Here is a 72,089-nt window from a genome sequence, read left to right as displayed (position 1 = left end):
TACAGGCCTTTTGAGGAGTAAAAGGGGTTGAAAAGTTTTTCTTAAAATGTCAGCTTCAAATTGGTAGCAATATAATAATCACACTCTATCACTAATCACAGATTGTTGAATTGAGAAATCAATGTTCAATCATATAATGTTTATTTCTTACTAAGTATTATATTGATTGGATAAAATATGCTTGCTTTACATTCCATTTAAAATAATCCCTTCCTGGTTACATTTCATCTTTTTATTTTTACTTTCTCTCTCCAATGAATTTCTTCGAAGGATCCCAGCATCTGACTCCTACCCAATCAGAACCAAGGTTTATCTTTTTGTACCAGTGCAAATACTGTAACACAAAGCAGAAGTCCACCTGCCTTTGCTCTATGTTTAAATTTACTGTCCTTATTAGAAAAATCCCAAGAATCTGATGTTTCAGCCCATTGGCCATATCAGCCCATATTATTAGAACTTAACTGATTGAACCTGTTTATAGATGTATCAACTGGACTGAGATTTTCGTTAAACTAGACTTGTAGGATTTTCCCCCTACTAAATTCTCACAGTAGACCATATTACATTGCCGTAATCATAGGGCTTGTAAACTTCCTATTTACTTATTACCATACAAAATAATGATTAAGTATTCAGGCCCTCAAGTTAAACTGCGTATATTTAAATTCAAGCTCAAGGAAACAGATATCAGTGAGATGGCAGAATAGGACTCTTCAGCATTCCCCCCACAGAAATATTAATTCAAGTAACTATCCAATCATGAGAATACCTCCACAAGAGGTAAGGAAACCAGGTAGCACTTGGGTATAGCACAGAAATAAGAAAAGACACATTGTAAAATGTAGGAAAGACAAGTCTACATTGCCCATGTAACATATCCCCCAATCCCAGGCAGCACAACAGGGAGAGAAGATACCTTCTGCTTGAGGGAAGGAGAAGGAAGTGAGCAAATGACTCTGCCTTGGACCCCAAAGCTGGGTTAGCTCCAGTAAAATCCAGTACAAGGATGGACCCCAGACTCCAGGCTGGTACCTGTGTACTAAGCCTCCAGGTCTGTCTTGGCTTCAGGCCAGATCCTGAAGCTCCAGCCTCCAGGCCTGCTCAGTGGACTTGGTTTCTGGGCCACCCAACTGCTAGGCTGACCTCAGTGGCCCCAGGCTCTAGTCCACCATCAGCAATGAGCTGGCCTGCATTACCCCAGGCTTCAGGCCTGCCCCAGTGCCAGGTCATCACCCTAGCCTCAGACACCTGGCATATACCTGTGAAGAGAGGGTCCAGGCCTTCCCAGTGCCAGGTGAGTCCCCACTGACCCACACTTCATGCTGGTCTCTGTGGCCCCATGCTCCAGCAACTCAGCGTACAGGCCTGCTCCAGAAGAACCAGGGTCCAGGCTGTCTCAGTAGGCTCCAATGCTGGATTGGCCCCTGTAGATCTAGGATCCAGGACTGCTCCTGTGTACCCAAGTCCCAAACTGGCTCCTGAGGCCTCAGGACCCAGGCCAGACCTGGCAGATCTAATATCTAGGCTTGCACCTGAGCACTCAGCCTCCAGGCTTGCACCAGTGGACACAGGCTCCAGGACAGCTCCAGTGGCTCCAGGTACCAGGTCAGCACCTACCTCCCTAGGCTCCACAACAGACCCCATGAAACAAAGCACCATGCCAGCTTGAGCACCAGGTTGAACTCAGTCTTCAGACCAGTACCTGTGGCCTCAGACCCCAGAAGACCCAGGGTTTAGAACCCAGTGTTCAGGCCTACACAGAAGATCCTGGTGTCAGGCCAGAACCTATGGACTGAGGCCTCATGACTACCCCATAGACCTGGTATATAGACCTGCCCCTATGGACTCAGGGTTTGGGCCTCCTAAGTGCCAGGCTAACACCAGAAGACTCAGGTTCAAGGCTTACACCAACAGTGGGTCAGCCCTTGTGGATGCAGTCTTCAGGCTGGTCCCCATAGATATAGGCTCTAGGCCCATCCTCATGGACCTGGACTTCAGGGCCATCTCCACAGACTCAATCAACAGGTTCATCCCAGTAAATCCATTCTTCTGGCCCATCAATGCAGGCACAGACACCAGGCCCAACCACCTGCTGACCTGGGTACCAGACCAGCGTGCCCAAAAATTTCAGCAGCAAGCCTTATGTTTTAGTCCGTTTTGTGTTGCTATAACAGAAATACCCGAGACTGGGTAATTTATAAGGAAAAGAGATTTATTTTGCTTATAGTTCTGGGGCAGCTGCATCGGGAATGGGCTTCAGGCTGCTTCTAATCATGGCAGACAGTGGCAGGCAGTCAGCAAGTACGAGCAGATCATATGGCGAGAGAGGAAGTGAGAGAGAGAGAGAGAGAGAGAGAAAGAGAGCGAGATAGAGAGAAGAGGTGCCAGGATCCTATAAAAAACAAGCTCTCCCAGCAGCTAATAGAGCAATAACTCATTCATTACTCCCCCCTCCCCCAGGGAGAGCATTAATCCATTCATGAGGGATCCACCCCCATGACTCAATCAGTTTCCAACACTGCCACATTGGGGATCAAATTTCCGCATGGGTTTTGGAGGGGACAACACATCCAAACTCCATCACCTTCCTTCAGATTGTTCCTGACAGACTGCTGAGAATCTCTCTGAGAGCTGACTGGTGAAGGGATCGCCCAGACAAACCTAGTCTGCAAAGACTAGAATAAGTTCCTACTTCTTCAAAAGAGAAGACATCAAAGTAAGTCACAAAGATACATTTTAAAAAAAGGACATACAATACTACCAAAATAACACAATAGCCTTCTAATAGCTTGCCACAAAGAAATGGAAATATATGAACTGTGTGACAAGGAATTCAAGATATTCGGAGCAAGAGTTTCAAGATGGCGGCGGCTGCGGCGGCTGGCGCGGAGTAGCTGAGGTGGAAAAGGTGGCCACTGGGCCTCAGGCAGCCGGAAAACTTGAGGACCTTCCTCTGGCCATCTCTTAAGGGAGGACTGCTGCTGCTGGCCGGTCGTGGGGGCTCAACGCCACTTTGCCCCCGGCAGGAGAGGCTGCCTCATTTACAGGCAACAGCTTTGAAGTGTGGAGCAGGAAAAGAACTGATTCTTAGCTGCAAAAGTGAGTCTTGAAACAGGGAACACGGCGCCAGGGCTGCTGTGGATGCAGCCAGGATCCCGGAGGCTGGGGCCGCACTGAAGGCGGCCAGCTGCCCTATTCAGGATTCGAGGTTTCAGGCCGGCATTAAAGAAGATTCCTGGGAGCGCCCGAGCGGCGCCGCGACTGATCAGCCCGAGGCGGCAGCGCCGAGAACACGGAAGGCAACAAACCAGAGACAGAGCGAGCGCCCGACCTGGCACAGCACTGTGAGTGATCCCTGGCACAGCTCTGTTCGGGGGGTGAATGCCCACGCGGCTTCCGCCTGCACCACCAGGCCACTCACTGCCCCGGTGCTGCCTCCATTTTCCCAGGTGCGGGCAGCTCCGCCCTGCTCGGCCATCACTGAGCCCATTTGCTTGGCCTGGCGCGGGGCTTTCCGGACCCTGCGGGCCGACCTCCTCTCCCACTCCCTCCGCGGTTCTCTGGCAGGACTGGGGGTGTGGGGCGTCCCGACTAGTTTTGGGAGGGCTAGGAAGTACGGGCGGGCCGACTGTCACTCCACCACACCCTGGACTCCGGCCCGGTAAACTTCCTGTTACTGGGAGGCAGATACCATCTCTGCGACCACCAGTTTGGAAAAAAGCCTAACGAATTTCTGGTTGGGAATAGTGCGGTAGGAGAGTTCCCAGGTCCGCTTGAACCTGCCGGAGAGCAGGCTGCAGGCGGGCACTAGACTCGGTTTATACCGGGGGGATACAAAGGTGAACAAGACCCGAGAAAGATCTACACAGTGCTACAAAGGCACCCAGAGAGACCGGTCGTCTGTGCCTAGCAGAAACCTGGTAGACTTCCTGGGCGAGGCGGTGCTGAGCAGGGTCTTGAAGGCCCAGCTCATAGACGAGGGGTGCAGAAGACACGCCCCAGCCCAGCACAGTGTGCACAGAGGGGGGAGACGTGTGGCCAGGGAGGCGGAGTCTCGACAGAAACCACACACCCGGTGGGGTCACCACTGCACGATCTAACAGCCTGGGCCAGAGCACACGGAACGGGGAGAAGTCCTGTACAGAAAGTGAAAGCTCAACAGAGATCACACACCCTGTGGTACGTGATCCACCAGCCCAGCAGAGTACAAGCTGACCAGAAAGGTGGATCCCCGGAGAAGCCCAAGACCCGAGGCAACCACACACACAAGACACTAGAGGCCAACTGAGCAGTCACGGCGGGAGCCATACCAAATTGGCAACCACAGCAACATCCTAGTTAGTCATTAGTCTTAAACCGGTGGACTGTGAAACCCCCTGCAACAATGAATAAACACCAAAAAAAAGACACCAGAAATACAAAAAATCAAGAAAGTACACCACCAAAAGTTAATAAATCTCATACTCTAGATCCTATAGAACAAGAAGCCCTTGAAATAACGGACAAGGAATTTCGAGTGATAATTCTAAGGAAACTGAATGAGATACAAGAAAACTCAGCTAGACATCATGATGAAATGAGGAAAAGTATACAGGATCTGAAAGAGGAAATATACAAGGAAATCAATGTCCTGAAAAAAAATGTAGCAGAACTTGCTGAACTGAAGAAGTTATTCAGCGAAATAAAAAACACAACGGAGAGTTTAACCAGCAGGCTTGTCGAAGTTGAAGAGAGAACCTCTGAACTTGAAGATGGGCTGTTTGAAATAACACAAGCAGACAAAAAGAAAGAAAAAAGAATCAAGGACATGGAAGAAAATCTGAGAGAGATATCAGACAACCTCAAGCGCTCAAATATCCGAGTCATGGGTATTCCAGAAGGGGAGGAAAATGGAGATTCCATTGAAAACATATTCAACAAAATAGTGGCAGAAAACTTCCCAGGTATAGGAAAAATCACAGATCTTCAGATCCAGGAAGCTCAACGATCTCCAAACGTATTCAACCCAAAAAGGCCTTCTCCAAGACATGTCATAGTCAAATTGGCAAAACTCAGAGACAAAGAGAGAATCTTAAAAGCTGCAAGAGAGAAGCGTCAAATCACCTATAAGGGAGCCCCAATCAGGTTAACATCAGACTTTTCATCACAAACCCTAAAAGCTAGAAAGGAATGGGATGATATTTTCAAAATACTAAAAGACAAAGATTGCCAGCCAAGAATACTCTACCCTGCAAGGCTATCCTTCCGAAATGAGGGGAAAATAGTATATTTCTCAGACAAACAAAAACTGCGGGAGTTCACTACCACAAGACCACCCTTACAAGAAATCCTCAAGGGAGTACTGGGTTTGGTTCCTGAAAAATAACTACCACTGCCATAAAAACCTAAGAAAAATCTAAACCCGCTAGTACAATAAAAATGGCATTCATGAAGAGAAAACAAGCTAACAAAAACACTATCTACAACCTAAGGAACCAACAAACAAAGAAACCAAATAGTAAATCAGAAAGCAAGGAACAAAAGACACCTAAGACAACCAAACAACCAATAAAATGCTAGGAATAAATCAACACCTTTCAATAACAACTCTTAATGTTAAAGGCTTAAATTCCCCAATTAAAAGACACAGACTGGCTGACTGGATCAAAAAACAGGACCCAACTATATGCTGCCTACAAGAGACCCACCTCACCCATAAAGATTCACACAGACTAAGAGTGAAAGGATGGAAAAAGATTTACCATGCAAACAGAAAAGAAAAACGAGCTGGAGTGGCTATTCTTGTATCTGACAAAATAGACTTTAAACTAAAAACCATAAAAAGAGACAATGAGGGACACTACTTAATGATAAAAGGACTGATCCATCAAGAAGACATAACAATCATAAATATGTACGCACCCAATGTTGGAGCAGCCAGATTTATAAAACAAACTCTATTAGACCTAAAGAAGGAAATAGACACTAATACCATAATAGCAGGGGACCTGAACACTCCACTGTCAATATTAGATCATCTAGGCAAAGAATCAGTAGAGAAACACAAGATCTAAACAAGACTCTAGACCAATTGGAATTGGCAGATATCTACAGAACATTCCACCCAACAACCTCAGAATATTCATTCTTCTCATCAGCACATGGATCATTCTCCAGGATAGATCACATATTAGGTCACAAATCAAGTCTCAGTAAATTCAAAAAAATTGGAATTATCCCATGTATCTTCTCAGACCACAATGGATTAAAACTAGAAATTAATAACAAACAAAACTCTGGAAACTATACAAACACATGGAAATTAAACAGCATTCTACTTAATGACATATGGGTCCAAGAAGAAATCAAGCAGGAAATCAAAAAGTTTATTGAAACTAATGAAAACAATGATACATCATACCAAAACCTGTGGGATACTGCAAAAGCAGTATTGAGGGGAAAATTTATTGCATTAAATGCTCACTTCAGAAGAATGGAAAGATGGCAAGTGAACAACCTAACACTTCACCTTAAAGAACTAGAAAAACAAGAACAATCCAATCCTAAAGTTAGCAGACGGAAAGAAATCATTAAGATCAGAGCAGAACTGAATGAAATTGAAAACCAAAAAACAATTCAAAAGATCAACGAATCAAAAAGTTGGTTTTTTGAAAAGATAAATAAAATTGACAAACCATTAGCATGGCTAACAAAAAAAAGAAGAGAGAAGACTCAAATAACAAAAATTAGAAATGAAAAAGGCGATATTACAACTGATTCATCTGAAATACAAGGAATCATTCGAGACTACTATAAACAACTATACGCCAACAAATTTGAAAATCTGGAGGAAATGGATAAATTTCTGGACACACACAAGCTCCCAAAACTGAACCGTGAAGACGTAGAAAATCTGAACAGACCAATAACAATAAAGGAGATTGAAGCTGTTATCAGAAGGCTCCCAACAAAGAAAAGCCCAGGACCAGATGGATTCACAGCAGAATTTTACCAAACATTCAAAGAGGAATTGACACCGATTCTTTACAAACTATTCCAAAAGATTGAAACGGACGCAAATCTCCCAAACTCATTCTATGAAGCAAACATCATCCTGATACCAAAACCAGGTAAAGATATAACCAAAAAAGAAAACTACAGGCCGATATCCTTGATGAATATAGATGCAAAAATCCTCACTAAAATACTAGCAAACAGAATACAGCAACACATACGAAAAATTATTCATCACGATCAAGTGGGATTCATCCCAGGGATGCAAGGTTGGTTCAACATACGCAAATCAATAAATGTGATACACCATATTAATAAACTCAAACACAAGGACCATATGATCATCTCTATAGATGCTGAAAAAGCATTTGATAAAGTTCAGCACTCATTCATGACAAAGACCCTCTATAAGTTAGGTATAGAGGGAAAGTATCTCAACATAATTAAAGCCATATATGCCAAACCCACTGCCAATATCATCCTGAATGGGGAAAAGCTGAAAGCTTTTCCTTTACGAACAGGCACTAGACAAGGATGCCCACTCTCACCACTCCTATTCAACATAGTGTTGGAAGTACTAGCCAGAGCAATCAGAGAAGAGAAGGAAATAAAGGGCATCCAGATTGGAAAAGATGAAGTCAAACTGTCCCTGTTTGCAGATGACATGATCCTATATATCGAACAGCCTAAAACCTCTACAAAAAAACTCTTGGAATTGATAAATGATTTCAGCACAGTAGCAGGATACAAAATCAACACACAAAAATCAGTAGCATTTATTTTCTCCAATAGTGAACATGCAGAAGGAGAAATCAAGAAAGCCTGCCCATTTACAATAGCCACCAAAAAAATAAAATACTTAGGAATTGAGTTAACCCAGGAGGTGAAAAATCTCTATAATGAGAACTACAAACCACTGCTGAGAGAAATTAGAGAGGATACAAGAATATGGAAAGATATTCCATGCTCTTGGATTGGAAGAATCAACATAGTGAAAATGTCCATACTACCCAAAGTGATATACAAATTCAATGCAATCCCCATCAAAATTCCAAAGACATTTTTCTCAGAAATGGAAAAAACTATTCAGACATTTATATGGAACAATAAAAGACCACGAATAGCCAAAGCAATGCTCAGCAAAAAAAATAAAGCTGGAGGCATAACACTACCTGACTTTAAGCTATACTACAAACCTATAATAACCAAAACAGTATGGTACTGGCATAGAAACAGACACACTGACCAATGGAATAGAATAGAGAATCCAGAAATCAACCCACACACTTACTGCCATCTGATCTTTGACAAAGGCACCAAACCTATTCACTGGGGAAGGGACTGCCTCTTCAGCAAGTGGTGCTGGGATAACTGGATATCGATATGCAGGAGAATGAAACTAGATCCATACCTCTCACCGTATACTAAAATCAACTCAAAATGGATTAAGGATTTAAATATACACCCTGAGACAATAAAACTTCTTAAAGAAAACATAGGGGAAACACTTCAGGAAATAGGACTGGGCACAGACTTCATGAATACGACCCCAAAAGCACGGGCAACCAAAGGAAAAATAAACAAATGGGATTATATCAAACTAAAAAGCTTCTGCACAGCAAAAGAAACAATTAAAAGAGTTAAAAGACAACCAACAGAGTGGGAGAAAATATTTGCAAAATATACATCTGACAAAGGATTAATATCCAGAATATATAAGGAACTCAAACAACTTTACAAGAAGAAAACAAGCAACCCAATTAAAAAATGGGCAAAAGAGCTAAGTAGGCATTTCTCTAAGGAAGATATACAAATGGCCAATAGACATATGAAAAAATGCTCAACATCACTCAGCATCCGGGAAATGCAAATCAAAACCACATTGAGATACCATCTAACCCCAGTTAGGATAGCTAAAATCCAAAAGACTATGAACGATAAATGCTGGCGAGGCTGCGGAGAAAAAGGAACTCTCATACATTGTTGGTGGGACTGCAAAATGGTGCAGCCTCTATGGAAAATGGTATGGAGGTTCCTTAAACAATTGCAAATAGATCTACCATACGACCCAGCCATCCCACTGTTGGGAATATACCCAGAGGAATGGAAATCATCAAGTCGAAGGTATACCTGTTCCCCAATGTTCATCGCAGCACTCTTTACAATAGCCAAGAGTTGGAACCAGCCCAAATGCCCATCATCAGATGAGTGGATACGGAAAATGTGGTACATCTACACAATGGAATACTACTCAGCTATAAAAACGAATGAAATACTGCCATTTGCAACAACATGGATGGACCTTGAGAGAATTATATTAAGTGAAACAAGTCAGGCACAGAAAGAGAAATACCACATGTTCTCACTTATTGGAGGGAGCTAAAAATTAATATATAAATTCACACACACACATACACACATACACACACAAACCGGGGGGCGGGGAGGAAGAAGATATAACAACCACAATTATTTGAAGTTGATACAACAAACAAACAGAAAGGACATTGTTGGGGGGAGGGGGGGAGGGAGAAGGGAGGGAGGTTTTGGTGATGGGGAGCATTAATCAGCTACAATGTATATCTACAAAATAAAATTTAAAAAAAAAAAAAAAAAAGATATTCGGAGCAAACTTCATGAAGATAGAGAATTGGTTCAATAAAATCAAGAAAACAATATATGATCAAAATGAGAAATTTAACAGAGATATTAAACTGATATAAAAAACAAAAACAAAAATTTAGGAGCTAAAAAATACAATGAATGAAATGAAACATAGAATGAAAGTATCAATAGCAGAATTGATAAGAAAATAACAATCTTTGACCTCAAAGACAGGTTATTTGAAAACATCCAGAGGAGAAAAAATAAGTAAAAAGAAAAAAAAAAAGGAAGAATAAAAGTTTACAGGATCTAGGTAACAGCACAAATGAGCAAATATTCAAGTTATAGGAATTTGCGAAGGAGAAGAGAAAGGTAAAGGGGTAAAAAGATTGTTAAAAGAAATAATAACAGAAATCTGTCCAAATTTGGAGAAAGACACAAATATTTAGGAATGGGAAGGTCAAAACCTTCTAAAAAGATTCAGTCCAAAGAAGAGTACACTAAGACATATTATAATTAATCTGTTAATGTTCAAGAACAAAGAAAGAATCTTGAAAACAGCAAGAAAAAAGAAGCTAATAACAGATAAGGGAGTTTCAATATGGCTAGCAGTAGATTTTTCAGCAAAGCCCTTACAGGCCAGGAGAGAGTGGCATGATATATTAAAAGTGCTAAGGAAAAATACTGCCAACCAAGAGTACTGTCCCTGGCAAAGCTGTTCTTCAGAAATGAAGGAAAGATAGACTTTCCAAGACAAAAAATAAATATATAAATAAAAGCTGAGGGAGTTCATTATCACCAGACCTGTCTTACAGGAAATGCTAATAGGAGTTCTTTGCGCTAAAAGAAAGGACTCTAATTAGTAACACAGAAACATATGAAAGTGTAAATCTCACTAGTAAAAGTAAGTACACAGTCAAATTCAGAATACTTTAATACTGTAATGGTGGTGTGTAAATCACTTGTATCTTTAGTATGTAAGTTAGAAGACAAACTTATGAGACAATCATAGCTACAATAATTTTTTAAGGAATACAAAACATAAAAAGATGCAAATTGTGCTATCAAAAATTTAAATTGCAGGGGCAGGGATTTTTTATGCTATCAAAGCTAAGTTATCAGCTTAAGATAAACTGTTATAACTGTAAGATTTCTTTTGTAAGCCTCATGGTAACCACAAAGCAAAAACCTGTAGTAGATACACAAAAGATAAAAAGCAGGGAATCAAGGAATACTAGAGAAAATCACTTAATCACAAACGAAGACAGAAATAAAGGAAGAAAGAAACAAAGGATCTACAAAACCGTCAGAAAACAATAAACAAAACGGCAGTAGTACATTCTGATATATCAATAATTACCTTGAATGCAAATGGAGAGTGGTTGAATGGATAAAAAACAAGACCCAACTACAGTTGTATGCCACTTAATAAAATAGATATATTCAGAGAAATGCATTGTTAAGCAATTTCATCATTGTGCAAACATCATAGAGTACTTACACAAATCTAGATGGTGTAGCTTACTATATCCCTAGGCTATATGGTATAGTGTAATTGTTCCTAGGCTACAAACCTGTGCAGCATGTTACTGTACTAAACACAGTAGGGAGTTGTAACATGTTGGTAAGTATTTGCATATCTAAATATAGGAAAAGTACAGGAAAAGTATGGTATAAAGTATTTTGAAAAAGGTACACCTATATAGGACACTTACCACAAACAGACCTTGCAGGACTGGAAGTTTCCATAAGTGAGTCAATGAGTGAGTGATGAGTGAATATGAAGGCCTAGGACATTATTCTAAACTACCATAGACTTTATGAACACTGTACACTTAAGCTACACAAAATATACAAAACATAAGGTAACTATGCTATGACGTTATGATGACTATGACATCACTAGCCCATAGGAATTTTCCAGCTCCATTATAATCTTATGAGACCTGTTGTATATATGGTCTCTGGTTGACTGAATTGTCATTATGTGACACAAAACTATATGCTGCCCACAAGAGACTCACTTCTCCTGTAATGACACATATATACTAAAAGTGATGAGATGGAAAAAGGTATCTCAAGCAAATGGAAACCAAAAAAGAGCAGAAATAACTACACTTATACCATATAAAATAGGTATAAATTCAAAAACTGTCTCTAAAGACAAGGAGTGTGATAATATAGTGATAAAAGGGGTCAATTCATCAAGAGGATATAACAATTATAAATATATATGCATTCAACATCAGAACACCTAAATATATAAAACAAATATTAGTAGATCGAAGGGAAAGATGGACTATATAATACAACTAGGGGACTTCCATACCCCGCTTTCAGCAATGGACAGATCATCTAGACAGAAATTCAATAAGGAAACTTTAGACTTGAAATACATTTCAGATCAAATGGATCTAACGGACATACACTGTACATTCCATCCAACAGCAGCAAAATACACATTCTTTTCCATTGTACATGGAATATTTTCCAGGGTAGTTCAAATGATAGGCCAAAACACATAGCTTAAAAAATTTAAGAACATTAAAATCATATCAAATATGTTTCCTGACCTCTATGGTAAAAAACAAGAAATCAATAACAGAAGGAATTTTGGAAAGTTCACAAGTACATGAAAATTAAATAACATGCTCCTGGACAACCAATGGGTCAATGAAAAATTGAAATGGAAATTTAAAAATGTCTTGAGATAAATTCAAGCTCAGCCTCTTATTAGCTCTGGGAAGTTAGGAAATGAACGTATCTCTCTGATTTTACTGAGACCATCTAGAAAATGGATTTAACAGTAGCACCACCTCTTCTGTTGGGAGGCAGAAATGAGGCTACCTACGTAAATGTTTTAACCTGGTTCCTGATACATAGTGAGCTCTCAAGAAGTGCAAACTATTTCAGTTAGTGAATGCAAGTAGTGATTCTGTAAAATCCTCAACTAGTACATGTCTTTTTTCTGATATAAAGAGCTGCCATTTAGGCTGCTCTAATTATTATTATTACTTTTTTGTTACATTACATTTACCTATAGATTTCTTACAGATTTAAGTCCACAGTGGAAATAACTTTTTCCCTAGATTTAAAACGATGTTTTAAAACCAGTCCCTTAGATGTCTACTGTGTAAACCACACTACTAAAACATACCTTCAAGTGCATCTTCTGTCTCCAGGCGAAAACACTACAAAAAATGTAAACAAATGACTAACCTCTTTATTTGCTAAAATCTACTCTCTTAAACATGTTGAGTGATTGTTCAAACTTTCCCTCTCCCTCAGGTAACATGTCTCATTGTTAGGAAGAGGGATTTCCTTAACACATTATTTTCATAGCATAATTTCCCCAGATGATTGTCATTATGATGATGCTTTAGATTTGTTTAGAATGAAGACTAGCTGGACTACATCTGTCCTCATAGTTTATAAAAACTACTGCATTTACATTTGTGAGAATTTGTTGAGTGACTGTGTAGCATTACCTCTTCAATAAAGATAAAGCAGAGAGTGATAAAGGAAAACATTCTCCAGCTACACTCTTGATTTAATTGGTTATTAAAATGATTTCACCTTGAATTTGTATTTTAGTGTTAGAAAATTGGCAAAATGATAATTAACATTTGGCTAAATTGGGCCAAGTCCTTGTCTTATTTAACTTTGATTCCCTAGCATCAACTCATTTATTAAGAACAGATGATTGTTGAATTGAATTAAGCAGCCAAACAGCAGAAAAATGGAAGTTGTAGTTAATAAGATGGTCCAGACTGAAACACCGTTCTCATTGAAAAGTTTTCTTGTCATTTACTAGCATAATATAATCATTTATTAAAATGATTGAATGTTTTCCATACTGAGAAAATAACAGTTTTATATTATGTTGATGTCTGCCTGTGAATAAAATAGGCATGCTATCAAATTCATTGGAGGTGTCATGAGAATTGATACCTGAGACTAGCTGTGGGAACACATTTAAATTAAAAAATCTGCAAGAGTTCACAGCTAGATATTGCCTTCTGGCCACTATTGTTTGGGAATAATGCAATTTCAATATACAGAACCACATCATATATTTTAGGACTGCAGAGAAGCTTGACAGGTCCTCCATTGAAACTAAAGAGGAATGCACTGCAAGTTGGTGCTCAGACAAATTTGAATAATGATATAGAAAATGTTGATGATCTCAATTGGAGGAAAGAGTTGGAAGTGTAAGATAGTGCCCATTCAGCACATTACTCATCACGTATATATTTAACGATCCTGGGCTTTATTAATAAAATGCTGTGTAACATATATGTCTTATTTTTTTCCCAAAGTCGAATCCCTGAATTTTGAGAAATTTTAGCATGTTTTAGTGAGAGAAAGAGAAGCCGTCTCATTTGCAAAAATATGCAGTCACTGACTGCTTTTTATCAAAGGGTTTATTACTGACCAAAATTCAGCAATCTAGTCTGGAAAATCAAAAGGAAGAACTCTGCTTCTGATGAGATGATATATAACATTGCCATGGATCCACTTTTTTCACTGAACACCTATTACTGTTTTGTGGCACTGGCTGATACTGAACATAGTCTAATAAAGGCTTGTCTAAAGAATTAAAAACCTATAAATTATGAAGGAAACACGCTTCCAGATGAGAAGGTGTGGCTGTGGTAACAACTTTCATTTCTTTGTATTTTCATCCAGGCAATTGTTTTTATTTTCTCCTTTTCACCCTTTCATTCTTTTTCCTTTCAGCAGACTCTATACCAGGAAAAAAAAAAAAAATGTAATTTATTACCCTAGAGGAGATATTTATTCCCCTAGTTATAATTGCAATAGAGTCTGATAAAGGTGTAGTGATAATAAGACATATTAGCTGTGGTTCTCTTTGTAGCAAATAACAAAAATCAAACCAAAGTTGGATACCTGAATCCCAAGGGGAGAAATAAACCCAGGCTCAGAAAAGATCTAGAATGCAACTATATCATTTACAATAATGCAATAACTAAACTGCTTTGAACAAAGGATGTATTGATAAGGAAAAATTCAGAATCTAGTCTGGAGATTCAAAATGAACTCTGCTGCTGGTAGAATGAATGCATATGTAAATAAACATGAACTGTATATACAAAAAAAATTAAATACATATATATTTTAAACTACTTTGTTCTAAGGAATATACAAAAGCCTAGCACTGGTGACCCCAGGAATTCATGCTGGTGTCTATGTTATTACTGTGGCACAGGCTGAGCATGCCAGCTTCCAGGGCCCCCTTCTTGCTACCTAGAATCAACAGACATTAATATTTACATATTTGAAAAAAGTTTTCAGGTAAAGCTGAGGACCCCTTTATTTTAATACCTGACCAATCCCATACCCTTCATTTATCCCCCAGAGGTACCATGTTTTATACTTTTACCACCCACCACACATCTGTCACAATGTATATAAGAGAAGGACTAATGTTGTGTTCACCAGAGGTCCACGGAACACCTTTCCCCTCCATCCGTGGAGATCTTAGCTGCATGTGGACGGGGCGGGGGTGGGTGGAGAGACACCCCTGGATACCCGTTTTAAACCTGCATGGGGATTTGCCCTTATCCTTAAAAGGTGAGAGTTTTGCACACGCGAATCAGCTGGACACCCATATTTCTTTGAGAACCAAATAACTTTACTGGGCACAAGGGCAAAACAGGAAGGAAAAGCTTAAGTGAACGTCTGGAAAGGGCAACATGCACGCCCGGCCTGGTTACCTGGGGAAGGCACCCCGTGGCCGTGGGGACAGTCTCATCTCAGTCCTCCTTGTCACCGTCGCCACCCAGGGTGAGCTTGTCAAAGAGGTACTCTGCCATGCCGGCCTCCGGGGCCCCCATCTTGCACAGGATGGTGAGGTGGCCCCCCAGCTCCTTGACGACCTTGACCTGCTCGTGCAGGTAGTGGCTCTCCAGGAAGTCGCAGAGGTGAGCGTCGGCCTTGTCGGTGGCCAGGCGGTGCAGGTCCAGGAGGCTCTGGTTGACGCACTTCTCCAGGTGGAAGGCGGACTCCATGGCCCTGAGGCCGCTCTCCCAGTCGTCGCGGTCAGGCTTCTTGATGTCGCGCAGGCAGATGCGCTGGTTCTGCAGCCTCATGAGCTGCTCTGCTTGCTCGCGCTTCTCGTGCGACTGGCGTAGGAAGTAGCTGGCAAAGTGCATGAGGGCCACGTCGTCGCGGTCGAAGTAGAAGGCCATGGACAGGTAGACGTAGGAGGCGTAGAGCTCCAGGTTGATCTGGCTGTCGACGGCGGCCTCGCAGTCCGGGTGGTAGTTCTGGCGCACCTGTGAGAGCACGGCGGCCATGGCCGGCAGAGGCAGCGCTGGCAGAACGGCGAAGGGGCTGCTGGCGCGTGGAAGGCTGAGCGGGCGGTGGTGGCGGCGGCCTCGGGGTGCTCCTAACATGGACGTTAGGCAGCGGGTCTGTGACGGGACCGGAAGTGGATGGTGGCTACTGTCACGTGACATGGGGTGGGAGGAGCCATAACTGTTGGGAGTCAGGGGTCAGAGGGAATGAGTCCAGGAGGTCAGAGGGACCGGGGTCAGCAGGTCAGGAGGGTGAGGAGTGGAGATCAGACAGTCGTGGGGATGGGGGTCAGTGGGTCGGAGGGTGGAGGGCAGTGGGGAGGATGGGGTCAGCTGGTCAGGGGGTCAGGGATCCGCACTCCCAGTGTCGGCGTTGGGCAGCAGGTCTGCCACAGGACCGGAAATGGATGGTGGGGTCTGTTACAGAGAAAGGGCTGATCTGGTGCGGGGGTCAGGGGTCGGGGGTCATCCGGTCAGAAGGGCCAGCGGGTCATGGGGCCAGGCGAGCAAAGTGCAGTCGGCCACCGGGGCTGGGGACGGTAGTCAGCGGGTCAGGGGTACGGGCATAAGGTGAAAAGTCGAGGAAGTCAGAGGGGAGGGGTGTCATGAGTGCTGAGGTACATCCGCAACGTAGGCGACTCTGCACCGACCATCTGACCTACATAATATTTTTTAAAGTTTTTTATGAATGTAGGTGCAACTTTTTAAAATCACCTGGATTTCTTAAAGCAACTTTTTTGAATATTGTTTAAATGTGATTGTTTCATTAAATGTGCTGTTTGTGATGTAATTAGTTATATTTTTAATATCACAAAACTTTATTTGAATGGCAGCAATCCCCAGTGGCTTCAGTATCCATACTAATGACAGTTGTGATGACCTCTTCACTTAGTGTCTATACCTTATTAACTCCAGCGACCTATGCTTTTCTCCTCTACTCATGATCAAGTTCACACTTCTCCGACAGTAGAGCACCACCTCCAAAATTTCAAAGGTGAATCTTTCCACTTTTCCATCTTTCACTCTTTTGAACTTGTTCTTCACTGCTTTTCTCTCTCTCTAGTCTCTCAGTCTTTCGGCACAATTCTGTAAACACGTTCCTCCTGTCCTGCTTGGATCCCCAAATGGACAGTTTCAATGATCTCTTCACTAACATCCTAGATGTGCTCATCCTCTTCACCTAGATTGTGAATTTCCTCTTTTTGGGCAAGAAAAATTTCCTCTTTTTCTTTCTCTGGAAGAAAACAAAAGCTTTAGGTGACTTCTTAGAGAAAGCACTGTTAACCATGCAGATGTTTTCATCCTGTCCAACCTCGTTCTGACTTTTACTGCCACTCATCAAGCCTTTTATTTTTTAATCCGTTAATGATGTTCCTTGGCATGAGCCATATAAGCTATACAAAATTCATCTCTTCCTCAATTCTCAGCAAACCATTCTTTCACAATCATTCATTCGCTCAACTTTCCTACCACAGATTTAAAATTTCATTTCATTCATTTATTAATTTAACAAATATTCATTGATTACCTAATATGGCCCAGGAACTGGTATAAGATTTAGGGATATACCAGTAAAAAAGAGAGACAAAAATCTTTGTTCTCATAGGGTTTGTATTCTAGTGGAGAGGTAGACCAAAACCAAAACAAACTGCCATCTTTTCCCCTGTACTGTCTCAAGTAAATACATACAAGGTGTTACACATGTATATGGGAAAAAAAAGACAAAATATATTCTTGGAGTTCAAGGATCTCATAGTGAAAGACATAGACCAACCAACCTAGGTATTATAATTGAGGTATTTATAATTAATTTATTTGTGCATTAATCTAATGACCACTTATGTGCTCCAGTTTTGTGTCACTCACTGTATTTGATTCTGGAAATACTTAGAAGAATCAAACATAGTCTCTGTTCTTAAAATACAAGATAGAATGACAGAATATAATAAGTGCCCTAAGATGGTTTTAAAGTTATGGATAAAATGCCTACTTTTATTTAAATGTTTATTTTTTAAGGGGAGGGACACCTTGTTTCTCTTTTGTTTTGTTTTTTTTTATCTTTCACATGTTATTTTATAGTCAGTTTTTATGAAGAAAATAAAGGATCAAATATCAAACTGTCGCTGTGTAAACTTATCTAGGAAGTTTTAGAGGCATTTAATTGTTGATTCTGTTAAGAAACTGAATAGTAACAATGTTTCTTTGATTATTTTTTATGTAAGAATCATACAGTAGAGATGGAGAAGTGGCACTTGATCAATTTCTCAGTGAGATAAAATTTTATTCTGTATAACACAAGTGCTTAGTCTTAATGTAGACTTTAAAAAATTTCTTTGGGAGATTCCATTGTTGCCTTCACTGTAAGAATCTACTTAACTAGAAGATGTCTTGTTTTGTAGAACGTTTTTATTATATTCCCAAGATTATTTAATAATTAATTGGTCCCTTTGATTTTACTCTTCAGCTATTTAAAATAATCATACAATTGTATAGTTTTATGTGTACTGAGGGATGGTTATGTTGTCTCTCAGGTTTCTCATTACTCATCACTAACTTCTAAGGAAGTAGTTAAGTATAAAATATATGGTATAACTAAGGGAAACCTAAGACTTAAAAAAATGAACTCTTCTAAGGGAAATCAATAAAGAAGCGTGGGCTGAAATGTCAGATTTCCATAAAGGAAATATACATGTGTATAAACAAAAGCATGCCATCCTGTTTTGCTTTAACAAAGAAGATGAAACTAAATATAGACAGAGTAAGAAATCTTCAGAGCAGATCATATTAAAAAAAAAAAACAAACATGAATATAGGTGAATAAGATAAAGGCTTTGAAATATTTATGGTCGGTGTTTGTATTAGTAAGGGTTCTCCAGAGAAATGGAACTATATAGTATGTGTGTGTGTGTATACACATATACACACAGACGAAAGAGATAAGCCACCAACTCCCATTACTTATGGTCTAACTTCCTCATGAATGTATCATTGAGCCTACTGCATGTATTACTTTTTAAAGAAGGGATTATATGGAACATTGAATAACACTTAGCTGCAAAAAACCCTGCAAATATGAGGAGTTTATAGAACATGTTTTTATGTTAGTACCTGTAAAAATACCAGGTTTATGATAGGTGTTCATTAGAAATGTATTGCATCAATGAATAACAACTAATCACTGAGTCACAACTTATTGTTCGTATACATATAGAGAAAGAGACAGAGAAAGAGAGAAAGGACAGAGAGAGAGAAATGAGAGAGAAAGAAATGTATTAAGGAATTGGCTCACATTATGTAGGCTGACAAGTCTGAAGATCTGCAGTTAGCAAGCTGGAAACCCAGGAGAGCTGATGGTGTAGTTCTAGTCCAAAGGCTAACAAGCTTGAGACTCAAAAAGAGCTGATATTTCAGTTTGAGTCTGAAGGCACGAAAAAATTGACGTCGCAGCTTGAAGGCAGTTAGGAAGGAGAAGTTCTCTCTTATCAGGGGAGGGTCAGCCTTTTTGCTCTATTTAAGACTTTAGGTAATTGGATGAAGACTGCCCACATTAGGGAGGACAATGTTCTTCGCTCGGTCTACCAATTCAAACATTCATTTCATCCAAAATCACCCTCACACACACACACCCACTATAATGTTTGACCAAATATCTAAGCGCCCTGTGGCCCAATAAAATTAACCACTGCGATATTATTCATAATAAGTGCAGAGTGAACAAATAAAAATTCTAGTGATATAATTTGTAAAACTCCTTGTTTTGACATTCAATTCCCTTCATCGTTTAAAAAAGTTAGAGAACTAATAGTTACACAACTGATAATAGACATTAAGTTCTGACTCAGAGTCAGCGATTAGCTCTCATTCATTCATTCAATACATTTCTATCGAGCACTTGTCATATGCCTGGTATCTTTATAGGCACTAACATGAAAACTTGTTCTATGAACTCCTCGCATAAGTAGTGGGAGTTGGTGGCTTATCTCTTTGTCCATGTGGGTGTGTATGTGTGTGTGTATTTGTGTGTTCATAATTATACAAATGTATGCATATGTGCATATTAATAAACAAAATCATCTTTTAATGATAGTATTGAGAAGTGATGTATCAATCCAGAATCATTATTATCTGTCTCTGGGCTGTTCACTCTGCATTATCTCATTAACACAGAAACTCTCTGAGTTAATTTTTATTATCACTCATATTTTACAAGTAAAGAAATTTTGAATTAGAAAGTATGTAACACCTTTTCTTTATTATTGTAAGAACACAACATGAGATCTAAGCTTTCAACAAATTCTTAAGTGTACAATACTTTATTGTTGACTATGGGTACAGTGCTCTTCAGCAGATCACTACAGCTTACTTACCTTGCTTAATGGAAACTTTATTTCTGTGGATTAGTAACTCTCCATTGCCCCCTCCCCCTAGCCCCTGGCAACCAAAATTTCACTTTTTGATTCTATACACTTGACTGTTTTAGATATCTCATAAGTGGAACCATGAAGTATTTGTCTTTCTGTGACTGGCTTATTTCATTTAGCATAATGTGCTCAAGGTTCATCTATGTTGTCACATATTGCCGGATTCCCTTCTTTTTTAAGGCTGAATACTATTCCATGGCATGTGTATATCACATTTTTTATTTCTATTAATCTGTTGATGGAAATTTACATTGAGTTCACATCTTTCAAGCACATAACTTGTAAATAGCAGAGAGTAACACTCTTAGCTGGACTCTTCCCTAGGTAGTTTTCAAAGTTTGGCAGGACCATGAGCTCCTTTAGGACAAAGATTGTGTCTAATTTGTTCAATGATAAATTCTACATAGTAGGTGCTCAAAAATATGAATTAAATAGTTTAGTGACCTATTACAAGTTTTAGTCTCATAATTTCTCTAAATTAAAACCATGAGTGGGGTTGGATGTTGAGTATGCATGAGTATTTGAACAGTGTTTCTTTTGGAAGAAAAAAAAATCAATGACACACAATGGTGACAAACTGTTATTATAATTATACTTAATTATGCACAAATATAAAACTAGTTATAAAAATCTGTATGCTTAATGGTATGTTTTTATACCTATAAAACTAACAATTTTACAGATATTACAAATAAAACAGTAACACTAATAAAATTAAGAAATTCCAATTATGCTTCAGATTATGCTTTTTGTCTTAAACACAATCACTTCTCACTGAAATTAGATCTAGTTGTAGTGTGCAAGTTTTATTTTGAGCATGCCATGCCTATGTATCCCTATACACATGGCACATCTCAATTCTTGACCACCCTTGTTCGCTGAAATGATTGCCACACTTTAGTTTATACAATGATTCATAATGTAACTTTCCATTCAGGTAGTAAAAGCCATCCTTTAAATATTGGCCATTCACATTCTTTTTTTATTAACTTGAAAAGTAAAAAGTGAAAAGTGGTACTTTATTCTGATGCAGTTTGTTGTTTTCATGAATTATCATTTAAAGAGTCTCAATAACTGAAAGTGCTGAAATTTTCTTTTATTAAGTTATTTTTCATTTCCAAATCACAACTGTAGAAGGAAATTTTAGTTTTCCTTTTAGTTTTTGCATCTGGTAAAATAAGTCAACATGACTATAAGAGTGGACAGGGAACAGTTGTCATTTTTACACTAGGACATGCCATCTAGCAGCAGTCACACTCAACAAGATTCACAAACACGCTTGCAAATGTGGACACTGAATTTGTGTGGCTTTATTAAGCTATAAAGAGATCAAGATAATCCTGAAAATGCTTGTAGTAATTTTTTATTTAGATGCAAACACAAGAACAGGTCTATGGATATACTCAAATACAGAGAGCTCTAAATTAGAATTGCATGAATACACCAGGTATTCAATAACTATTTCTTGAAAATCTAGTGCATGTCAGGCTTTGTGCTAAATGCTGAATGATTGCAGTAGACATTGACTTTAATATCATGGTCTCATGGGCCCAAGAGTTTGTTTCAGTTTACTTTGTTCACCAATAAAATGTGATATATGCATATCATGTGTGTGTGTGTATATATATATATTACCAATATAAAATTAATTGCTATTAAGTTGATAATATAATATATACTAATATACTTTGAAATATTTGTGTGTATTCAATACTATTTTTTGATGCCTGTACTTCTATTGTTACAGATACAGAAATTGCTACAGAAGTTCTTATACCTTTTCCTACATAGCAGTATGATTTAGGGTAAGTTGATTTGATGGAATTATGTTAATTATCCTAAAGACAGAATTTCTTGGTTGAAGCTATATAATTTTGTTTCACGAAAATCAAGTGTAACTTTTTTGAAACATGCTAGGGAAAAAGCATGAGTCGTATAAAATATTCATTATGTATCCACACTTTACCACAATATAATCCAGCATGTTAACAGTGTAAGCTTATATTCACTGTTATCCTTATTCTTCAAAACTTGACACGAGTAATGCTCTTTCATTTTTTAATTTTCTAAACTTTTCTTCCACACTCTCAATGCTTTATTTGCTGATTTCTTCTTTCATAAAAATATAGTAATGACCTCAACCAGCCAATGTTAAAACTCAGTGAAAAACACAATTTACAAAAGTAAAAGTTCTGTAAAATATTTCCTATGTGTTATTCACATTTACTACCTTCCTTCTGAGCTTTTCATTCTTCAAATCCTGCTCACATATGAAAAATTTTAAAAAAGCAATGTCCTTTTGATTTATTTACTTAAAGTCTTTTGCCATTTTCCAGATATATCTCTGAATGTTGGAGGTTGGTTAAACCTACTCAGGGGGTTTCAAATTTCTAGGAAATATCTGACTTTTAGTAGCTTTCTGCCAAAATGATTTTAAACCTCATTTATTTTAATTTTAATTAATGGGCTGGGAGATACACGCGTGTGCGCGTGCACACACACACACACACACACACATTTATGTATTTTTTGTGTGTGTTTGTATGGCTGACCGGAACAGGGATAGAACTCTGGACCATTCTGTCACCAACCGAGCTAGCCAGCCAGTGGGTATATACTTTAGGTGTAAAGATTATTAACATTTCACTTTTGCTTATGCACACTGTGCTCCTAAGTTATGATTTCTTACGTGACAAACAACCCATAATGTCAGGGTCATTAATAATCTGCCAACGCTTCGGCCCTATGACTCCATTCTCTATTAGTAATGTTATCCTTTGATTTTCTCTTGCCAGAAGAGTGCTGATTCTTTGAAATGATTAGCAGTAATATGAATTTAAACAGCATGTAATTGTATGTGCCAGAAGAGGGATTGAGTGCAAAGACAAAACCTAGCATTTCTTCATAGAACATGGATTGAAGACTTGTTGTAGAGCAACTGGTGGTTTGGGGAAGGAAGGTGAGGCCAAAGTCAGCTGATTTGAAAAGGAAGAGGCTGTTGAAACTGGAAATTGAAGAGAAGGGAACTACTGAAAGGAATTATTGAAGGTCAAAACTCTTCACTTTGACTGCCCGTGTGTATGACAAAGTCCCTGGCCTGGAACAGAAGGGGAGATCTGTGCTGAGAGCAGCTTCTGGAGACAAAGGATGTTATTTTTTGTACATGCAGCTATTGAAACATTGCCTAGCATTCCTCAGATCTTAAATAACCATCAAGGACTAAAAATTGCAATCATAACTGGAAATGTCTGTTCCATATTCAAGATAATCTATCTAAAATTGCTTCCCTATTTCTCCAGGTCTCTATCAAATATCAGTGCTTTTAGTTACCCCTGAATCATCATTTTGGCTCTGAATCAAATGTATTTCTCAATTATGCTGTAGAGAAAAATTCAATTTTCCCTATGCAGGCTACCCCCATTAATTTTATCTCCCCCGCATTAATAATCTCTAATATTAAAAAAAAAAATAGCTTATAAGTGAATCAAGGTGTACAATTCTCCAAATCATGAAAATTAATTCCTAAATTATTACTGATTGACACATATATTAATTAAATCAATGTAAATATTTCAGTTAATCAGTTTGTCTACAAAGATTGCAACTACAAGAGGAAAAACATATGAGGGTACTTCAAAAAGTTCATTAAAAGATTTGTATTATCTTTTTTCTGATTTATTTATTTTGTTTACACATATTTATGGAGTAAAGAATTGAATATGAGTATTTATGTACAGTATGTGTTGATCAATTCAATATTATTAGCATGTTAATCTTAAAAATAGTAATATTCTCTGTGTCCCTTGCCCAATTACTCCCTAGACAGCAGTTTTAGTTCTCTCTTATATTGACAGTCCGGAGAAAGCAGGCAGAGACAATGTCGCTCAGGCACACAGTTTCTTTCTTTCCAATTTATTGTTTCACCATTTCTGAGATCAATCCTAAACCAACTTACTAGCAACACATCAGAATTGAAGCCCATAGGAAGGGGGGAAGAGGAAGCGGATGGCAAGCAATTTCCTTTAAAACGGTGACCAAGAAAGTCACACATACTCGGATCATGTCCTCTTGGCTCCTGAGGGGTAAAGTTATTTTCTAGTCCCCCTTTTTACTCAGCGTACCTGCTAAGTTTCTATCGAAGTTCCGTGACCTGCCACTGTGTAGAATTGGTCTTTGTTGTCAGATAGGACACATTTTCTTTTGACTTTTTAATATTTGCTTTTTTTCTGAAACAAATTGGAGAAAGTACAATCATTCTTCAGGAACGGACAATTAAGGTTCATATTTAATATATGTATCACTTCAAAAGTGGACATAAGGCAAATAATAGTTATGTCTGTCAGTATAGTAGTTTTTATAGATGAGAGTTCACATCTTAGCTAGAATTTTCTCTGTAACTAGAGTCTATTACTTTACGGCAACAAATAGGATGGGTAGAGTTTTCAGGCAGCCAGCAATCAATGCAGTGGACATGATATACATGGGAACAAGGTAGTATGCGAAGCTTGTTGCCTTCTGTGTATTCTGTAATGCAAACACAACAGGTTGTTAATGAATCAATTTCACCAAAAGTTCTTACTGCCAAGTTCTCAATATGTGCTTTGTTGAGTCCTGTAGGTTGGTCATGATCATCTTCATTTAAGATGAAAAACTGAACAAGATTAAGAAAGGGCCAAGAGTCATCTTCATCAAAGGTCCTATGTTGCATTTCTTGCCTGGCCTCTGATGGTGGGTCTGACGATGAGCTTTCTTCATTACTGCTTTCAAACATCAATAAGCTAATTTCTGAATATTCACTACTGGAGCTGGAACTGGACATAGGATGAAAACTGGAACTAGACATATACCTGGAGCTTGACCTGGAAATTGATGAGGAACTTGATTGGGGTCTAGGATTTGAATCGGATCCAGAACTCCTACTGCCATTGGAACCATCTTTTCCATTCTGTGACTCTGTCCTTTCCATGTTCTGACTTGGGGGTGAGCAAGTAGACTCAAAATCATTATCACTGCCCGAAAGGTTATGTGACTCATCAAATCCTGTCATTATTTGCCTTAATGTGCTCTGAGTTGCAGCAGATGTTCTATCATTTAAACCAGGATTTGAAATTCCATGAACAGGAATTCTGATGGTTGTGACATAGTTTCTCACTCCTGTCTACTCGGAATGTGAAGATGTATTTCTGAGTCCTCCTTGTTCACTTTCTAAAGTGACAGTGTTGTTTGGTGTCTCAAATGTTAACTGAGGATTACTAGGTATGCTGTCTCTCGAAGAAAATTCTCTTCCATCAAGATCAAAGACTCTGGAATAGTCTTAGTAATTTTCTCTCATTTGTTGCCTGTATTTAAGAAAGAAAATTATGAGGCTTATTCCAGTTTAATGACAGTAACATACATTACATGAGACAAAAGGAATAGAAAAGATATTTGTTTACTAAATTGATTAATAAATAAAGATACAGAGCAATAATATTTGTGTGACTGATTAATGGTACAACAAGTAGAACTCTGCCTTGATGATAATTTTATTTTAATTGAATGGTTGGATGTTTGAACCAGTGCAATGTTAATCCTGTCAAAGATGTCGGCTTCAGAAAGAATGCAAGTGAAGCAGTACAAAGAAAAAGAACAGCACCTAATCAGATAAATCTGTCAAAGCAATCTAGGATATTTGGGGGTAGCAGAGGCAACAAGCCATGTTTTCCTCAAATTAGATGCTAGTGGCTCAAATATTGCATCACTTTCAGTTCTCTTGTTACAAACATGTAAATACATATACACATACAGATACAAAGGAAAACAGTAGAACTTACTAGTTCACTAAGCATATTTTACTAGAAATTCTTTAGAAAATTAACTATATTTTTAATGTTTTACATATGTAGCATGTGTTATTAACAATTTCAACTAACTGATTTATAAATTACATTTTTAAACATTTTTAAAAACTCAAACATAACTAATAAAATGTACCAATTTTAGAAATGCAATCCTAGTAATGTAAGTGTAAAATTTTTATCGTAAGACATTTAATCAGGAAAAACAACAACAACAACGACAACAAAAATATGATCTCATCTTGAAGAAGTACTCTGTCTTATCTGATGAAGTTGTTCAAGGTTCGAATGGGGATAATTTACTTTAGAAAAATATTAGAAAGATCTTAGGGCTTTTCCTGTTTTCTATTTTCTTCTCTCTCTCTGTGTATACATACATTCCCTGTCTTTGTCAATACTTCCTAATAGATGGAAGAAACTAAAGAAAACTAACAAAACAATGTATGGAATCACAAAAGACCAAGAATAGCCAAAGCAATCCTGAGCAAAATATAAAGCTGGAGGCATAACAGTACCTGACGTTAAAGTATAGTTAAAAGCTATAGTAACCAAAACAGCATGGTACTAGCATAAAAATAGGCACATGGACCAGTGGAACAGAATAGAGAATCCAGAAATCAACCCATACACCTACATTCATCTGAACTTTGACAAAGGCACCAAGTCTATGCACTGCAGAAGAGACTGCCTCTTCAGCAAATGGTGCTGGGAACAACAACTATTTTTAAAAACCCATCACAAAATATCACACAGATTTGAATTAAGTCAGACCTTACCACAGAAAGAAAATGTAGAGATCAGAAAAAGTCTATATAGGTTGTGCAAGAATAATACCCAAATTGCCCCTTACCATTTGAAGAGAAAAGGAAAATGGATCCTACACTATCTCATGTTAAATCTAAGGGCTGTTTACCATCAGATCCAGACCTCATCTGTTTTCAGTTTTAGATTTCTAAATAGCTCTGACAAAAATCTTTAAATGCCTATGAATTCTCATAACACTGCTCAAGCCACGTTTCATATTCCTAAATTTTCAAATCAGTGAAAACCAATACTTATTAATGCAACTCATTCCTTGGAAATTTTAGTTTTTCATGATAAGAATTAATGTTAACCAAAATAAAAGTAGATATGATCAATTAAATCTCCTAGGAGGAAAAGGTATTATTTTCCACTTAACTCAGTGAATTCATTGCAATTTGAAGAAATATTGTGGCCTAACATGAGTACTGAGTAAAGTATACAGTTTTGACTAGTTGACAAATCTCCATTTGTTATGCAGTAAATCAATGTAACCTAGATTGTAACCGATGGTGTTGCTGCAGCCATAGTGAAGTCTGAAAGGCCAGGTTTGTTCAAGTTACTTGGTCCTCTAATTAGAAGACGAAATATAGTTTTAATGGCCCAGTAGAAAGATTAATGGATAGAAAATTTAAATACCCCATAATCAATATTGAATGATGTTTTAGAATTCTGTATGGAACACAAAAGCTGCATAGCATTTTGAGGCAGAGCACTTATTCACTTGGATTCAGGAGAATTTTGATATTGTATTATATGCCAAGATCTATGCTAAGTATGATCTTAATGTACAAATAAAAAGTAAGAAATCTTGCCTTTGAAAAGCTCATAGAATAGCATATTTAAAAAGTGTGTATAAAAAGATTTTAACACAAATTATAATGGAATCAGGGCTATAGAAACATTTCAAGTTGCTATGGATGGGCAGATGATAAAAATAACTTCTTTTGCCTTCTAAAGCTGTAAATGGATTTTTATAGGAGACGGCGCTATTTGAAGGGTCCTTCAGTGACTGACAACCCTTTCACAGATAGAAGTGGAGGAAAGAGAAATGTAGAAAGATTCACTTTCTTTCCCTTTTAATAATTCATCATATATATTTGTGGGATACAGGGATGAATATCAATAACTGTATACAATGTGTGATGACCAAATCAGGATAATTAACATTCACGTCATTACAAAATGTAATCATTCCTTTTGTCCATTAACCAAATACTCACTAACACCCCACCCCCATCACCCTTTCCCAAGTCTAGTAACCACAGTTCTGTTCTCTCCTTCTGAAAGTTCAATGTATTACTGTGATGATTATATTTCTTTCTTTTCTCTTTTTTTCTTTTCTTTTTGTTTCTTTCTTTCTTTCTTTTACTTTCTGTCCTTTCTTCCTTCCTTCTTACATTCTTTCTTTCTTCCTCCCTTCCTTCTCTTTTTCTCTCTCCTTCCTTCCTTCCTTCCTTCTTTTAACATGTTTCTTCACTTCCTTCTCTCTCTCTCTCTCTCTGTGTCTCTCTCTCTCTCCTCCCCCACTTGTGAGTAGTGATAGGGATATGCAGTATTTATCTTTCTCTTCCTGGCTTGTTTCACCTGACATAATTTTCTCCAAGCTCATTCATACTGCCATGAATGGAAGAATTTTGGCTATTGAAATAGAACTGTGATAATCCTGGGAGTGCAGGTTTCTCTGACATGTCGAGTTCCATTTCTTTGTGTATATGCCCAGTAGTGGTATTGCCGCATCATATGGTAGTTTTATCAGTAGTTATCTGTCAAATATCCATACTGACTTCCATAATGACTGCATTAATTTACAATCCCACCAACAGTTTAGAAGTGTTCCTCTTTCTCCTCAACCTTCCCAGCATTTGTTATTCTCTGTTTATATCATCTATCTATCTATCTATCTATCTATCTATCTATCTAATATGTATATATAATAGTATGTCTAACTGTGGTTAAGTGATATATCAGTGTATTTTTGATTTTCATTTCTCTGATGATTAGTGATGTTGACTATTTTTTCATATGCCTGTTGCTCATCTCTGTGTGTTCCTTTGAAAAATATCTATGCATCTCCTTTCACCATTTTGTAATTGGAATATTAGTTTTCTTACTGTGAAGTTGTTTGAGTTCCTTGTATATTCTGGAAATTGGTACAACCATGGTGGGAAACAGAGTGGAGTTTCCTCAGAGAACTAAAAATACATCTACCTTATGACCCAGCTATCCCACTGCTGGGTATAACCAAAGGAAATGTAATTAGCATATCAGAAATACACCAGTACTACCATGTTCAGTTTAATGCTATTCAAAATAGCCAAGAGATGGAATCAACCTAAATGCTCGTCAACAGATGAATGGATAAAAAACTGTGGTGTGTGTATACACAAGGAAATACAATTCAGCTAGAAAAAGAAATGATATCCTGTAATTTGCAGCAACATGGATGGAGCTGGAAACCATTTTGTTAAGTGAAGTGAGTCAGTCACAGAAAGACAAATACCACCTAATCTCACTCATATGTGATTTATTAAAAACGTAGTTGTCATACAAGTGGAGAGTAGAATAATGGGTAGAGAGTCTGGGAGAGGAGTGGGGGTAGAGAGAGGAGAAATGGTGGACTAACGGGTACAAAACTATGCTATCTACCCTAAGTGAATCATTGTGCAGTGTATGCATGTATTGAAACAATAAATTGAACCAACCAAAAATAAATAGACATAAATTATTTTTTAAAAGGAGAATTTTCCCCCATAAGATCAGGAACAAGACATAGATGGCCGTTCTTACCACCTCTATTCAATATGGTCCTTGAAGTTCTAGTCAGTTTACTTAGAAAAGAAAATGAAATAAAAGGCATCCAAGCTGGAAAAGAAGAACCGAAACCATCTTTATTCGTGGATGAGAGGATCTTGAATATTGAAAATCCTAAGGAATCCACTGAAAAACAATTAGAACTAGTAAATGAGTTCATTAAGTTTGCAGGATACGAGTTCAATATAGTAACATCAATTGCATTGCTCTATTCTAGAAATATCAATTTTATTTCTGTATACTAGCAATGAGCCATTGTAAAACAAAATGTAGAAAAGAATTGCACATGCCATAGTATCAAAAAGAATAAAATTCGTAGGAATAAATTTAACCAAAGATGTGCAAACATACTACATAAACAGTATTACATTGCAAAAAGAACTTAAAATCCTAAATAAATGGGAAGACATCTCATGATTATGTATAAGAAGACTTAATATTGTTAGGATGGCAATATTCCTCAAATTTATCTACCTACTAAATTCAACACCTATCAAAATCCCAGCTGGTAGAAGGGATGTTACATACTGACCTGGGCCTCGACTTTATGCCGAAAGGTCCTTCTACTATGGTCTTTTTAAGCTTGAGTGGCTATGTAAGAAATCTGTCTACCCTGCAACTGCCAGGCTAAGCTAGACGGATAGGCTGTGGAGAGGGAGTGGGGAGGTGGGAACCAGCCAACGCTTAGTTGTTCCAGACTGAGCTATTAGAGTCATCCCAGCTAATTCACCATATATAATGGAGCACAAACAAGCCTTCCTGTCCCCTCTCTGAGTTCCTGAGCCTCAGAATTATGATAAAGTAATGAGGAGTTGCTAGTTTCAGCCACTAAGTTTTGATGTAGGTTTTGTTATGTAGCAAAGGATAACCGGAGCACATAGATATGCATTCGCAACGTGCAGAAGATTTTGTGGCTTACAAAGAGTACACAATGTTCATTGAAGGTGGGAATGTTTAATAAAGTACTATTTTCTACTTCTCTCAATCGTTGTCAAACTCATTTATTGGAGTGCAATGAATATGATGTCAACGATTTGATGAAATACAGTTATTACCTGTAAAATTATTTTTCTATATTATACTTTTATTGAAGTACAATTGAGAAGTAAAAGTTGTATATATTTATAGTGTACAGCTTGAGGTTTTGATATATTATGCATTGTGAACTAATCACCACAGTCCAGCTAATTAATGTATCCATCATCTCTCACAGTTATCATTTTCCTTTTTGTTGTGGTGGTGGTTATGGTAATACACTTTTTAGAAAATGACAGTCCTATCACAGGGACTTACTCCATAAGATAGTACATCATGCAAATTAACAAGAAAGCAGTGAATTCTAATAATCCGGGTTGTATTCGATTCTATCATTTGGATCCAAGATTAGGACACCTTTGGCTAACTGATTTTTCGAAGCAGCCTATAGCAGAGAAGGAGACCCAAACTGAGTTTCTGCCTACAGGTCACACCCTGTAGGTGGTTCTCAATCTTTCTTTGCCTGTTAGTATTATTGAGTCACCCTTAATTGCTCATGATTTGTCTGTTTTATGGTTTTCGATGGAAACAAGACAGATTCTTCTGGCCTACACGAATCAGCATTGCAAGGAATTTCAAATCACGTCATTATATCTATATGTATGTGTATACACTGTACCCATAATTAAAACTGCATGTTTGGATTTATGCCGGAAAAGTCATGAAATGTTATATGGTTGTGGACACTCATTACAATAAATGTATAGAGTTGTCTCTCTGTTCCTCAAGTGGACTCAGCTCTGGAGATGGGCGAGGCTGCGAGGAACACTCTCAGGTCTCTAAGCATCCACACAGGGAAGCCAACTGCCAAAGAGGCAAAGAGGCAGAGCCCGACCACAACGAACCGAGGAAAGCGTCGCAGCCGCCTGCTGTGCTCGCCGCTCGCATTAGTCCCTGGTGTTGACCTTCTCCTGCTCCGTGTGGAAGAGGGGAGGAGCCCAGGCCACGTTCTCAAAGGCCATGAGTTACAGTCACCCCCCTGTCAATGTGGAGAGCATGACCTCTCTCAAGGTGTGCCACGTGACCTACCGCACCTCAGCCAACACCCTGCGGCGAGTCTTTGAGAAGTTCAGGTGCATCGGCGGCTTGTACATTCCGCAGGCCACTTCACTAATGAGCCTCGTGGCTTCGCCTTTGTCTGCTTTCTCTACAAGCACCACGCCCAGGACGCCATGGATGCCCTAGACGGGATCATGTGGGATGGCGCGAGCTGCGAGTGCAGATGGCCCACTGTAGTCACTCCGCATATGGCCACCACAGGTGCCGTCGGGGAACGCCACCCGCAGGTACGAGGGAGACAACTATGAACGTCAGAGCCGCAGACCAAGGCCTCGTCGTCCCAACCGTTCCAGTAGGAGGGGCCAATCCAGATCCCGATGCCGACATGGATCCCGACCCAGGAGTAGATCTCACGTCAGCTGCTTGAGGTCTAGGTCTCGCTCCCGCTCTCCTTCTCGCTCTCACCGCAGATCTTCATCAACCCCTAGATCCGGGTCCACCCAAAGATCCATATCCAAGTCCTCCTCGGTGTCCAGATCTCGCTCGTGGACGGGGTCAAGCTCTGGGTCCAGAAGTCTTCCACCTGGGTGCAAGAGGGGTTCCGAGTCCGGATCACGATCCAAGGGTACCTCCAAGTCTCCTGAAGAGGAAAGAGTTGGTTAGTGATTCACCAGCAAGCAACCTGAGGACTGGGCTGCGGGGGGGAGGGGCGGGACGGGAAGGTAGAGTCATTTGATCAAACAGTCCTTGAAACAAGCCACTATGACTTGAAAAGGTGATTTTGTAACGTGTTGTCTAACTTTTTACCTGTTCTAAGCCTTGCCTCAGGTGGTAAACTTCAGTTTTATACGGTATTTTGCAGTTGTTATTTGAATAACAGTTGAAAATCTTGTTAGGGAGGTGAAAGACTTCAATTTTCATTATTGGTTTGAGTATCTGAAGTGACGTTTCATTTTCTTCAGAGTGCTCACTTTTGTGTGTTTGTTTGAAAGTAAACTATTAACCGCATTTGTGGCCTGCTTATTTAAGAAAATGTGTGCAGCCATTTCCTATTGAGTAGTGCAAAACTGTCTAGTGATTAACTCATTATGGCCTTCATTCTTTAAAAGTAAAAACCTATAAAAATTGGTGTAAATTCATTTACATGTGCCGTTTATCTTCAAGCATAAATGATAACCTGAACCTGCAATTGTACAAAGACATTTTAGGTGAAAATAATTGATTTTTAAAGGATTATTTATCCAACAAAATTCCAACCTCGTAATAAGTTTTTGTGCACCAGACACAGTTGTATATCCGTTGAGTAAGACTAGTTGGCTGTTAAGGTGATGATTTGTAGTGAAGAGTGCTTGGCGAATTTATGTTTTCTCCTGGTCGTTCCTATATAAGGACGACATGCTGTACAGAAACAGATGGCTGTCCAGTTTACTAAAACGTCTGACAGCTGCACTTCTCTTCACCGAGATCCTGCATATGTCTTGCAAAGCATACAGTGAACACATCTAGCGGATGATAAATATGCCCTTATTTTTCCTTCTCACCCCCAAAATGGTAAATCTCATCATCCTCATTTATGAACTTAAATATGAAAAATGTTAAGAAACCAAATGATTTGTAACTTAATATATACTGATAACATGCCTTGAGTTTTTTATTTTTTCTCTTATGCTTATTCTGTACTATAACCACTTTCTGAAGTGTTAAACATTTTTCATATTTCCTGCTGTGTTAAAAAAATAAAAATTAAAAGTTCAATTTGATTATAGTCTCATTCATAACATTGTGAAACAAAAAACATCGAGATCATCCATCTCAAATGTTTCATTGTAAAAAATAAATTCTCAAGACAACACAGCACCAACCTTCAGTGACCTAAGGTGTAAATATTTTAATTTGGCAAGCTACAAAGGTTCTACTTGGTAAATTTGCAGCTGCCTGACAGCTTTGGTCCCCACAGTTGTCATGACCTTCTCCTAGCTCAGCTCTGAAGCTTCTTGAGTTGCCTTCTACAACTCAATACAACATTTCAAAGTCGTACCTTTGAATTAATGTTCTGGAAGATGGTGGATCCTAGCTTGACTTTGCAGGTTGGGCCAGCTCTGATTCCCTTATTTCTCTTGTTGCTCAGCATCAGCTGGCACCAACTCTTAGCCCCACTCAACCTTTCTGCTGTACTTTATGGTTGTCGATTCAGCACCTTGGCTCAGGCATTATTTTCAATCCCCACCGCCCAACTCCCTTTTTCTGAGCAATTGACCTAAATCAGACTTTAACAAACGCGTTCAACCTTCTCATATTAGAGTTTATGAAACTGAAATCTGTAGAGATTGAGTGATTGGACAATTACTGGTAGACTTCAGCTTGGGTCTTACAGTTCTCAACTCAGCCATATTTCCTAAATATTGAAGTACCTCATACATTGCCTTTTCATATATTGAATTGAAATGATGTTAGGAACATCATTTGTGATGCTTGGGAACAAATGTCAGAAGAAGACGTTTAAATAGATAATAGCAGTAATGTTATAAGGCCTCAAGGTTTGAAATGAAGTACATTCTCATTGTGAAGAACTTTCAAAACTTAAGTGAAATAAATGTATTACTAGTCGCCAGAAAATACGTTAAAGTCAGTGATTATTAATTTTACCAAACATCTCTTTTAACTCTTTAAACACTCACACCACACACATGCAAATACATGCTCACACATCTTCTTACACTAACTAAGACTTTGCTAAACTTAATCACCTTAGAAATCCCACCAGGGAGCAGATTGGCCATATAACATTATCTCACTTCCTATTGAGCTGTCAGTGACAGACATGCTAATTTCCACCAGGAACATTTTCTTTCTTAAAATAAACCAGAAGTTTTGTGGTCCCTTATGTCAAGATATTGTCTTTACATTCAAAAACTAAATGAGTATCATTGGGCTAAGGCTTCAGAATAAATTACACAATATAGAAAAAAATATGCAAAAATAGGAACACGGTGAAAGGACCTCTTGGTACAAAGAGCTAGGAAATGGATTTAACAGAACTAAAATTATATGTTATGACCATATTTTGCTCATAATCAGATGAAAAAGGTTGTTCATTTCTTTCAGCTTCGTTATATTCAATTTCAGTGCCTAACAAATACCTGGTAAACAAGTGATTGACAGAAAAAAAAAAAAAATCCGTGCTCTTTTCTGATTTATTTCGTACAAAACCAAGCCCAAATATTATCTAACTTGTATAAACATGTTGACTTTATAGAATGGACAACAGCAAATAAGTTTTACCTGACAAATATGTTGAAAATGACTTTTTGACATCTGTTTAAATCACTGATCATATTACTCTCCTCTTGCATCTATTAGGGTCCTTCCTTGTAAATGACAGAAATCCTTCACAAGCTCACATTTTTAAAAAACGGAATACATTGGCCTACAGATCTAAAATCCTAAGGCACGTTTAGCTTCAGGAATGTTTCAAAATTTTTCTGCATTATCTTTTTCTCTGAATTTGTTTTCCTCTGTCTCTTTATGTCGGTTTCCGGAATTACTGGGTAAACAAGATTTCCAAAAGCATTCTTTAGGTTTGCATCCCACAAGCTCTGCAACTGCAACAGAAAATAATTTCTGTTTTTCAGTAGTTCCAGCTAATATCTCATATTTAACCCTTCACTGGACAGTGTTTGGTCACATGCTCATTCTTGAGCCAATTACCATTTGAGATAGCTGATTGGGCATGGCTAAGTCATGCGACCATTCCTTTAGCCAAGGCAGTGAATTCAGCTGCATCCAAACCATCTGGACTAGGACTGGGGGAATGAGTACTTCCCCCTGGAATTTCAGGGTGCAACTATAAGTTATGTAAAGTTGATGCTAAGGAGACAAAAGTAACAAAATACAATACTTGTTCTCAAAACAGAACACTTTAGTTTTGTGTTATTTCTGGCAGGAAAAACATCAAAACCTAATTTCCAGTCTGTGTCAATCCTTTTTGCATTAATTTTACATTTCCATCTCAGCACCAAAGCTATGGCCATAGCTTCTCAAACCAGCCAAACTTTTTCAAGTCTGTTCCTTATGTGGGACTTAGTTTCCCTCCACCAACACATGCCCAACTTCCACTTTTTACCTAGAAAAAAATCATAATTTTACTTAAAACTCAGGTTTAAATGTAATATCTCTATGAAACATTTCCCAGCTTCCATTAAATAACCAATGTCATTAAATTGTCTTTGCTTACACAATCTTATACATGTATATATAAAACTTTTACGGCATATAAATGTAGTATTTTGATAATTTTACGTGTTTTAATACCCTTACAAGGAATGTGATTTACTTGGGAGTACAGACCGTTGCAACATTTGACATCGCTACATTTTTTTTCCCCCTCTTTTTGGTCTCCCCTCTGAGAGCATGTACATTTGACAAATCTCTAGTAGCTAGGATAGTTTACACTGGATGTATTTATTTAACTTAATAAGTCAAATTGTGTAACACGTTCGTACTCAGTAGCCAGATGTGGTCTTTATAGAAACAAAATCAAATGAAGGATCCCCAAGCAAGTGTTAGGTGTGGCTGATAATATTAATAACTCCAGAGATTCTTGGAGGTCTACTTTAGATAGCATTGCAAATGAGCACCATTTTCACCAAGCAGTCCTTCGTGCACTAACAGCCAGGGAACAAAATCAGGAAATTCAGCACTCATTACGGTAGGCATAATAAATAACTGATCAGGATCTGGTTTTTATGTCTTTTTTGGTTTGGTTTTGGTGGCTGGGCTGTGCAGAGATCCAAAAACTTGACCTTGGTGTTATCAATGGACCAGTTTTTTAAATGCCTGTTACGTTCTGGTTAGTTTTGCTTCAGTATTTATAATATTTATGAGAAAGGTAAACAAACGAACCTGGACGCCATTATAGAGAATTCCTTAAGGGATCCTCTGGGTTAGCAGGAAACCTGCAAAGCTTTTTAACAGAGCTTGAGGGGTTGTGTAATATCAGATGAAGCCATTAAGAGTTAAAAGTGAGAGGACCCAACTGAGGAAATTCAGCTCTGGCCTTGGGGAGTTACGAAAAACTTGTGGGCTTTTTTAGTTAGCATCTATGATTTGAGGAATTCATGAGGAGAAAAGACAAAGAGAAGTCACTAGACACCTGAAAATAAGAACTGCCGCATTTAACTGGGATGACTTTGGCACAGCGGTTTGAAATAAAGCAGTCTCTGTAATGTAACTAGCTGCATTGTGGTTCTGTAAATTGGTTTACAAATAACTGGAGCATATCAGAGCTTGAAAAAGCCCCTGAGAGCCTGAGAATAGGCTCCCGTCGGTGAAAGGAGGTGAAGGGTAGTGCTTGGTACACCATAAGCACACACAGATATTTGCTTATTTTGAATGAAGTGCATGCAACCTAGCAAACTAGCCTGAACCCCGTCTCTGTGCGGTGGTCACAATAAGGAAGATGACAGCAGCTGAGGCGATGCCTCCTCGTGCATGCTGGGTAGCGGTGTGTCTCAATCTCACCAGAGCCTGATTAGGTGCAGAACGGTGGCCCCAAGGAGGAGGAGCCTTTGAGGAAGTGGAAACTACTGACCCGGAACCTGATGCTCATACTCAATCAGGAAGCGAAGACAATGCAGATGCAGTTCTAGTATTTCAACACTATGTTGGTAACAGAACGTTAATTTTCCACTTGTTCATCAACATGGAAAACTCAGATGCTGACGATGAAGAAGGTGAATCTGGGGCCCAGCACGGAAGTCAGATGAACCAGTCGGTTCGGGTAGAAGATTTCTGTGGATTTGTAAATAGCCCGAATGAAGATTACAGGCTTATGAGGGATAACAATTTGCCCGGTACCATAGGTGAAAACACAAGACTTCAACAAATTACAGAGGACCAACCACGAGAATCAGATGAAGATAGAGGTATACTTCACTTTAGGGGTATGGAGCTTGTGGGTGGGGATATTGGATGGGAAGCTTAAGGAACTTCATAATAGTAAATGTCAACCAAAAATTATGCAGAAATGGCACAAGTTAATTTAGTGCTAAGTAATTGCTCATAAAAAGAGAACTGGCATTTATTTGGTCATTGTGAGAACGTCAAGTTTTTTTTTTTTTTTTTTTTTTTTCCTGATTCTCATTTGGTTTGTTTTAATTGGGAAAGAACGAGAAATAGCCTATTTCTTATTTTTCCTGATTTTCCAAATCCACAGAAAGTTCCTCCTACTTCCTAAATTATTTTTCTATACAGATATATGATTTTCTTAACAGGAAAAAGGAATATTGAATACTGTAATCAAGTGATTCTCAACTGGTACTGAATTTGCTCCTCCCCCACCCACAGTTAGCATTGTCTGGAGATAGTTTTCCTTGTCACAGCTCGTTAGGTGGGTGTTAGTGGCATATAGTGAGCAGAGGCCAGGGATGCTGCGAATTGTCCTATAGTACACAGGACAACTCCCGGATAACAAAAAGTTATCCAGCCCTAAATGTCGGTAGTGATGAGGTCAAGAAACCCCCTCTCTAAACTCTGAACTCAAGTCTGAGAAATTTCATGCTGAGAAACACCAGAAAAAAGCAATCTCACAATCTAACTAATGAAGTGTCTATGATAACAGGTTAGTTCTTGGACAGGGCCTGGGTACAGCACGTCCATTTTGTGCTCACATGCGCAGGTGGCTGCCATGATCTGCTGGTCGGAGCCCCTTCTTGGCCAAACTGGGCTCCTGCCTCCTGCTCAGAAGGGTGTGGTAAGGGCCAGTCCCGGAGGAGCCGGGACACCAGAGCAGCACCAGAGCCCACAGCCCCGGGTCTCGGTGCCCTGTCTGCCCCCATGATGTAGGGCCTGCTTACTGCACCCAGGACCGACTGTCTGTGTTTGTTTCTGAAGAACCCAATTGTTGCTCATAGTTTGAAATTTAGTGAAACTGTTGGTGTAGGAACCAAGTCCACATCCTGTTTCATTTTTAGACCAACTTAGCAAACATGTTTCTCTTGACGCCCTGTCCTCCCCACGCCTCCCGAAAATTAAACTGCACGCGAGGTCAGGAAAAAAAAAATTCTTGAACATGGCCTTATATGTCTTATGTTAGGTTCAGGCCGTACATTTGATCTAACTTTCGTTTTCACGCCAATTCAAAATCTCGGTAACCTTAAGAAGCATTCAAATTATTTTAAGTTTATAAATGTTGTTTCAATTTTGTCAGTAGTTATAATAGTCTTGTATTTTAAAATAATCTTATATATTATCAAAAGCACTTCAGTCAAGAGACCAGAAGAAGTAATGTTGTAGACCAGTAAGAATTACACAATAATGTAATTTGAACTTAAGTACTAGCACCATAATTTAACTGGGGTATGCCTTGTTTGATTGGTTTGGAATTTTGCCACTGGACTGAAAAAATATCTCTTGACATGCCCTTTGCAGTGATATGCAAGGGTCTCTGTACGATGAAATATTGAAAATAGACTTTTTCCAAATTCCCTTTAAAAATAATTATCTCAGTTTATTTAGGATTAGCACACTGTTTTCAGATGGAATTGAAACTGTCTAGCTTCTACTTGTAAGTCTAGACTGTTTAGTTTACAAAAGTCTTAAGTCTATAAATGTGACATCTGCTTAAAACACTGAATATTTCAGTTTTCATTTTTTGAAAAAAAATGAGCAAAGATTCAGAGCACTACTTTATGATGGCTCTAAATTTGTTTTTGTTTTATTTTATTTATTTTACTTATTTTATTTTATTTTATTTTATTTATTTTATATTTTATATTTTATTTTATTTATTTTTTATTTTATATTTTATTCTATTTATTTTATTTTATTTTTTATTTTATCTTTTATTTTATTTATTTTATTTTATTTTATTTTGTCAATATACAATGTGGTTGATTTTTGTGGCTAATTACCAAAACCTCCCTCCCTCCTCCCTCTCCCCCCTGCCCCCCAACAATGTCCTTTCTGTTTCCTTGTTGTATCAACTTCAAGATATTGTAAATGTTGTGTCCTGTTCCCTCCCCGCCCCCCACCGGTTGTTTGTGTATTTGTTTATTTATTTTTAGCTCCCCAAAATAACTGAGAACATGTGATATTTCTCTTTCTGTGCTTGACTTGTTTCACTTAATATAATTCTCTCTAGGTCCATACATGTCATTGCAAACAGCAGTATTTCATTCTTTTTTATAGCATAATAGTATTCCATTGTGTAGATATACCACCTTTTCTGTATCCACTCATATGACGATGGACATTTGGGCTGGTCCAACTCTTAGCTATTGTAAAGAGTGCTGCGATGAACATTGGGGAACAGGTATACCTTCGACTCGATGATTTCCATTCCTCTGGGTATATTCCCAGCAGTGGTATAGCTGGGTCATATGGTAGATCTATCTGCAATCGTTTGAGGAACCTCCATACCATTTTCCATAGAGGCTGCACCATTTTTCAGTCTCACCAAAAATGTATGAGAGTTCCTTTATCTCGGCAACCTCACCAGCATTTATCATTCACAGTCTTTTGGATATTAGCCATCCTAACTGGGGTGAGATGGTATCTCAGTGTGGTTTTGATTTGCATTTCCCGAATACTGAGTGATGTTAAGCGTTTTTTCATGTGTCTGTGGGCCATTCGTATATCTTCCTTTGAGAAATGCCTATTTAGCTCTTTTGCCTATTTTTTAATTGGGTTACATGTTTTTTGGTTGTAAAGTTGTTTCAGTTCCTTGAATATTCTGGATATTAATCCTTTGTCAGATGTATGTTTTGCAAATATTTTCTCCCACTTTGTTGGTGGCCTTTTAACTCTGTTAATTGTTTCTTTTTCTGTGCAGAAGCTTTTTAGTTTGATATAATCCCATTTGTTTATTTCTCCTTTGGTTGGATGGCTCTAAATTTGATAGTCCCTTTCTGATCATCCCCCTTCCTCTTTCTGGTAACAGGTGGAGGGGACCCTTCAGATGATACGTCCAGTGGTGACTCTCTAATAGAATGGATTATCTCTTTTGGAGATACTGAAAATAGTACCACAGGAAGTGAGCAAGGAGAAGACCACTATTGGATAGAAGTGAGCCGGAGTAGTCCGGAAGGTGGTGATTTCAGTTTCAGTACAGGGATAAATTTTCACCATAATAATGGAAGCCTGGGTCCAGGGAATGAATATGCATTATCTCCAAGACGTCCCAGGGCAGAAAATACAGAAAACAGACAGAGGCAAGTGGGAAATCCACAATCTGAGTCAACATATGCAACGCCAGCTAGATCAGAACAAAGTGCTAATGTAGAAATAATAGAAGTCCCAACAACCAGAACTGAGAGAAGAGCGAGAAGCAGGAGCCCAGACCATCGTAGAACCAGAGCAAGAATTGAAAGTAGGTCACCTCGGAATTCATTGAGTGACATTTCACAAAGATTTCATCATAGTGTATCATCTCAGACTTTTGATCAGCCTCTGGTAAATGAGACTGAGAGGTTTTTTACCACTGGACAACATGAGAATTTGAGACAGCAGGCAAGTGGACCTGAGTTGCAAAGTAGGCATCTTTTTGAAGCTTCTGGAGCACGTTATGCCTTTCCAGGAGAACTTTCTCCAGACACAACCAGAAATGGTGAATATGGGAGACTGAGACCAAGAAATCCTATGACAGTCTTTGATCTTGAAGTAAGAAGAGAATTTTCGCCAAGAGACCGCATAGCTGGTAGACCTCAGTTAACATTTGAGACACCAAACAACACTGTCACTTTAGAAAGTGAACAAGGAGGACTCAGAAATACTTCTTCACATTCTGAGCAGGGAGGTGTGAGAAATTATGGCAGAACCGTGAGAATCCCTTCTCATAGAATTGCCACATCTGCTGCAACTCAGAGCACATTAAGGCAAATAATAACAGGATTTGATGAGTCAAGTAACCTTTCGAGCAGTGATCATGACTTAGAGCCTACTTGCTCACCCCCAAGTCAGAACATGGAAAGGACAGAGTCACAGTATGGAAAAGATGGTTCCAGTGGCAGTAGGAGTTCTGGTTCCAATTCAAATCCTAGCTGCAGACCCCAATCAAGTTCCTCATCAATTTCCAGTTCAAGTTCCAGGTGTATGTCTAGTTCCAGTTCTAGTCCTATGTCCAGTTCCAGCTCCAGTAGTGAATATTCAGAAATTTTCTCATTGATACTTGAAGACAGTAGTGAAGATAGCTCACCATCAGAGGCCAGGCAAGAAACGACCTCTGATGAAGATGACGCACAGGTCTTCCCTAATCTTCCTCCGTTTTTCATCTTAAATGAAGATGATCATGACCAACCTACAGGACTCACCAAAGCACAGATTGAGAACTTGGCAGTAAGAACTTTTGGTGAAAATGATGCATTAGCATCCTGTTGTGTTTGCATTACAGAATACACAGAAGGCAACGAGCTTCGCATACTACCTTGTTCCCATGAATATCATGTCCATTGCATTGATCGCTGGCTGTCTGAGAACTCTACGTGTCCTATTTGTCGGTGTAAAGTAATAGATTCTAGTGATAGTGAAAATTCTAGCTGAGATGTTAACTCTCATCTATGAAAATCATTGTACTGTTAGACAGATAACTGTTATTTGCCTTACGTCCACTTTTGAAGAGACACGTATATAAAATATCAACTTTACCTGAACTGTTGGTTCTTGAAGGAATGATTGTACTTTCTCCAATCTGTTTCAGAATAAAAGGAAATATTAAAAAGCCAAAAGAAAACGTGTCCCATCTGACAATAAAGACCAATTCTACACCATGGCAAGTCACTGAATTTCAGTAGAAACTTAGCAGGTACACTGGGTTGGGATGTTCCTGATTCCATGACAGAAGTGTCTTACTATGTTATAATCAATTTCAGATAGATCCTAATAGCCATATCCACTCATGTGAATCCCAGATGTCTCATAGTCCTGTCCTGTCTTGGATGTGCATGCAATTAAATCAGCACCCAAACCAAAATAATTAAGAAGCGATTAAAAATTGTATTAGAGCCATTCACATAAAGTCCCGTTATACACATAGCATGTTGGAAAAAGCTTCTAAAGCCTTCTTTTGCTCTCTCCTCAGCAGTTTATCCAACCCACTCATACTATCTTAAAGTTTCTCTCATTCCCAACTACCAGTGTATCAGGATCCTGCTTTAAAAAAGATGCCACACTTGAAAACGGTGATCAAATAGTGTTTAATTAAGGGACCACTTACTGAAGTGTGTAAAGAATGAAGGGTAATCAGGAGATGATGAAATACCCTGAGGCTAGCAGTGTGAGAAACCAGTGTTATCACCATTAGGCTTGAAGGGTCATAGAGAGCTAGTGGTTCCTGCAACCTAGAATGTCTTGTCGTTGTAGTTAGAGTGTTACCCAACAAGAACTGTGGCCTTAGACAAATGGCAGCCACTGCCAACCTAAAACTTGGAAGTGGGGGACCAGAGAAATAAATGCCCCAACCTTTCTTTCCTCTTTCCTTCTAATCTCCTGTTGATAGTTCCCATTAGCCAAACCCAACGTGAAGACAAGAGAGACTGGCTGATGAAGCCCATATTGGTGAGGCTTCTGAGATCACAGAGAAAAGTAGAGGCAGATGGAGAGTGGATTTAAAGTGGCCGGCTACCACAACCAGCACCCCAAACTCTCTTCGAGCCCAGTTGGTGCGTTCCTTCTTGCCTCTTCCCCTGCCCTCCTTTCTGCTCTATGACTCAGCACTTTGACGACCCTCTTTCTCTTAAGTTTTGATTCCTCTACACAAATGTTTTATGATAAAGGAGAGAACAAGTAGCAGGGCACTTTAAAAACTTCATGGAAGATTCATATTCACTTTTGATTCTTTTTTCCCATGAACTTCTTGAAGCGTCCTTGTACATTCCATCTCATGAAGTGATAAAAAGATGACAAACGCTTAGAACTTTTAACCTGTCTCTTAAACTTGTCATACTTGGCTTTGCTGTAATTGTAAACAAATGAATAGAAAAAAGCAACACAGGCATTTCTTCAATTATTCCTTTAACATTTCTATTTCTTTTAGTACATAACTTTTGTTCCTAATTATTTTTTAACTGATGCTTGTTTCTTATGAAGGGTTTTGTGTTTTACATTTACTCATAACTCAATCTTTTGTACATGATCTAAATTAACCAATTGTTGCCTATAGCTTTGCACGTTGTAATCTGAAATTCTTAACCTCCGAGTCCTAAAAACAAACCTAGCTAATTCAATTCTAATTGTACCCAATAAAAGTATCACCCTAAGACCAGAGCTCTTTTAGATAAAACTTTAGGTCATGTTTCTTTTCCTAACATAGTGAAGGACTTTTCTTCTGATTCTAATTTGGCCTGAAAACTCAAAATGGTTTTTTGTTTGTTTGTTTCTTTCTTTATATGTTGGCCAGTCCAGCAAATTTTGCTTAAAATTATTAATCTTAATTTGGATGAGAGTACATTGTATTATAACCTAAAGCAATGGTCACAATTTTTTGGAATGTGTAATCTATATAAATATGGACAGTGTTCAGTTTAACTCTGCTGTAAGAGTTCAAAGTCAGAATCATCACTGACTTTTATTTTCTATGTGAATTGCTGACAGGCACAGTAATTTCACAGAACTATAAGATATAAATGGGGAATAGGTTGGAGCAAGTCTTCGAATACATCTTTGAGTCAGCATATTTTTCACACAGAAGGTGTGAAAATCTGCATGGCCAAAACTGAAGACTTAAATAGATCAAACCTCTAAAATTCACATGCCATTCTGAAAGTCTTTTTCTGTTAATATTCATAAGTTTATTCAGTATTCCTCATAACAGATCTACTTCATTTAGTGTAAATAGAATGATAATAAGTATGTGGATTTCATGCAATCCTAATGGGTTCTGACATTCCAAAGGATGATAATTGCCTGATGAAGTCTACAGTACATTCATTTACGCCTTCTGTGGCAGTTCGATTCTAAGATGACCCTTAATGACCCTCGTAACAGACCTTCTCCTGGGGTATGAGAGAGGGCTGCAGATAAGATGGAATATCATTCCCATCAATACATTTTGATATGTGGTTCAGTTGACATTTACAACCCTGGATTATCCAGAGTGGACCTGAGCTAATCCGGTGAGCACTTAAAAGACACAGAGAGGACTTTCAGTACAGATAAGATGGCTTAGGCTCCTTAATCCCTTCTCCCCCTGTATAAGTGCAACTATATACTCTGGAAATAACATGAGAAAATCAAAGGAGAACTCTACAAGCTGTAAAGGAGAAGGTGAATTGGGTAAGGAGTCTTAGAGTGGATGAACAACATCATGACAGGGCATCATATGTCCCTCTCCCCAATCAGAAAACGTGACTCAGGGCCAGCATTTCCTAACTTCAAGCTTAAAACAGGACATGGCTCCAGTAAGCTGTTCCTTCACAAGTTCAAATGGGAGTCTTACACAAAACAGCACATGAAAACAGCAGAACTTTTAAGGAGTAAAAAGTAGAAGCCCTGATCACAATAAGTGGCCAGGGAAAGTACTCTCCTTCCCCAGTGGATCTGAGACTCCCCTCCCTTATCCAGACATACAGGGGGGCCTAGATTATAGCAAAAGGCTCCCACCACAAAAAGCTTCCAACCTGGAAAGTGTTCTCCCTCTCAGCTGGGCCCATGACTCCTCTACCCTACCCAGAGACATCAGGAAACTTGGAAGGCCCAGCAACAGGGGTCCCACCACAAAAAGCTCTCAACCTGGTAAAGTGGCCTCCAATGCTTCCAGGCAGAAGAAATCCTTCCACATAAAGTGCATGGCCCAGGAAGCACTCTTCACCCAAATGGGCCTGGCAGAAACTCCTTCTGCCCTTTTAAGCAGCACCAGCAAGGCTCAGTGGGAAACTCACCTACACAAGATAAACCAAGCATACTAAAACAGCACCACACAAGTTCTGAAAATAAGATTGTCATGGAACCTCAGTCTGCAAAAGCAGGGCATAAACTACATGCCAAATGTAAACAGGGGGAATGCCAGTTAAATGTTAAAAAAGAAAACAACAACAAAAAAGAACACATTAAATAGAATCCAGAGTCTGATAACATATTAGCCAAAATTTCCAACATACAGTCAAGTGTTATCAATCATACCAAGAACCAGATATGTCACAACTTGAATGATAAACGAAAATCAAATAATGCCAACACCAAAATGATTCAGATGTTAGAAGTATGTGACAAGGGTTTTAATGCCACCACTGTAAATAGTATTTAAATTTCTTTTCTAAATCTCTTGAAACCAGTGAAAAGATAGAAAATTGGAGCAAAAACCTAAAAGTTATGAAATGAAAACATGGAAAGTGTAGCATATAAAAATATAATAAATAAAAAACTCATTGAGTGGAGATAACAGAGGATAGAATCAGTGAATTTGAAAATCACTGATCAATAGAATTTACCTAATACATACTTCAGAGGGAAAGTAAACTAAAAATAAATAAGTATATAAAAAGAGCCTCAGGGATCTATGGAACAGTAAGAAAACACCCAAACTTTGTACAGAGTACCCCCCCCATAAAAAAGGAGAAATGGAGTGGGGCTGAAAGAATAAGAGAAGAAAAACTTGGCTGAAAACTCAAATGTGGCAAAAGACTGAAAGGTAACAGATTTGATAAAGTGAGCAAATTCTAAATTGAATAACCCACAAGAAATCCATAATACACATCATACTTAGATTTTTAAAAAGAATAGACAAAAAAATCTTACATGTAGTCAGAGAGAAATGGCTAATCTTCCTGTAAATTTTCTAAATAGAATGTGATAGATGAAACAAAAATTACAACACCAGCAGGTACTCAAATCAATATTTACAAGTTGAGAATGCAAAGGACCTAAATGGAATTAAGGTTTCCATACTTAACTCAAAGTGGTAAAACACTGATACCAGTAGACTGGGTTAAGTCACATATGTTTATTGTAATACCCAGAGTTGTAGAGGATTCCTAAAGTAAATGTACTTCGCAGGGCCTGGTTTTCCAAAGCCTTGCAGTTTCAAATATTGACCTTGCAAAGGACAGGAAGTTTTCCCCAGGCTATTGAGTCTCTGTTGCAAGATAAGAATTGTAACACAGCAAGGTTGCTGGCTCAAAGACAGACAAGTTACTGATTGATATGTGAAGATCCTTGGAAATTGTGGAAAGAAGAGAATGTTTGCTAAAATCAAGCCTTTGTTGCAAATTGCATTACAGAAAGTCACCTTACTTGACTTACTGAAGGTTACCAGCTTCTATTGTTAAACTTGTTAAACTGTATTTAGCACAACCCCACCTATGTCTCTTCCTATTACTTCTTGGTCTGGAGAATAAATGCAGGAAGAGAACCCCAATACGTGGTTAATTTCCCAAATGGAAGGATGCCTCACGCTTCAGGGTCCTGGTATATTAACCCCTTTTTGAGGCTTCTCCCTGCTCAAAAGAGATGGGCTTTGAGTAATCTTTGGTGGCTCCGTCACTCATGGGAAAAGGAGTGACCAATCTGTGGGAGGCAAAGCAACACAGAGTAAGCATCAAGAAAAAAGCACAAAGTGATGGACTGGAAAACCATAGAAATCAAGATGAAGTGATAAACATGTTCGAGGAACACACAGGAAAACAGAAGAGAAATGAGAGCTACCAAAACCAAAGAGAACAAATAGAAAGCAAGTAATAAATTGAAGACTTAGCCCTAAAATATCAACTATTACCTTAATTATAAATTAAAAGAGAGAAATTTGTTAGATTGATTAAAAACATAACCCTATATATATTCCATTTATAAGAACCTCACTTCAAATTCAATAACATAGACAGGTTGAAGGTGAAAATATAGAAAAAGATATACGATGCTAACTTTAATAAAAACAAAATCAGGAGTGGCTATATTGATATTATATACAGTAAACATCAGAGGAAAAAAAACATATTACCAGAGGCAAATAGACACATTACATGATGATAAAAGATAAAGCCACGAAGAAGGCATAACCATCCTAAGTGCATATACTCCAAACTATAAGACATCAAAAGATTTGCAGCAAAAACTGATAAAGTTGAAAGAATAAATCGACAAATCCTAAGTAATATTCAGGGAATAAAATGCCTCCTTTTCAAACTGATAGCACTACTAGAACTACTAGAGAGAAAATCAACAAGGACCACCCAAGCAGCATAACCTAACTGATATGTATAGAGTACTTGGATCAACAACAGCAGAATGCACATTTTCTTTCAAGCATCCACTGGACGTTCACCAAGACAGAATATATCTTTGACCATAAAACAAGCATCAAGAAATGTCAACTAACTGATATCATACAGAATATGTTGTCTGACCAAAATGGAATTAATCCAGAAATAAATATCAGAAAGGCAACAGGAAATCTCTTAACTTGGAGATTAGGCAGCACCTATCTAAATCATCTCTAGGACAAAGAAAAAATCTCAAAGGAAATTAATAATTACACAGAACTGAATGAAAATAAAACTCCAAAATACCATAGTATATGTAATGCAGCTAAAGCAATAAATGAGAAGAAAATTTATAGGATGAAAGGCCTATATCGGAAAAAGGAAAGGTTCCAAATCAGTAGTCTAAGTTCTTGCCTTAAAAAGTTAGAAAAAGATTAGCAAAATAAACCCAAAGCAAAAAATAAATAAATAAATTCACACACACACACACACACACACACACACACACACACACACACACACACAATCTGGGGGGGAGAAGAAGACATAAGAATTACAATTCCTTGAATTTGACATGACAAGCATACAGAAAGGACATTGTTGGGTTGGAGGGGGGAGAGGGAGGAGGGAGGGAGGTTTTGGTAATGGGCCACAATAATCAACCACATTGTATATCGACAATATAAAATTTAAAAAAATAATAAATAAATAATTTAGGAGATAGCTGATTGATAATAAAGCATTTTCAATTCCATATTGCCTTAATTTGCTTGGGCTACTATAATAAAATATTATAAACTGAAAAAAATAAAAAAATAAAAAAAATAAAACATAAAAAATTAAAAAAAGAAATCAATGATATCTAAAAAGTAATGAAACAAAGAAATGAAACAGAGAAATGAAACAAAAGGCTGGTTCTTTAAAAAAATTTAATAAGGTTGATAACCCTCTAAAAAAACTGACAAAATATAAAAGAAAACACACATCACCAATTTCAAGATTGAAAAAAGGAATAGCACTAAAGATCCTGTGGCCATTTAAGGGATTGTAAGGGAATACTACAAAAAATTTACATCATAAATTCAATAACTTAGAATAAATGGATGAATTTCTTGACAACTGTATCAATTTCAATATCCTGCTTGTGATACTATACTATGATTTTGCAAGATTTTAATATTTGGGAAAACTGTGTAGAGGATATACAAGATCACTATGTATTATTATGTAGTATATCCTACAATTGCATGTGATTCAAAATAGATCTCGCCCAAAAAGTTTAATTAAAAAAAAAAAAGAAGCAGGCCTCCTCCTGATAAAAGATTTGAAGCATGAGGGAGATTTTATATGAGAGTGTTCATTGCTGCTTTTGAAGGTGGTGTTAATGGACTCTAGGAGCTGAGAGTAAACTCCACCCAACAGCCAGCAAGAAAACAGGGACGTCATTTTGATAACCAAAAGGAACTGAATTCTACCAGATACCTAAATGGGCTTGGAAACAGATTCTTCTTTACTCAGTCCTCCAGATGAAAATAGCACTGATTTCAAGCCTGAAAGACCTTGAACAGAGAACCCAGTCACACCATGCCAGTATTGTGACCTACAGAAGAGTGAGCTAATAAGGGGATGTTGTTCTAAGCCACTAAGTTTGCAGTAATTTCTTAAGCAACAATAGTAAACAAATACACCTTCTCATCTAGGATGCATTCTGTGTCTAGCTGAAGATTGTAATGAGTCCTAGACAAGAAAGTGGCTCAATGTCTTGGTTCTAGGCCTCCTATAACCTAAACTTGCTACAGCAGAAAGTACAATTCTTGACCCTTGAGCACCATTTCCCCCTAGAATGGAATACGCTAGAACCCTACAAAATTCCTGTTTTTGAATCTCCACGAAGACAATGTCCTTCTCTTCCGAACATCAACCAATATCTTATCTCTCTAATTTTACATCACATTAACCTATCCCACCATATCACTGTATGTGACTATATCATAAACCCAATTTTGAACCCTGGCTTTCAAACTACATAGCCACTTACCTTTTGTCTCAAAGGGATTGCTGAATAATATAATCATCTTCGATAACACATTCCTCTACATCTGCCCTTCCAAATGTTACAAGTTGGGAATATTTCTACCTAACTCTTTGAAGCATTACCTGTTTTCTGTTTTTGGTATCAGTCTAAATCCTCAGCGTCAATAACACTTGTGACTATGAACTTAAATATTTATTTCTTAAGAGTTTTATCTGTATTTTCTTTCTATAATTTTATGTATGCGTGCATTCATATATTTATTATTTTAAAATTGATATTTATTTACTCTGGCTTTATTCCAAAATATTAAACCTTATCTGAGTAACGGACTGTTTCTGAAAGCAGTTTTAGTTGATGGCTATGGTCTTTGACGGCAATATAAAGTATATCATTTTAACTAACAATGAAAATAATTCATGCTCTCAATCTCCCATGAAGAATTAAGTATAAGGATTCTTCAATAAATAAAAACAAACTTGAGCACTTAACGACATGAACATCAAAACACTGTGTATCTGTGTGACACACACACACACACACACACACACACACACACACACACACACACTGGAAATTTCACAAATATGATGTTTCTGTCAAGCAATACCACCTGTCCTCAGTTTTCCTTGAGCTCTTCAGTACCTTCATCTTCAGTATCTTCTTTATAATATACCAAATATGTTACATATTTCCAATTATGAGAGTTGAGTGTGTGAGTGCTTTTGCATTAGTCCATTTCTGTTTCTTATAACAAAATACATGAAACTGGGTATTTCTTACAGTTTCAGAGGCTGGGAAAGTCCAAAGTCCAAGGAACACATCTGGTGAGGTTCTTGTTTCTGGTGGTAAACCTACAGCAACACAGTGTATCATACTGCAAGACGGCAGAAGCAGAGAGAGCTTCTCATACACTCTCCTTTTAAAGCCATCAGAACCACAGTATAAAATTGGGTTTATGAAATGTCTACCATTAAAACATCACTGTATTAAGACCCTTCACTAGGGCATGGTCCTCACAATCTGATCCTCACTTCCGGGCACACAACCTTTCAAATGCCATAATAATAGGATTTCCCATCCTCTTAACACTGTGGAAGTGGGATTAAGCTTCTAACACATGAAAATTTGGGACAAAATTTAATCCATATTAGCTTCTCTGAGATGTTTTCTAGTATGAGAGTCTATAAAGGAAATCTGATTTGTATTTCTTTTCTGTGACATCACATAAGATTGAAAAATTCTTCCCTCCCAAATCTCCAAGCGGACACTCCTCAGGCTCCACTGGGCTGATGGGAACCCAGATCAAGAGGCCATGGGATGAAAAATGTGGGCAGGCCAGGCTAGCCATGTGGCAGGGAGAATGTTCTGGTCCTGGTCTGGTGGCTGCGACAGAGAGGCTGTAGCTCAGAATTGGGACTCAAGCAGAGTTAAGTATGGGAGGAGGCTCCTCCGTGGACAGCTCTCCTGGGGGCTGGATAGCTTTACTCCCAGGGCAGGACCATCCAGAGAACCTCCCCCATCCCTACCCTACCCAGATGGGCTAGAGCAGGCTGGTATGTTCTTAATGACAAGGAATCTAGAATCCAACCTCAGTTTCTCCTTCTATAAAGCAGAAGAAATGGATAAGAGGACCTCTCTAGCTTCTGAAGCCTGAACATACATCCTGGGCTCGGTGTGGATTTAGGAGCTTGTTAGCACTCAGTCCAAGGTGTGGGAGGCTGACAGGCGGCCTGGCTGAGATTCACAGAAGGGGAGAACAGTGGAAAGCTATTTTCTGATCTTTGATCTCCACAAGCCCTCCTTTAACCCTTTACTCCCCATCCCTTTGCAGTCTCAGAGATCTGAAAGTACCTTTCCGAACTGGCAGGTTTGCCAGGGCACAGGGGCTAGCACAACCCCATTCCTATCAAACCTGTTCCAGGATGTCCCAGGAGGTGCTGAGACGAGAGAGACGAGTCCTCAACCCCATTCAGGTGGCTGGTGGTGTCTGGAACAAGCTCTTGCAGCTGGCCCAGAGGCCTCACCTAAGGCCTCTCCTTCTTGGCATTCAAGGCAAGTTCCTGCTGCCCATTGCAGCTCCATTCATTGACGCCAGGGCTTGGCCCAGCCTTCCTCTGAACAGCCACTAGGACCAGACTTGCCACATCCTGGCCTCTGAAAGTTTGGTTTTCTGAGAAGAAAGCAGGTTTTAGAGCAGCAGTCCCCAACCTAGCTACCCTGCCATGGACTCAGGGTCTCATGGGGTTTCTCACCACCCACTGGTCCCCCTAGGGTGAGTGAAGGACCTTCCCGGAGGTTGAGGGAAGTTTCCTTCTATCAGGGCTGATACAGGGGCCGGCCCTGCCTCAGAGGCCAGGCTGGGCTGGGCCCCCGAGGCCAAGACCAAGCCTCTTGACCCCATTGCCTGTGTGGATGCTGCCACAGGCAAAGGCAGTGAGTCCTCCCTGCAAAGGACACTTCATCCCCTCTGGGCTCAGCCTTGCTGGTCAGAGTGGGCCTCTTTCACATGGTGTTGAGAGTAGCCTGACCAGGCTAGAACCACACATGTGCTGCGACAAGCCTTGCTGGTGACATTCCCATCCCATTCTCGACAATTCCCACGTGCAGCCTACAAGTCCGAAGATCAGGATTTGAGTTCCCATACTGCCATTAATCTACTGTGTGACCTCAGGCATGTCATGGCCTTCTGTGGGCCTCAGTTTCCTTTCTATACCTAGAAGGCTTCCATGGCTGCTGTCTGAGCCCCTTGAGTTCTGACACACTGTTTTGTAGGCTTCAGAAAGGAGCCCTAGTGGACAGAAGTTGAGCATAGTTTGCCATGCCCCTCCTCCTTGTTCTGTTCTGTCCTCTTCTGCCCCATCCTCAGAAGCCTGCTTGCTCAGCCCCCAGTATGGAAGTTCTTAGCAGGCGAAGCCCAGCTTGCCAGCCAAGAACCATTTCCAACCTGACTTCCAGAAATTGTATACCACGGTCTGGAACACAGAACCAATTGGCCGGAGCCTCCTGGGAGGGTTCAGACTGCCCCAGTTCATAAGAAAATGCCAGAAAGGGTTTTCTGCCTCCATCAATCTGCTGAGGCTGCTGCAACTAAGTCCCCATGCTGCTGCCTTAGCGGTGGGGTCAGAGTTCTCTCTTTCTCAGACCTGAGAGGCAGCCAGCCCCAATGGCCCATTTCCCTCAAGAGCAGCAGTGTTGGTACAATTGGAGGCTTGCAAATCTTGCAAATGTGTGGTTATGTCTCTGTCATCTCTGGGGTGTGTGTGCGCGTGTGTGTGTGCCTGTGCTTTTCTCCATGGGAACATGTGCTCATGTCCCCAGCACCGTGTGGTGTGTGTGCCCTTCTCTGAGTCCCACGCTTGAACAACTGGAGGTTGGCCTTCTCTGAGTCGGCAAGGTCAACCAGTCTCTCTTCTACCTTCCATTCTCTCTGCCTTCTCTCACAGTGCCCCAGGCTCCAGAGCTCAGGGGTGGCGTCTTCCTGAGAGCTTTGGGGACCCTCCTCATGCCGTGGATAATCCAGGGACCTTTTGTCCCCTCCTGCTAGCTCCCAAACTGGGCGTCATAGCAGGCTCTCTGAGGGGAGGTGACCAGGAGCTTGGGTGCAGAGAGCAGCTCTCCTGGGGGAAAGGGCTGAACTCCCTGCCTGGGCTGTGGACAAAGTTGTATGTCTAGGGTTGTGCCAGACTCCAGGGATGGCCAGTCTTCTCACCTCTGTTTATTCTGTAAACTACAAACTGTGAATTACAATTAGCATTCCTTTTGTAACGAAATTAACTTTTATGAAATAAATTATATTTCCTAGTCTAATATAAAAATCCAGGTTATAGAATTTTTTTTAAATAATTTTTTTTAAATTGAAAATTAAAAATTCTTTTCCATCTTAACTCAAACTTTCACTATGAAATGATTATACACTGTTTTGTGTGACATGTGAGACTTTCCATTTTTAGTCATTACATCAGTGTCTTTAACAACACTGAAAATATATGGAGACTTGAGAAACATTTTCAGGAAATTTACTTTTCCTTCATCCACCATTCATCTTGGACAGAAAATAATTATCAGCAATCTGTGAGTTCTGGGTTATTCATTCTGACATCCCTTGTCACAATGCAGCCATATGCCACCTTTACCCTTATTATCTTCTATTATGGCAGTATACTTTATTTTTTTATTAGTACTTATGACTACCTAAAATATGTAGTTTTTATTTATTTTGTGCATATTTTCTTCCCCACTCGTACCCCAAGGAAAAGCTCCAAAATAATCTTTTTTTAAAAAAATCACTGACATAATTTTAAAGATTAGAAAAGTTTCTGGCACATAGTATATACTAAACTAAAACTTGTAGAATAAAAAAATACTACCATCGAAAGTACTTGGTTGTGTTTCTGAATTTTTGGCTCATGTCAGCATTCATACCTATTTTTTGCTGTTTACTTTCCAGAGAAGACTTAATTTAATATGCTGACTTAACGTTCTGGATTTAATCTATTTTAGCCTAGAATTCTCTCCCTTAGTTAACATATCTGTGTAGTATTTCTTGCCTGTTAATTGATAATATCTCCAAACCTTTTCCAAACCATTATTTCGTACATTCAAAACATGTATGAGTATACATACACAGAATGTGCCAGGCCTAGTGGTGAGTGCTAGGGGTGGAGTTAGGAAATACAGTGTTATCAGTAATGAATATATTGCATTTTCATGAAAGAATATAATATCTACATAATGACATTATGCTACGGATGCCCTGATAGGGATTCAGACACAGAGTATAATAGAATTATCTAGGAGGAAAAAATCCACACTATTCAAAAGTAAAAACTTCCTAAAGTAAGGTGATATCTGAATTTTATCCTGTAGAATGAGTAGCTGCTAGTCATTGAAATGATGTCATTCATTTTATTCTAAGCCAAGTAAGCAATGAGCCCAACAGTAGAGATGCATCCAAGAATATAGGACACTCAGGGATCAGTAAGCAGTACACTTTGAATGAATCATCATTCCCTGAGATAGAAGGGGAAGACGTCTGGTTACACTAGGAGGAGATGAAGAGATGAGACCACAGAGAAAACAAATGACTTTTGTATCATGCTAAAGAGTTGAAATACGTCTTCTAAGCAATGCACTGACAATGTGATTTTAGTAGTAGGAACAAAATTAATGCATAAAATGGTCATATTAGCAGGGATGTGCAGAATTGATTGTAGCAAAGTTAATTATCCCACTTAGGGAGTTGTGGTGTTAACTGGATGAAAGAAGGATGAAGTTGCGAAATAAGGGTGAGGCAGTTGGACAGCGTATGTGTACAGATCCAACAAATATTAAAGAAGAAGAATCACACAAATTTGGAGACTTCTTGGATGCTGTAAAGAGAACCCAATATTTGTGGTTTAAGTGACTGAGTGTATGTAGGGAGGTCCAACTGATATTAAGAAATGCATTGTAACTGTTTTGTCACTGCAGAGGGATAGATGATAATTCAGCTGGGATCTCTGCAATTTGAAATGTCCGTGTCACAGTTTAGTGGCAATGTCTATTTAGCTATCATTAAATATCAACAAAATTACAGCAAAAATGCTAATTGAAATCAGAGAAGTATGAAATATGGTCTGTAAATATAAGTTCAGTGATAATAGAGGATGAAGATGGATGAAATCTCTTGGAACAGGACCAATTTAAGGTAGACAGATAGAAAGGAGAGAGACAAGATAATCAAGACAGAAGAAAAAAGAGGTAAAAATAGAATAACAAAAGTATGATGTCACATAAGCCAAGAAAATAGAACATTTCCAAAGAATGCCAAGAGTATATTAAAAAAGTTTTTCTAGCTTAAAAATAATTAAATATATTTTAAAGTTAGAATTCGTTTCTTAAAAACATGATTTTTAATAGAAGCCTACTATTCCAGCATATGGCTTATAGACGTATAATTTATCAGAAATTTGTATACTGTTAAACTTTAGAAGTTTATTTTTGCTATCTTAAGTAACACTGAAAAAAACTTTTGTGGATATATGTAAATATTCTCTTAAAAGAAATTTAGAGATGACAAAATTATCAGGTCAAAGGTTTGAAACCGTTTTAATGCTGTTGATATATAATACCAAAATGTCAAAAAAGTTGTTGTAATTTATATTTCCTCCAACGATGTGTCCAATACCAAGCAGTATATTATTACCAACATTGTCTTTTCTCATCACAAATAAACAACATAAGCAAAAACAATTTTTTCTCAAAAAATAAAAAGAAAAGTCACCTGTCAAAATGAAAGGCAAAACATTTATTGCTTTAATTTTAACTTATTTGATTAGTACTAAGGTTAAATTAGTTTGTCATATCACCATTGAAATTGGTTTATTGCTGTTATGTTATTTACTGTCTTTAATATGACATGATATATTTCCTTCTTATTTTGTATGAGACCTTATCAATTATAAATATATATGTTTATATATTCTATATATCTTCACTCAAAAAATACATATGTTGTTACTACCTTGTCAAACTTATATGTTGCACTTTCCATTTGTTTTTATAAATTTCTGATCTTGTTAATAGTTATGAGTAAAAGAGGATAATGTTAACTCTGTCATTTATGAGACAGAGTAGACCAGAGCCTGAAATCCGGCAGCAAAAGACGATGTCTGCAATTAAAGTGTACAGCTGTGTTTGAAAAGACAAACACCACAAATATTCCTCGAAGCTTCTGGTCCCCAGCACCATGTTCTTTCAAAAATCAACCAATTTACAATTATTAAAAAGCAACGACAGCCAAGCTGGGTGGCTAGAGCTCAGGGCAAGAGGAGGAAAGACCTATGGAGTGCATGAAGACAGGAGAGAAAACATGATGAGAGAAAGGAAGAAAAGCTCTGACCATTTAGAGCCCCTGCCACTTCAAGGCTGGAGCTGGTGAGTGCACAGAGCAGGAGCTGGCAAAGGCCGCAGCTGTGCCCTTCGGATACAGTTGCTTAGAGGGCCTCATTGGGCCTCAGGCCAGCAACACTACTAATAGGGTTCTCTTGGACCCACGTAAGAGCAAGGAGCCACAACAACTGAAAAAAAGGAGACACTCAGACACCAGTGAGACATTGCAAAGAGCCAGTACATTGCCTGTCCCATGGGAAGTCTTTGGAACATGGGAAGTGTGGGAGACACCAAGAACTAAAATATTTATCAATCATTTTTTAGTTATTTCTTATGTTGCTTGTATACATAAAATGTAATTTCACATTTAGAAATAAGATATTCATGTTTTTAAAAAGTTTTTTAATATGTATGCATTTAAGTCTTTAACCATTCTGAAATGGATGTATTGATTCTCAGATAGAACTTACCTAGTTATCATTGTGTAGTATTTGATTCATATCTAGCACCCTATTAATGCTTCTAATTAAATATGATCTCTAGTGAAATACTAACATTAAATGTAAAATTGTTTGTTTAAAGATGCTCTCCATTATTATTATTTTTTTAAAACACAGTTTCAATCACTTACAAATTAAGACTTGGAAGTGACACTGAATTTTGCAAAATGACTTTGGGAATATATCGAGGCTGATTAAATTACTATAGTATAGGTTTAACCACACTTGAATTAATAAAATAAATGGAATAGAGAGCAACCTATAGAATGGTAAGAAATATTTGCAAGCCATATATATATGAAAAAGTATTATTATCCATAATTTAAAAGAAACTATTACAACTCAACAACAAAAATCAAATAATCCAGGCAAATTCGGAGTCCCTTATGTGTTATTTGTTTTTGCTTTGGTACTTTCAGGATCTTCTCCTCGTTTTGACATTCGTGAGCTTGATTCTAATGTGTTTTGAGGTCGACTTATCTGAGTTGAATCTGATTGGTGACCTTTGATCTTTCTTTATCTAGATGTTTATATCTTTCTCTACGTTTGGAAAGTTTTCTGTTCTTATCTCTTTCAGTAAGATTTCTACCACTTTGGCATTCTTAAGATCTTCTTTAAGCCCTAAGACTCAATTATTTGCTCTTTTGACACTGTCACATAACTCTCGTAGACTCGGTCCATACCTGCCTTAACCTAACCTCTCTTATGACCGTCGATTTATCCACTAATGCGTGAATCCATGAATGGATAAATACATTCGTGAGGGCAGAACCCTCTTGAATCAATTACCTCCCCTAAACCCCACATTTCAAATACCATATTCAGATTTTTTACCCTCTTAACCCTGTTACAATGGGGATCAAGCTTCAATATGATTTTTGGAGGGACAACCAAGCTGTAGCAGAATTTACTGATCACTCTCTCCTCATCGCCATTCTCTTGGCCACCACTAAACTCTAGTAACCACTATTCTATTCTCTACTTCTATGAGATCAACTTTTTTAGCTTCCACATATAAGTGAGAACATGCAGTATTTCTCTCTCTGTGCCTGGCTTATTTCGCTTAACATAATTTTCCCCAAGCTCATCATGTTGCTGCAAATGGCAGAGTTTCATTCTTTTGTATGGGTGAATTGTGTTTCATTGTATATTATTTATACTACATTTTGTTTATACACTATTTGAGAGATAGGAAGAATTGGATCTAGTGTTTTATAGTAATACAGAGAGACTACAGTTAGTAACTAATTAATGTGTATCCTTGAATAGCTAGTCACGATGATGTTGAATGGTCCTAACACACAGTACTGACAAATGTTTGAGGCCATGGATATACTAAGCACCCTGATATGATCATTGCACACAGCATGAATGTACTCAAATATTATATCATATTTTATTCCACAAATATGTCCAATTATCGTGAGTCAATTAAGACAAATAATTTTAAAAAGAGTGAAATGGAGAGTAGAATAGGGGTTCCCAGAAGCAGAGAAAGGGAGGGGAGAGGGGTGTGGGGAAAGGTTGGTAGAATGGGAAAAAGTTGCAAAGATACAGTGACGTAAGAAGAATTCATTTTGGCTCCCTAGGGTGACAATAGCTAATCTTATTGTATTGTATATTTCAAGGGAGCCAGAAAGAGGATCTAGAATGTTATAACTACAAAGAAATGATAAATGTTTAAGTGCAAGATATGCTAACTTTCCTGACTAGATCATTATACACTTTATCATGTACTGAAACAACCAACTGTACTCCATAAACATGTACAACAAAAAACAAATTTTAAAAATCCATAGCAGTATCTTTTTATCCTTTTTTCCTCTCTACCTGTATAATTTCAAATAGCCTGTCCTTGAGCTTGCTAATTCTTTCTTCTGTTTGATCAGTTCTGCTGTTGATGGCCTCTGTTGCTTTTTTAATTTGGTTTATGGAATTTTTGGCTCCAGAATTTCTGTTTGATTTTTAAAAATTTATTTCTATCTTTCTGTTAAGTTTCTCTAACAAACTACCGAGTTGCTTCTCTGTGTTCTTCTTTTTTTTTTGTCTTTTTCGTGACAGGCACTCAGCCAGTGAGTGCACCAGCCATTCCAATATAGGATCCGAACCCGGAGCGGGAGCATCGCAGCGCTCCCAGCGCCACACTCTCCCGAGTGTGCCACGGGCTCAGCCCTTCATTTCTTTTCTCCAATAGTGAACATGGAGAAAGAGAAATCAAGAAAGCCTGCCCATTTACAATAGCCACCAAAAAAATAAAATACTTAGGAATTGAGTTAACCAAGGAGGTGAAAAATCTCTATAATGAGAACTACAAACCACTGCTGAGAGAAATTAGAGAGGATACAAGAAGATGGAAACATAACCCATGCTCTTGGATTGGAAGAATCAACATAGTGAAAATGTCCATACTACCCAAAGTGATATACAAATTCAATGCAATCCCCATCAAAATTCCAAAGGCATTTTTCTCAGAAATGGAAAAAACTATTCAGACATTTATATGGAACAATAAAAGACCACGCATAGCCAAAGCAATGCTGAGCAAAAAATAAAGCTGGAGGCATAACACTACCTGACTTTTAGCTATACTACAAAGCTATAATAACCAAAACAGTATGGTACTGGCATAAAAACAGACACACTGACCAATGGAATAGAATAGAGAATCCAGAAATCAACCCACACACTTACTGCCAGCTGATCTCTGCGTTTTCTTAAGGCTCCTTGAGTTTACTTAGAGCAGCTACTTTGATTTCTCTCTACCAGAGGCCACACATCTCCACCACTATAGGGTCAGACTCTGATGCCTTTCTGCCTAATTGATGAGGTCATGGCTCTGTCAGTATTCTTAATGCTTGTGGACATAGATCAATGTCTGCACATTGACAAACTGGGTATTTATTTCAGTCTCCAGTGTCTGACTTTGTTTGTACCCATCTTTTTAGAGCTATCAAACAGATTGGTTATGTGCTCTGAAGCTGTGGTCACTGCCACTGCTTCAGATTTCTCAGCAGAAATTTTACAAATCCAGAGAAAGTGGGATGATATATTCAAATTTCTAAAGGAAAGAAACTGTCAACTAAGAATACTGTACCCAGCAGAACTAAGTGTTGGCTGTTTTCCACCCCCACCCCCACCCCTTTTCCAAGCCTATCCATGTAGCTTAGCCTGGAAGTTGCAGAGTAGACAGATTTCTTATACAGCCGCTCAGGCTTAAAAAAGACCATAGTAGAAGCACTTGTCCACTTAAAGTCTAGGCCTAGGCAAGTATATAAAAACACTTCTGCAATACTGTATTCTACTGGTCAGAGCGATGGGAGATCAGACCATGTTCAAAGAGAGGGAACAAAGAATTTCTCAATAAAAGGAGTGCAAAGGATTTGCAGCCATCTTTAATCCACCACAGTCAGCCCCGGACAGATAACATTTACATTCCTCTCAAGTAAAAACATATATTCATCCTTTTCCACGACCACCAAAGACTTATCCTCTTATGGCAATGGCATAATTTTCCAAGACCTTGTCATATTAATTAGGTCCAGATACAGAAGTGAATCCTCAGAGGCAGTTCCTTAAGTTTTATTCCTCTTAATCAGAAGACATGTGAAATAGAGACAAGTTATCTGCCCTCCTCCCTTATGGCATACCATATTGTGATAGGATAGATTAGTCTTAATTGACAATACTATTCAAAAGGAAGAAGAGTGCACAGCATTTCTAAAATTCATCTGAGTACATGCTTTCAGATCCTTGGCTAGCTAGTGCCCTATGCCAATCCTGGGACACCAGTTGGTCCTCTGGTACCTTAGATCAGCCTTCTGAGTCATTCTATCTTTCTTCAAATGAATGGCCCATGTTTGTAGCTGAGTAGCTTTCTTGGTGTGCTTCCCGTCTGCAGAAGGTTGAAGGTACCAAGGATTCTTCTCATTCTGAACAGTTTTTTTTTTCTCTCTCTCTCTCTCCATCTTTCTTTCTTTCTCTCTCATTCTCTCTCCCTTTCTTTCTCTCTTTCGCTCCTTCAGATTGAATATGATTCTTTTTGAGCATTCACTCCATTAAACAAAAGCCACACCCACAGTACCTTCCAAGACATGTCCTTATCTGCCTTAGGCCATCCATCCATGAGGATGATGCTGGACCACAGTTTTAAGATTCATGAAAACCCTGTGGTCTAGCAAAGAGAGTTTGTGAGAAATGCTTGAAATCTTTGTGAAATCTTAAAAAAGGGTCGTATATCTACACCCTTTATATCATGTTTATCCTGAGACTGCATTCATAATGTCCAGGTTTTTTTCTTTGCCCTGAGGTAATTGTTTAACTTTGTACTTTATCTTGGCTGAAAAGACTGTCCTTGACACTCTGCATCTTAATTATGTTCTATTCTAAAACTGAGTAATTCCTTCTTTAGTTTATCTCTATCATCTCAATATATGTCTTATAATAGACATTTAGAACAAGACAATTGCATTGTTTTTACTCTTTCTAGAGATTTGCTCAGCCAGATTCATAGGTTTATTAGATACACTTGCTATTTTCCACAATACTCCTGGTAATAATTTGCCAATTGTTTTGCAGAATATAACTTAGATGTCCATTTCTCCATGTACTCCTTTACTTTCTTTCAAATCTTTTGAATTTTAACAATTTTTTCATGGCTTACGAAGAGACATATAATATGTACTCATTTTACTTGTTCAATCTACTTCATCAATTTCTCAATAAAAAGGATTATAGCTCTTAATTACATGAGTTCCCCTAAGAGAAACCATTTGAGATTAAGGTGAACTTATGGATATTTTCCCTAACTAACGAAAGTAACAAATACATGTCAGAAGTGTTTTGTATGGAGCTTTTATCCCTTTGTTATACAAAGGGCTCTGTGCCTTTGCATAAATTAGATTTGTGAGAAAAAGTCATATATTCTTTGTGAAAATCGGATATTATTCATGTCAGAGAGGAGAGACTACTGAATCAGCTTTTGGAGACTTAGATTCCTGTGCCGGTTCCACCACCAATAAGCCACACTTTCTGAGACAAGTTAAATCCTGGCTCAAGTTTTAATCTCTCTTAAGTGAGGGAGTTGCACCAGTTGAACTTCGTGTTCTGTTTCAGCTGTAAAACATTACCGACCTACAATTATTGAAATGCTTATTCTTTAAAACTTTGACAAAAAAATCAGACAAATTTGTTGAAGCTAATATTGTAATTAAAATAATGAATCGTTTTTTCGAAATGGTAATTTGATGGCATCTCTGTGTTAGATTCAATTATCTGGAAATAATTTACTCACTTAAAATGATCATAAATATGTGATTTGAATCAAGAGTAGCACAGGCATTATGGAAAACAGTATGGAGGTTCCTCAAACAGCTACAGCTAGAGCTACCATATGATCCAGAAGTCCAACTTCTAGGTATATATCCAAAGGAATGGAAATCGTCATGTCAAAGCGATACCTGCACTCCCCTATTCATCGCAATTCTATTTACAATAGCCAAGATATGGAACCAACCTAAGTGTCCATCAGCAGATGACTGGATAAAGAAACTGTGGTATATACACACAATGGAATGCCACTCAGCCATACAAAAAAGAATGAAATTCTGCCATTTGCAGCAACATGAACGAGTCTGGAGAAAATTAGGTTAAGTGAAGCAAGCCAGACAAAGAAACAGAAATAGTGCATGTTCTCACTCATAAATGGCTGCTAGAAGGAAGGAAGGGAGGAACAGAAGAAGATGGGGAGGGAAAGAGGGGAGAAGGAAGGAATGAAGGAAAGAAAGAAAGAAAAGACCACAGCACTATGTTGAGCTTTCAGAGGGAGAGAACAAACCTCAGGATACTAGAGATGGCGTGGAGGGTGGGAGGCGGTTTGGGAAGTGATAGGTCAGTCAAAGGGCATAAAGAAATATCAAGATTTAGAAAAATGAATATGCTAATAATAAATAAAAATTTAAAGTAAAATAAAAAAGAATCATTTTATCTAAGGGACATATCACGATCTAGAAGTCAGAAAATACATGTTTTCTGTTTTGCTTTCTCCCTTCACTGTCTGTGATTTGGAGCATTACCCCTTAACAAATATTAACAGCTGTTGTAATAAACAGGGTCCTGTGTTTTATGAGGTGACTTGAGAATTGTCTAAGTATAGAACCAACTTGGTCCTTGAAACTCAAATAGTGTGAAATCTAATGGAAATTTCTCCCTAAAGATTTTATCCTACTCGCTCAGTATTTCATCCTCTTTATCTTCAACAAATATTTGTAGCTATACTGCCATGTATACAGAACTGTTCTAGACACCACCTATTTCTCAGTTTATCTACTACATGGACGAATTAAAACGAATTGGTTAAATACTCTCTGGGGCTGCTTTATAACCTCTTTACTTGATATGAAGCATTGGAAACGTTAACCATCAGGAGAATGCTGTAGTGTACAGTGTAGTGGGGAAATTAGAGACTGGTCATGTGAAGATAGGGAAACAAAATAATATTGTAAGATATAAACTATGAAATTAACATATTGGCTCAGAGAATAAATATATGATTTTGCAGATTTAAGATACAGATGTGACCCCAAAGTCTTGTCCATCAACTGATTAAATGAATTAATATGTGAAGAAGCTATTGTTTACCAGTCATTGAGCATGTTATACAAGCCAAACATTGTGTCGAGCAATTGAATAAAATTATAAAGAAAACAGACATTGTTCTTTTCCTCCTTGAACTGATAACAATTACAACAATTGCTTGATCGGAGAAACAAACAAACAAACGATATTTATTTATCAAACTGTATTTTAACATAAAGCATAATTATTCACCACGAAAGCATAAAAAAGGAGAGGTTAGAGACAATTATCGGATAAAGGCCTTCATCTCTGTCCTGTGAACAAGAAATTTGAGTGTAATGGCAGATCTGTGACTTTGATATGGATATACTAGCCACTAAGATGTTTCAGGTAACTTTTTGCTCCAATTCCATGTCATCAAGTAACCTTACAATTGTACTTTGGCCTCCCAAGTAGATATGTTTCCTGGGAGAAAGCATGCTAAACAATATATACAAGTAACTGAAGTTCATTTGAAGGTAATAATTACAAATGTAATCCAATAAAATCATTTTTTGTGGCTCATTTCCAAATTTCCCAAATTTCTTATGACTTTAGGATTGTGAGCCCAAACTCCAAAACCAAAAAACTCTGTGTTTAGAAACTAATAAGTAATATAGTCTAAAGGCCCAACATGTAATCCTGGAGCATGGGGACCTCCTTAAAGTCAAAGCTCCCTTATTGTCTTGTCATCCTTAAACTGCAACACAGCATACACTGGGTGGAAGGTATTAATTGTCTTGTGGTAGGGCTGCAATTTGCTTGAGTCCAGTCTCTTCAGTCCTGAAAAAAAAAAAAAAAAACTGTTTGCCTGTCATTGAGTATGCTGTAGGTGGACTTTTGGCAGAAAATATCTAAGAGGGAGACCTTAGAAAATGTTCAAGACACAAGTCCAATCATTCTATGAACACAAGGAAGTTGGACTTCGATCCTCAGCTGACCCTCCAGTGCTTTCCCTAAGAGAATTACTGGTCTCAGGAGATGATCTTGGAAAAATAGGATTTATGCTGAGATATGTTTGGTAAGCGCTACTCATGCTTATTTTTCTTAGCAACTGACAGAGAATATTAGCATATTTAAAACTGAATAATAGAAAACAAAAATATTTGTCTAACATTTGTGGCACCAGCATTTCATCAAAGAACACCTTTCTCTTTCTCCCAAACACAACACGCACACACACACAAACACTCACTCACTCAAACGCACACAGAGACATACATACACAAAGTCGTACAAACTAAAATATACCAATATGTTCTTATTAGATTATTTATTTTTATTATGAATATTCATGAGAAACAAAGCTAATTGTCACCCCTCGTGCCCATGATGTGGGTGCCAGATTCATTATGGAGGCATACCCGTTACAAGAAATTACTTTTGTACCTGGTGTCCCCCACCCAATTATCCCACAACCTCCCTCTCCATCTCCCTTTGCCCTCCACTCAGCTTTGTAGTACTATGAATGTTTCTTCCCTCTATAAGACCAACCTACTACTATGCTCTTTCTTTCCTTCCTTCCCTTCATTCTTAGCTACCACATATGAGTGAGACATGTGGTATTTATCCCTCTGTGCTTCGCTGACTTCATTCAAAATAAGCTTCTCCAGGTTCATCTATGTTGTTGCAAATGGGAGTATTTCATTCTTTTTTATGGCAGAATAGGATTCCATGCTGTATATATACCACAGTCCTTTTATGCAATCATCCATCAATGGACATTTAGGTTGGTTCTATGTCTTGGCTGTTGTAAACAGAGCTACAAAGAATATGGGAGTACAGGTATCTCTTCGACATGATGATTTCCATTCCTCTGGATATTACCCAGAAGAGGAATTGCTGGATCGTATGGAAGACCTATCTGTAGTTGTTTGAGAAACGCCCATAGTGTTTTCCATAGTGGTTGTACTAATTTACAGTCCGACCAACAGTGTAGGAGCATTCCTTTCTCTCCACACCCTCTCCAGCATTTGTTATTAACCATCTGTTTGATCATAGCCAGTCTAACTGGGGTGAGGTGGTATCTCAATGTAGTTTTAATTTGCATTTCCCTGATGTCTAGTGATGTTGAGCATTTTTTCATTTATCTGTTGGCCTTGCATATGTCTTCCTTTGAAAAATGTCTATTCAGCATCTGTGCCCATTTTTCAATTGGATTATTTGGTTTTTTACTGTATAATTGCTTGTGTTCTATGTATATTCTGGATATTATTCCCTTGTCGGATGCATAGTTAGCAAACATTTTCTCCAGTTCTGTAGGTTGTCATTTCATTGTGTTGATTGTTTACTTTGCTGTACAGATACTTTTTAGTTTGATATAGTCCCACTTATTTATGTTTTTTTTTTGCTGCTTGGGCTTTCAGGCTCATGTTCATAAAGTCTGCGCCCAGACCTATTTGATAAATTGATTCACCTATATTTTCTCTTAGTAATTTTACAGTTTCAGGTCTTACACTTAAGTCTTTAGTCCATTTTGAGTTGATTTTAGTGTATGGTGAGTGATGCATATCTAGTTTCATTCTCCTGTATATAGATATCCAATTTTCCCAGCTCTACTTGCTGAAGAGGAAGTCTTTTCTCCAATATAGATTTTTGTTGCCTTTGTCTAATATCAGATGGCGATAAGCCTGAGGGTTGATTTCTGGGTTCTCAATTCTACTCCACTGGTCTGAATGTCTACTTTTATACCGGTACCATCCTGTTTTGGTTACAATAGCTTTGTAGTATAGTTAGCAGTCAGGTAGTGTTATGCCTCTGGCTTTATTTTTTTTGCTATTTTCCTTTTCCATTTGAAAGGTAAGATTGTTTTTTTCCACTTCTGTGAAGAATGTCATTGTTTTCCTCTATATAGTATCATGTCATTTACAAACAGAGAAAGTTTGACTTCATGTTTTCCAATCTGGGTTCCCTTTATTTCTTTCTTTTGCCTGATTTCTCTGGCTAGTAACTCTAGTACTATGTTAAGTAGAAGTGGTGAGAGTGGGCATCCTTGTCTTGTTCCTGTTCTTAAGGGAAAGGACTTCAGTTTTTCCCCATTCAGAACGATAGTGGTGGTGGCCTTTTCATAAATGGCTTTTATTGTGTTGAGATATTTTCCTTCTATACCTAATTTGTTGAGAGTTTTTATCATGAAGGGATGTTGAATTTTGTCATATGATTTTTCAGCATCTATTGAGATAATGATATGGACTTTGTTCTTGAGTTTGTTCATGTAATGTATCACATTTACTGACTTCCATATGTTGAAACATCCTTGCAGCCCTGGAATGAATCCTACTTGATCATAGCATATAATTTTTTTTAATATGTTGCTGTTCTGATTGCTAATATTTTGATGAGGATTTTACCATCTAGGTTCATCAAGTATATCGGCCTATAATTTTATTTTTTTATTTGTCTCTTTATCTGGTTTTGCTATCAGAGTTTTGTTGGCCTCATAGAATGAGCTTGGGAGAGTAGCATCTATTTCAATTGTTTGGAATACTTTGAGGAATATTGGTATTAATGCCTCTAAAAGTTTGAGAGAATTCAGCTGTAAAACCACCTGGACCTAGGCTTTTCTTCGTTGGAATATTGCTAATTACTGCTTCAATCTCTTTGGTTCTTATTGGTCTGTTCAGGGTTTCTATCTCTTCTCTGTTCAGTGTGGCTTGTTTGAATGTATAGAGAAACTTATCTATATCTTCCAGATTTTTGTATTTGTTGTCATACAGTTGTTTATAATAGTCTCTAATGTTTCTTTGTATTTCTGTGGTATTGGCTGTAATGTCTCCCTTTTCATTTCTGATTGTTGTTATTTGGGTCTTCTGTCTTTCTTGTTGTTGTTGTTAACCTAGGTAATGGTTTGTCTATTTTATTTATCTTCTCAAAAAAACAAATTTTTGTTTTGTTGATCTTTTCTATTGTTTTTTGGGTCTCTGTTTCATTTAGTTCTGCTCTAATCTTAATTATTTCTTTCCACCAACTACCTTTAGGTTTGGGTTGTTGCTGTTTTTCAAGTTCTTTGTGGCATAGTGTTAGGTGATTTATTTCAAGTCTTTCCATGCTTTGGATAGAAGCATTTATTGCAATAAATTTGCCTCCTAGTACAGCTTTTGTAGTGTCCCACAGGTTTTGGTATGATGTATTTTTATTTTCATTATTTTCTACAAATTTTTTGATTTCCTGTTTAATTTCTTCTTGCACCCATAGGTCATTCAGGAGCCCATTATTTTGTTTCCATGTATTTGTATAGCTTACAGAGTTTTGCTTATTGTTTATTTCCAATTTTGGTCCATAGAGGTCTGAAAAGATAGTTGGAATGATTTCAATTTTTTAAAACTATGCTGAGACTAGATTTGTGACCTGATATTTGGTCTATCCTGGAGAATATACCATGAGCTGATGAGAAGAAAGTTTATTCTTTAGTTGTTGAGTGAAATGTTCTGTATATATCTGCCAAGTGCAGTTGACATAGGGTGTAGGTTAAATCCTGTGTCTCTTTGTTGACTTGCTGCCTGGAACATCTGTCCCATACTGAGAGAGCAGTGTTCATATGGCCCACTATTAATGTATTAGGTCCTATTTCTTTTTAAGGTCTAAGAGTGTTTACTTTTATATCTGGGTGCTCCTGTATTGGGTGCATACATGTTTATGATTGTTATGACTTCTAGCCGTATAGATCCTTTTATCATTATATAGTGGCCTTCTTTGTCGTTTTTTATGTTTTTTTGGTTTACAGTCCATTTTGTCTGATGTAAGAATAGCTACTCCTGCTAGTTTTTGGTTTCCATTTGCATGGTGTATCTTTTTCCATCCCTTCACTCTTAGTGTATGAGTGTCTCTATAGATGAGGTGGGTCTCTTGAAGATAGCATATACTCGGGTCTAGCTTTTTAATCCAATCAGCCAGTGTGTGTCTTTTCAATGGGGCGTTTAGTCCATTCACATATAGGGTAGTTACAGACAAGTGTTGCTTAATTCCTGTCATTCAATTGCTTCTTGTTTAGATGTTTTAAATATCTTTTTGATCATTATTTCACCTTTTATTTCTCTTCTTCAATGTTATTTGGGAATTTAAGGTGGGATGTTTTAGCTTCTTTCTCTTTCTTGCTGGCATTTTTGTTTTAATAGTGGGTTCTGCTCTTTCTTGTGTATTTGTGATAGTGGTCACCATTATTCAGATTCCAGAGGAATGAGTCCCTTGAGAATTTCTTGCAGAGCTGGTCATGTGGTGGTGAACTCCAAGAACTTTACTGGTCTGGGAAACACACTATTTCTTTCTCATTTCTGAAGGAGAGCCTTGCTGGGCAAAGAAATAGTGCTTGGCAATTTTATTCTTTTAGTATTTTGAATACATTGTTTCACTGTCTTCTGTCCAGTAGGGTTTCGGTTGAGAAGTCTGCTGTTAGATTGATAGGGGTTCCCTGAAATTGACCTGATGCTTTTCTCTTGCTACTTGCAGAAACAATAATAATGATAATTCTTCATGTCCATTAACCAATTTCTCACTAACCCCTCCCAATTTTCCCTTTCCTATCTATAGTAACTGTAGTTTTGTTCTCTCCTGAAAGCTCAACACATTGTTGTGATTGTTGTTTCTTTCTCTCATTCTTTTTCTTTCTTTCTGTCCTTGCTATTACCTAAAAATTACTTAATTGAGAAAGAAAAAAAAGCTCCTATCACTTTCTGTTCAGCTATATTTTCTATTTTTCTGGTCACCTGGAACTACCAAGTTTCTATCAAAATTTTTCAACAATTATTTTCTTCAGTAAATATTTCTCATTTAAATGATCTTATTTGACCATTAAGTATTTTGTGCATTTTAAAAACAACCATACTCATAAATCAAAGCCAGACACAGATATTTGTAACTAACCATAATGAACTAATAGAGAATTTAGTCTAGAGGGTTATTTTAAGCTCACTTTTGCTTTTCCAAGCTCCTCATTTTCATTAAGAAACTTTCTAAGGTCTATTCATTCTTCCCAAAATTTCAATTTATTTCTTTATATTCTTCAGAACTTATTATTAGAACCAACCCCTAACTTGGGGATGGAGATTAGCACATTAGTTATAATGAAAGGGCTAAGGCTATCAGTCCTTTCTTCTTATACAGGTTTGATATTTCTCAAACTCCATAGGTTTTCCTTTTCTCAATCACTCACCTGAAGGACGAATGAGAGATTAAGCAATGTTGGAGGACCTTGGTGTCTACTTTCTTTTTAGGAAGCAATAGCAAGTTTTTAATATTCAAGAGAAGTAGGATATAGGAGGGAAAGTCATTGGTGATGAACGGGGAGGGGAGAAAAGAAGAATTTGGTCATTTTAACTTACTCCTCATTATTTTTTAGAAATATTATTGAAGAGTTTATTAGTGGGTTCCTTAGAAGGCAATGGTCCCTCTTTATCATAGTTTCTGTGGCTAGTAGCTCACAGAATGTTATGTAAACAACAAGAATGCCCTGAATATTTTTTTTATAACGAACGATGGAGGCATGCTAGTGACATGTTCCCAGAAGTTTCAAATCTAACTAAATTTTAAAGCAAATATGAGTAATATAAAAAGTATTGCTCTGGTTTTAAAAATCATATTTTAGGTACAACTTAATGTTTGAGCTACCAGTTAGTTTATACCTCTTGGATCATATTAAGGAAAAAAGTTATTCATGACATTTGTTAAAGACAGTAAGGCAGATTTTATTCAGGGAAACCACTACAATGGTGTTTTTTGTAGGGGAGAAAAATTGAGCTTAATTCTCAATACAAGGACAAATAGGAATTTATAGCCAAGGAACAAAGTGGAGATGAGTGGATGGAAAATTACTGAGAGGAAATATCTGGGGCAAGAGGGATTCTGTTTAAACAAAATTTACCAGAGCATTATTGAAGGCAGGCCAATGTGAAAAGATATGGAGGGTTTGGGATGAGGAATTTGATTAGATATCAAGAGTAAAGGATTTTTACTAAATTGGCCCAGCAGGATTCTTGTTAAAATTGGAGTAAATGGGCCAAGGACAGAGTCCGACGGCAGGGACTAGTCAGAAAGAGGACACAGAGGAGCCTCACCCAAGCTTGGTCGAAGGTGACAGCCTTTAATAATTACTAAATTTAATAACATAGATGTCATTGAGCTCTACGAGTGGATGGGCACTCTAGATCTTTATAACAGGGTATCTCAAACTGTAATATGCTTCAAAATCACTCGGAGAACTTGTGAAATGCAGAATCTCACTCAGTAGGTTTTGGGTGAGGCCTGATATCTTATATCTGTAACATGCTCTCAAATGAGATTCATGAGGCTCCACCTACCCACATACTTTGAGGAGCAAAAGTTTTATTGTTTGGGATTTGGTGTTAGGCAGATCAGAATTTGAATAGAGTTTTACTCATTTATGGTCATTTTATTTTCATGAGTTTAAGTTTCTGTTTTTCAGTTTCCTAATCGGTCAAACAAATAAAAGTACATCTCTGATGGCATTTTTGTGGTCGTTAAATAAAATACTATTAAATGTTGTGAATGCTAAATGAAGTACTTGGAACATGCGTTTATGTCATTACAGTGCATGGCAAGTTTTTTTAATTGGTAGTTACTTTTATTTTTAGGTAAAATGTTTTATTATATTTAACATATCTTTGTGTTTACATCTCAGGATGCTAGATAATATGGAGTTAATTTTTTTGGACAGCATTGCCGACCTTGTAATGCATTCAGTTTTATTCTTTTATCTAAAGCAGAGAAGAAAGAAGTACTAGAAAGGGATAGAAGTTCCTGACATAATGGATGAGTGCCCTTGAAGTTCTCAGCTCTCAGAAAATGGTCTGCTTTAATCCTATCAAATGACATCAAGCTTGTCAGATCAAAACAAGTGCAGGGACATAGCAAAGACAGAAAAAAATTCTGATGCCAAGAAGTACAGTTGGTCTATTTTTTAAAAGAACACTACAAAAACCTAGAGGTTTAATTATAAATGAAATAATCCCTTATCACAAGATGGAAAAGTAGGAGAGGGCGCATTATTTCCTAAGACAATATGCCCTTACATTGTCAGTGCATTTTGTTGATTTTTTTTCCTTATTT

The 72,089-nt window shown here is 38.0% G+C and overlaps 3 protein-coding genes and 1 pseudogene across 3 annotated transcripts; 2 read left to right on the top strand and 2 right to left on the bottom strand.

The window, feature by feature from the left end:
• Nucleotides 1-15,374: 15,374 nt before the first annotated feature.
• Nucleotides 15,375-16,079, bottom strand: LOC134367960 (ferritin heavy chain-like). The gene has a single exon (XM_063084603.1). It carries the CDS (start codon nucleotides 16,077-16,079, stop codon nucleotides 15,375-15,377), a length of 705 nt encoding a protein of 234 aa, XP_062940673.1.
• A 328-nt stretch (nucleotides 16,080-16,407) lies between these two features.
• On the bottom strand, nucleotides 16,408-31,787 carry LOC134367959 (E3 ubiquitin-protein ligase RLIM-like). The gene is given in 3 exon segments (XM_063084602.1): nucleotides 16,408-16,575; nucleotides 24,750-25,580; nucleotides 31,731-31,787. Coding segments are annotated over 3 exon segments (1,056 nt in total).
• On the top strand, nucleotides 31,786-32,487 carry LOC134367958 (serine/arginine-rich splicing factor 2-like; annotated as a pseudogene).
• A 5,038-nt stretch (nucleotides 32,488-37,525) lies between these two features.
• Nucleotides 37,526-42,360, top strand: LOC134367956 (E3 ubiquitin-protein ligase RLIM-like). Its single transcript, XM_063084601.1, has 2 exons — nucleotides 37,526-37,748; nucleotides 40,763-42,360. The coding sequence occupies exons 1-2, from the start codon at nucleotides 37,526-37,528 to the stop codon at nucleotides 42,358-42,360; spliced, it is 1,821 nt and encodes a 606-aa protein (XP_062940671.1).
• The last annotated feature ends 29,729 nt before the right edge of the window (nucleotides 42,361-72,089 follow it).

This window comes from Cynocephalus volans, chromosome X, assembly GCF_027409185.1.
Source record: "Cynocephalus volans isolate mCynVol1 chromosome X, mCynVol1.pri, whole genome shotgun sequence".
In the NCBI taxonomy this organism is placed as follows: domain Eukaryota; kingdom Metazoa; phylum Chordata; class Mammalia; order Dermoptera; family Cynocephalidae; genus Cynocephalus; species Cynocephalus volans.
This window is presented reverse-complemented; position numbering and strand designations above follow the sequence as displayed.

Coding starts and splice junctions, on each gene's coding strand:
- LOC134367960 (XM_063084603.1), bottom strand. CDS start 16,079: ATGTCACGTGACAGTAGCCACCATCCACTTCCGGTCCCGTCACAGACC.
- LOC134367956 (XM_063084601.1), top strand. CDS start 37,526: ATGGAAAACTCAGATGCTGACGATGAAGAAGGTGAATCTGGGGCCCAG. Junction 37,749..40,762: donor AGAATCAGATGAAGATAGAG/GTATACTTCACT, acceptor TTCTGGTAACAG/GTGGAGGGGACCCTTCAGAT.